Here is a 69,817-nt window from a genome sequence, read left to right on the forward strand (position 1 = left end):
AGCTTATATTAGAATATTTGTTTTAAAACCCAAATAATAAAATATGAATATCATTGGAAATCATTTAATTCCTTTTATGGACAAATTTCCACATCTGATAAATACAGATTCTTCTCTTAATTTGAACAAATATTAAAAGCCTTGAGGTTCTCCTGTGTATAGATTCCAAAATCCGTATAGACGACATCTTAATACATTGACGAACTTCCATAATTCGAACCACCATTATTCCGCAAAAAATGTTTACTTATGCTGACTTCGATTTATGCATTTTATAACAATTCGTCCACTTGGTGCTACTATCACTACAAGCGCTTCGGCTTAATGTAATTTCGATTTATGTAAGTTTAATTGTTTATACTTCCGGAGAAACATGCATTCAATGCTTGCCGAAGACTGGCACTTTGTAAAGATTTTTAATTTAAGAGAATATTTTGTTCCCGAAACCGAATCTTCCGGACCGTGGAGTGGAATTCTGTTGTGGGGTTCATTGAAGTTTATATCTCGGAGAGTACGAACTTATTCATAACAAAAAAATATTACTGTAATTAGACTACCAAGGGCTTCCAAATACTCATAATGTTATAGCAGATCAGAACGCAATTTTTGTTTAAGGGTTACCTTAAACGGTCTGCGTTGGAAGAAGCTGGCGTTTTAAAATATTTATAAATACAATTTAAATTTTTACTTACAATCTGATAGCTTAATGCTGTCCTTGTAAATTGTATACCACTTCTTAAGGACAATTTTATCATATTTGGTACCGGTTTGAGCTGCTATCAATTTCTTCAGGTCGCCAATTGTATCGTCGGGATTGCATTTCACGCGGACCTAAAAGTAAACACACACAGTTACAACCTTCAAGTATTAAAAATTATATACCAATAGCCTACCTTCTTGCCCAAACGATCATTGCAAGTAATTTCAATCATTGTAAAATAAGTTTTTCAATTTATTCCTTGTTAAAATACCATTAAAATTTCTAGAAATTCTTGGGTCACCACCGCTACTACAAACGTTTTGCCAATAACACACAATGTTTATGTTATCGATTATTCTATATATAGCTGAGATATCAACAGCTGGCACAATTGACAATTAGTGTTGGTAAGCGATTCAATTACCTTGTATTAAAGCATACATTTTAATCAACAGTGTAGTAATCGAAGAGCAAATTGTTTACATGTCATTTTTGTGTGGAAATAAATAAGAAATAAAATATAATAATAAATCTTCGCATAAAAATTAAATAATTGTTGTGATTTGTGTTATCACCATGTCCATGCTGCCGTTTTTCCCTTCTCTCCGGCCACCAATTGCCAATCGTATATGGTTCGATAGTGTGGCAAATGAAGAGGCTGAAGTTTTGAAATATGAAAGAGAACATCATAGCTGGGTAAGTTTTTCCTGGAATTTGAATTGTGGCACAACCCCAATGAAAATGTCTGGGATTATAGAAATATGTTTTACCAAGAATAATTATTGGACTATTATAGAGGAAGCAGAATTAAGGGCATATAACTTTGTAGGTAATGGATACTTCAGTCCTGCCATATGCTATCAAAGATTACGCTAAACCTGACCTTGGCAATTCGAATGCAAGACGGTATGCGGTTTTTGATAGGGTAAATTTTAATCATCGTTACTATTGAACAATAAATTTCACTGCAAAAATCCAAATGCCCGATGTATTAAGGCAGGACCAGGATCCTGCATGTGGTATATCCCCGAGATGTTCTTAGAATGAATTTTCCGTGATGGAGTATAGAGTGGGTAATAGACGTCCATTTCTGATATATACCACACATCACACAAGTCCTTCCGAATTCTGTTCGATCGTCTATGCAATCGGACAGATTGCGGAAATTCATTTTTCTTGAGATATGGATATCGATTTGAATCGGTTGAAGTGCTGATGGCAAAAATGTAATTGTTTGGTCGAAGTTTTGTAATGGAGATCCTGTCTCGTAGCCGATGTTGTCATCTTTTGCCATCCTCAAGTACTGGTCGAAATTATGATCCGAATTGGATGAATTTCGGCACAGCTCATTTATTTGGCCCAAGGACGTAGCCTATTGAAAAATCGGTTTAGATTTAGTTATAGCTCCCATATATATTTTTGTCCGATTTAATGTAAATGGTACACCAAAGTCCACATATTTCTTTCGATTTGAACGAATTTTAGCATAGCGTACTGAATTAAGTCTGGAATGATGTGCGTTAAGTTTCGTGAAAATCGGTTCAGATTTAGATATAGCTCCCATATATATATTCTTTCGATTTAATAGAATGGTGTAGGAATGCCCCTATACATGACGGAATTTGGCATAGCGTACTGAATTGAGTTTAGAATGATGTGTGCTAAGTTTCCTGAAAATCGATTCATATTTACATTTTGCTCCCACATATAAAGTCCTAAATTTTTTAATTTATTTTTAGTTGGATGCCATGAAAAATGCCGCCGTCGACATTCATCCGTTGGGTAAAGTTCTAACAATGCCAGGTCTGGAAACAGATGATGAAGATGGTGAGTAAATAATGTAAATTACAGTAAATTATGTCATAAATATTTTCGTTTATATTTTTTATTCTTTAGCTAACGATGACAGTGACGATTCTGAGGATACTAACGAAGATGATGATACTAATGATCGTGCTTTTGGTATACCGGAACGATCAGCTCTTGGTGGTCTTTATTCGCCCGGCGAAGAAATGAATCTGAACAATGATGAAGTGCCGCAAAATGCTGGCAATGGATCTCAATGAAGAAACAATTTATTTAAAACTACTAATTTTAATGTTTAGTTTTTAATTTCAAAAATCTTTTATTTTTTTAATCTTGTATTTAAATGTTTGAGTAATAAAGTAAAAGCGACTGCAATTATTTTCTTTTCAATTGATACCCTGGTTATAGGTATCAAAATTACAAGTGATTTTCTTAATAGAAAAAATTATATTCAGCTTGGTTTGGTTTTTTTTATAGAAAAAACACAATTAGAACAAGTTTTTGCAATGAAAAACCAAATTCAGCAATGGTATGTTATAGAAAACTCAATCCAACTGTGGCTCCATAAATTAAACTCTATAAAGGCAAGCTTTCAGATAGAAAAAGTGAATTCAGCTAGTTTTTTTTTGAGAAAAAAGTAATTCAGCTAGATTATCTTATATAAAAACATAATTCAGCTAGGTGGTTTCATAAAAAATCTCAACTCAGCTACAGTTTCTTAATGAAAAACTTAAACTAAACTCTATAAAGCCAGGCTTCCAACTAAAAAATCTCAATTCAGCTATGTTTTCCTATAGAAAAACTTAATTAAGATAAGTTTTTTCCAATCTAAAACTCAATTCAGCTAGGTTATCTTAAGAAAAAAGTAATTCAGATTGATTTTCTTAAGAAAAAAGTGAAATCAGCTATGTTTTCTTAAGAAAAAAATTAATTCATCAAGGGTTTCTTTTAGAAAAACATAATTCAGCTAGGTTGTTTCATAAAAAACTCAATTCGGCTAGAGCTTATGAAGGAAAAACACAATAAAGTAGGGACTTAATAAAGAAAAACTCTATACAGCTTGGGTTTCTTAAAAAAAAACTCAATTCAGCTGTAGTTTTATAAAGAATGCTCAATAAAGCAGATTTTTCATATAGAAAAACTAAATTAAAACAAGTTTTTGCAAAGAAAACATAAATTCAGCTCGGTTATCTTATAGAAAAAAAAAACTCATAGCAACTGTGGTTTCTTAAACACTATAAAGCCAAGCTTTCAAATAGAAAAGACACAGGTTTTTAGCTAGTTTTCTTACAGAACAACGCATTTCAGCTAGGTCGTTTCATAAAAAGTCAATTCAGCCAGGTTTTCTTAAGAAAAATATTAATTCATCTTGGTTTTATTTTAGAAAAACACAATTCAGCTAGGTTGTTTCATAAAACACTCAATTCAGCTAGGGTTTCTTAGAGAAAAACTCAATAACGTAGGGATTTAATAAAGAAAAACTCCATTCAGCTCGGATTTCTTCAAGAAAAACTGAATTCAGCTGTGGTTTCATAAATTAAACTTTATAAGGTCAAGTTTTTCAAAGAAAAACTGAATTCAGCTAAGTTTTCTTAAGAAAATATTAATTCAGCTTTGTTCTCTTACAGAAAAACACAATTCAGCTAGGTTATTTCATAAAAACCTGAATTCAGCTACAGTTTCTTAAAGAAATACTTAATACTGCTTGGATTTCTTTGAAAAAAAAAAAAAACTATAAAGTAAGGCTTCAATAAAGAAAACTCGGTTCAGATGGGCTTTATTATAGAAAATGTCAATTCAGCTAAATTCAGCTTGGGTTTTTATGGAAAACCCTTATTTAATTAGTTTTTTATGGAAATATCCAATCCAGCTGTATAGCGCTATACAGAGAAACACGGTAGGGAACTCTTCGATCAAGTGGACAGACTTGTACCGGAAGAGCAAAGTGGGGATATACTTCCGAAGGAACTGTTACGAATTCTAACCATAACTGATCATGAACTGGACACCACGGTGATTCCGGTCAAGTCTTCGATGTTCCGACTCAAAGGTCAAACATTTCCCCCCTTTTGATAATCTTAGCATACCGGGATAAGGATACCAGACACATCAAAGCCCATCCTACCCATAGACAAAACATAGGCAAATATAATCTAAAGCAAATCTTCTTGCCTAACCGGGTGATAAACAACCATAAGTGCCAAAATATAGCACATTTGGAATGAGTATTCTCTTTCAAAACTTCAAAACAACTGTTCTAACTTCGACGACAATTGCCAAAGGATAGCCCCCACCTTAAGGGACAGAAAAAAAATAAAAAAATCAGGATAATTATTTTTAAAATTTTTATTTATTTATTTGTTTCTTAAATTTGTAATTTTAATAAATCATATATATTATATACTAAAGTTAAGAGGAGAAATTATTTTCAACTGCCTGTTTTTTTAATTTTTTGCATAATCTCTAAAACTATGATTTGCAAAAATGAAATAATAGTAGAAATAAAATTCAAAAAAAGAATTTACCTCGGATATATATTTTTTGTGATTTATGATTTGCTGTAGATTGCTGTTGTTCTTGTGGTTGAAGGATATTTGTTGGATTTGGTAATTGGAACAGATGATGTTTTGGTTGATTTCTCTGGGACACATATCTACATTCAATTAATAAAAAAAGCCGCCTTACGAATAGACAACATTATTACAAAATAAAAGGAAAATTAAAAAAAAATGTGAGGGGGTTGCTTGGGATGGTAAATAAAATAGTAAAACAAAATATGAATTATACGTCCGTGTACATCATCATATTATGTGATACACAACATGTACAAAAATCATATTAAATTATACAATTGGGAGGGAGATTATTTTCTCAAAATGAAAATAAGATTTGCGTGGGGTGGAATTTTTTATGTTTTCATTAACATAAAGAATAATAAATGAGGATGTTCATCATCCTCTTTCATGTGTGTGTGGTGTTTGGTGGGAGAAAAGGTTTTTGAGTGGGGGAATATTTTTTCCGATTCCTTAATATTGTTGTTCTCTTTTTATCTTTTTTGTGTTGGTTTCACTTAAACAAGTAATGTAATTTTGTTTGTTGTTGTAGTTAAAAATCAATATACACATTTTTGTTGTTTCAAACTTTAATGGCGATCACGGGAATCCGATCTGCTGCGTCTGTCACGTGAAAAACTGCGTGAACGGCTGCGGGTCCTTCTGGGCGAACGAGATCTAGAAAAAGATTTATGGAAGAGAGGGGGAAAAAGAAACAGGAAGATATTTACGATAAATATGTGTTATAACAACCAAATTACTACAATTATTTTGAATACAGAACTGAACTGAAAATATTACATATTGCTACACGTATTCTTTTTTTCTGTTTTCTTTTGCATAAATCACACTGTGCAACAATTTGTTTTCTTTTGGAGTAGAGATGATTTTTTTTTCAGGGCTTTTAAATTTCATACTGTTGTTATTGTTGCATAGTGTCAATTTGTCATGAAGCAAAAAAGAAATTAAAAAAATAAACAAAAACACAAACAAAAATATTTCTAACATAGTATAGTTATAAAAAACGATCACTTTTCATCAGATGTTTACTATTTAAAAAAATAATAACAATAAAAACAAACCACAATATGTTGCACTTATTATTGGGCTGATTACTTTTGTTGCTGATTGAGATTTGAGATCTATTGTATGGCTGAGGAGGTTGATTGGTTGTTTGGTTGTTGTTGATTGGCTTGTTAAAAATGATTGTTGAAATTTTGAATAGTTGTGGGCAGTGAGAAATTATAATTTTTTGGATTTGCTCTAACCATGATGAAGCCGAATTTTGCAAAATATTCGTTTTTTGGGGGTCTTGTTGTTGGTCAGTTGATTGAGAAACGATTGTTGACTGATAGGTGGTGGTGGTGTTTGTTTTTTTTTTTGGTTGGTTGGCTGATTGATTAAAAGATGATTGTTGTTGTTGTTGGTACTCTAAGAGTTTAGGAGACTAAAATTATATAAATGATGGCACACGCTTCTGAGGAACAACGCCCGCCGACGATGACACTGACTGACTGACTGAAAACTTTAACATCATCATGACGCAGATTCATAACTTTTGCTGTTGCAGATTTGCAGATTTATGATGGCTAGGATGTAAATGTAGCTGATGTTTTTAGTAGTGCAATATATTCTACATAATACAATGATGGCCTGGAAGAAGATGCTGCTCTATGTTGGTAGTTGCTGAGATTACAAAATACGAAAACAACAAAGAAAGAGGCTGTTGCATTCTAAAAAAAATACATATTACATGGACAACTTTAAGAAAAAAAATATTTGAAATAGTATTGATGAAGGCAGGCACAGCATTGTTGTTGTCGATGGTGATGGTGGTGTTGGGCGATACAAGGTTATTATGAGGGAGGTTTTGTCTGTTGATGGTCACGAGCGCGTTTTGGTCGATGGTCCGTGGATTTCAATTCCAATTCTCATATAAAACATTACGGTTGTTGGTTCGCCGTTGACTAATCCGCAACAATCAAAACCCCAAATTGCTGATTGACGGCATTTTCCCCCCGCGCAAGAAGTTTGCTGTTGTTCCTGTTTGAGGATGACGACGACGACGAGGAGAAGGAAGAGTTGGAGCTGTTTCATAACTCAAAGTTGAGGAGAATTGGTGGTTCGCTCATTTGAAAAAATAGAAAAAAGTTAAAGATTGATTAAACGTCACTACTACTACTAAAAAATACATCTTTTTATTGAAAAACAAAGAGTATTTTCCAGAGCATTGTAAAAAAACGTTCGTTTCGAGAAAACAAATGTAGTAAAAAAAACACATCATACTATACCCATATATATTTCTCACTGTTGAAATTCTATTTTTTGTTTGTGATGATGTTCGATGTGAAGAAACGTCAATGATGTTGTTTGTTGTTGCTGTTGTTCTTTATTGTTGTGGATGATGGACCAACCAAAATATAGTCTCTCTCTCTATTTGCCGATATCGATTTTAAAGTTGCTGATCTGCAATGCTATTTGCCGTTTAAAACCTATGATGATGTTGGCTCCCACATATTTTGCTAACCAATAAGTTTGAAACTTTTTTCAAGTATGCAATGCTCCCCATGGTTCCTAGTTGTTAATATAATTTTCCCAATATGGAAATTTTCATTACCTAACAATTTTGCTGACTTTGAGACTTGAGTCTCCTCAAAAAATCTTTAAACTTTTTTAATGGTACACATCATATCGAAATCAGTTCCATTTTGTGTTTTTAGAAAGTTTAGTCCCCTCACAGTATACAGTCTGTTTTACCATCACTTTCCCAGTTAAGGCTGTGGAAGGTGAATCAGCTGAGTTCTCACTGTGTGTTGTGTTCTGCAGTGACCTTCTTTCAAAACCTTTTCCCCCTAGTGTCGATATTGAGATGATCTTTAATTTTAAAATCTACCGAGGCGCTAGATATCGAAACGAAAGATCTCGATAGTACCCATGTGTTGCTGTTGTGTTCTCTTTGTTATCATTGGAATAGATAGACCCCTTGTGACAGTTATCACACTTTCTTATTTTTGAAAAACGTCCAAAAAATATTTTTGCCAATTTAACACTCTCTTTTCTACATCGTCGAATGCGTTCTTTGAGAATTATTTCCCTAATAGCTTTTGAAATTATTGTCATCATTATTATAATTGTTATCAGCAAAAACAAAAATTTTCATGTTCTTGTTCTTTTTGTTGAGATGATGAATTTGTGGGTGGAGGATTGTGGTGGTGGTGGTTAGTTGTTCTTGTGATTGTTGGTTGATCGTTGAAGGAGAAGTTAACGCCGCTGCTACATTTTTTAAATTCGACCTGTTGGTGTAGAAATATTGCTCGGAAAGAGACAAGAAAATAGAATTTAGAAAACAAACAATAACCATCATAATAATGTTTTGCAGCTACATTGAACTGATGAATTACCAGTAATTGTACAAAATGCACTGCAGTATGTGGCGTTGCAGCAAGAAGTTTGTTACTTTTTTTTTGAAGAATCCATCAAATGGAATATTCGATCAAAGCTGCAGGAGAACTAGGTTCATCAACAAACTGATTTTTTTGGTTGGTAGTTGTGGTGGTGGTATTAAGTTGGTGGTTGTGGTGATAGTGGTGGTGGTAAGTTTGGAGATTGTGGTGTTAATATATCTTTTACTACTGTCAAATAAGGGGACGAATTGAAATAAAGTTGATATTTTTGGCTGGGATTTAAGCACTGAGGAGGAGATTGTCGTTGGGCAATACTGTTTTCTTGATGGTGACTGTTGTGATGTTTGATTTTTTTTAGTAGTTGAACAAGAAGTAGTAGTAGTTGCTGTGGTGTTGTTGGTAATGGTGCTAAGGATGATGACGACGACCACGACGAAGAGGAAGACGACGATGCCTTTGCAGCAGAAGTAGTAGAAACATTGTTGCAATTTCTGGTCGTTGTTGTTGTTCTTGTTGCTGTGGTTGATGATGTAGAAGAAGAAGTGGTAGTAGTAGTAGTAGTAGCAGTATTGGAAGAACATACTTTTGCTTTTGTCATCAATGTTGAAGAAGGAGGCATTGACGCTGTTGAAGACGCCACTAGTATAATAGTAGTACAACAAATTCGTTGTGGAAGATGACTACTACAACAACGGCAGAGATGTTTATGGTAGTGGTGGTGTTGCTGTTGATTGTGGTGGTTGTGGTGGTAGTGATTATTTGATTGGTGGTGATGGTTGAGATTTTTTTGATGAATTTGTTTACAAACGACGACGACTACGACAACAACAACTACTGCAAGTAAACAACTCAGCGTCAGTGGAAGTGGTGGTGGTGCTTGTCTTATATCTGTCGGTTGTATGTTGCTGTATGATGTCAAATAAATTCGTTCAAGTTTGTTAAGTAAGTCGACTGTCCGAAATGTGTTGTTTTGGTTTGTAAAATAGTTTTCTGTACGAGTTTTCCTAATGATGAAGTAGTAGTGTAATGTTGCTGTTGTTGTTTTTGGTGATGGAGCTGTTGTTATTGGTGGTGTTGTTGCTGTTTTAATTGAAATGTCCCTTCTTGTGTTGTTGTTTTCGTTGTTGCTGAAGTCGCTGTAGTCGTTGTTGTTGTTGAAGTTGTTGTTGGTTGATATTTTGTAGTAGAAATTGGAAGAGGAGTAGTTGGTGGTAGTAGTAGTAGTAATAGATGTACTTGAGGTACAACAAATAGTGGAGGTAGTAGTAGTAGCTGAAGCAGAAGTCGACTTTATATTCCTGTAAAAATGAGGAGCGTATACCACGTTTAAAAATTTTATAACAAAAATAATTAACTAAGAATATTAAAAAAAAACTTTGTTTTCTATATGTGAACAAACAAATATATAGACAAGGGGGGTAATGTGAGTAAATAAAAAAACGACAAATATTTTCATGGAATTACAATATCCGAGAAGAAGGGGTAAGACGCATTCATCATAGTAGACGTGTAGAAAACGTTAACATACACAGATACGTAACACAAACAACGAGCCATTTTGGTTAGAAAAAAATAAATAAATGAAATACTTTGTGTTTCACACTCATTGCCAAAAAACGAAAAAACAAATTAATTTTTGGCATATGGTACTTTTATAACGTCGTCGATACAGTCATACTTATTACATATTTTATTATTAATGGGCACAGAGAGCGGTAGTGATAAAAGAAAAAAACATGCAAATGACATGAATAATAAATTATACAAAATAATAAGCACAAGTTTCTATGCGCATTGTTGCAGATTCTTTGCAAATAAAAACTTGTAAATAAATGAAAGATTTTCCTTTTTTTCAAATAATTTAGTAAATTTGTGTTTTTTCACATTGTATAAGACAAGTATTATTCAAGGATAGCAAATTCTGCGCATGGTCAGATCAATCAGACGAACTATTTTTTTTTTATTTGCAGGTACAATCATTTTTTCTGGAATAAACATCTTGACCTTTAAATGCTTATTATTTCGCATAAATGTAAAACAAATAAATATGTAAAAATATTCGTTAAAATGGAAGACACGATATTTTTGGTGCACATAGAGATATGGGCTTTATGAAAGTGGCACGTAGACTTTTATGCACTTTAATTTTTAAAATTTTTAATGAAAATATTACTTCTTAAGTATTAGACCCATATCTTTTGAAATAATTACATAGAATATACACATAAAATATTTTCATTTGATATTTTATGTTATTGACAAGTTTAGAAGAAACTTACCTGTAACGAGCACTGCCGCCACCTGCACTACGGCCACTGACTGATTCGCTAGCACCGCCCCGGCCTCCACCTCCGCCGCTGTTTCCACCACGACGTCTACTGTCACGGCGTGAACGACCAGAGGACATTTCAACACGAATGCGGGTACCACAGCAGCGACTATATATAAAATGGAAAAAATGCAGTGACACAATTACTTAGATGACCCAAATAGTACCACTTAACCACTTACGTTCCATCTAAAGCACGGGTTGCATCTTCAGCATCTCGTCTGTCTTCAAATTCAACGAAGGCAAAACCTGGTGGGTTACGTGCCACCCAAACATTACGCAGTGGGCCGTATTTGCTAAATGCGTTTTCGATTTCATATTTCGATGCTGATGAGCCCAAATTGCCCACATAGACTTTGCATGCCAAATCCCATTCACGATAGCGGGGCATATTTATAATTATTATTTATAACTAGAAAGAAAATTAAAAAATAATTATTAAAGAAAAAATTAAATAATATGTATCTAGCTTTTACGTATTAAGTTTTCTTGAAGGCTAAAAACGCGCACACACACGAACACACATGTGTATGCTACAGAGACAGAAACATGTTAAAACAAGATGGCGACCATCTTGTCAATTCAGTATACCAAAGATTTTCCCCCAAAGATTTCTCAGTCTGCATAATTGCAACTTTTTTTGCCATCAGATTACACTAAAAATCATGTAATTTGTTTGTTTTCATGCTTACCTTATTTTATATTTGTAAATTTATACAATTTTTTTAATTGTAATATTTTTTTATTCCTTATAATACACTTTCCGCTTAATAGCGACACACTTTCGAGAACACACCTTTTCACCAAGAATTATTTTTCATAAATGACATAAATGAAATAGAGTTGTACAGTTCACGAACGAACTAGTTCAAATGAACGATTCACTTAAAAGACCGATTGAACTAGGTCTTACAAATTCGTTCTTTTTAGTTCATTAAAAGAACGAACTGGAATAATCGTTCCTTTTAGTTCAAATGTGAGCGTTTTACTGACCTAGTTCGATTTGGTCTAAATGATTGACAGTTTTTATCGCTTACTGACTCTCTAAAAACCGTGAATATTTTTGTGGTTGCCTTATAAATGACCAAAAATGAGAGGCCACACTATCAAACAAGCCAAATTTGGGCAAGAGTGTCATTCAAAAAGGGCTAGTGTGTACACCGCTTTAACCACATTTGGTCTGTTCCTGTACAGGAAGAATCTACGAGTTTTTACTATTTTTTCGATATCATAAATAATAATTTATCGTTATCTTTTCCTTTTGGTTGTTGTATATTCGATAACACATAAAGCGACGGATGGTTTAACGGATCCATTCTGCTGCCTTAAGCGGTGTACACACTAACACTTTTGAATGACAATCTTGCCCAAATTTTGCTTGTTTGAAAGTGTAGGCTCTCATTTTTGTCATTCAAAAATATTCATGGTTGTTGGACAGTCAGTAATCGATAAAAACGCCGTCACTCAAAAAAGCTTGTTACACCGCTTTAAGGGCTAAACAGAATGTTCGCGTTGAGCGTTTTTTGTTATCGCGTTAACGCACGCAAAAAGTTAAAATATATTTAACTCAACTTCGAGCGTTTGTGTTATCGTTTCCTTGTGGTTGTTGTATTTTCGATAACACTTAACGCAACGGATGGCTCAACGCGAGCATTCTGCTGAGGCCTTTAAGAAGAAACAATAATTGTGCGGCGACTTAACCATGGTACAATTTTTGGTCACTTCTATAATTTAGATTTGGGAACCGAGCATATACGTCAACAAATAGTGGTGTACACACTACGAGTTATCATCCATGTGCATTCAAAAATGTTGAATCAGTTGGGATATGATAAGGTACGTTTAAATCTACGAAATTCACTCGATCTCAAATGTCAATTCCATACCGTATACGTCAAATATAATCCACTGGATTTGTGAACAGGATTAACGTGACGTATATGCAATGGATTTGACATTTGAGATCGAGTGGATTTAGTCGTCTAAACGTAACCATAGTCTTTGAGCGCGTTTAAACAACTAAATCCACTCGGTTTCAAATGTCAATTCCATGATTAAAGTTAGTGTATACGCCATCTTATACCATAGACAGACGACAGCCTTAATTTGGATTAAAAATTTCTTAATTTGAATTAATATTTACCCCTGACAGACGAGAGTTTCTTATTTTTATTTTCATAAACATAAACAAATTTGACAAGAAACAATTAATTTTCGACAGCATTGCCATATTGAAATTGCCTAATTCAGTATAAATTCAGTTCGATTTTGTGCATTAACAACACATAAAAATGAGGATAATGTACAAGTTAATTTGAATTAAGGCTGTTAATGCAAATTAAGGCTGTCGTCTGTCTAGGCTATTAATCATGTTCACAAAAGGAATTGGCATTTGAGCTCGAGTGGATTTGGTACATCTAAACGTATGGGAATTTTTTTACAATTAATGTTTTCTTTTCAGATACAAAAAATGGGCTGTTCCCGCACTGCAAAAATCTACTCGATTTTACTATTTTCTTTGATATAATTGGTCTGTTCCCGTATTGCAAGAATATACTAATTTTTACTACGATAACGAATTTTTCTTTATGATATCGGAAAAAAAGTAAAATTTAGTAGATTTTTGCAGTACGGGAACAGACCAAATAAAGGAAAAAGTAGTGGATTCTTGCAGTGTGGGGAAAAAATATGTCTATTCGATTTAAAAACGAAGTTGATACTCATCGGAAAAAAAATAAAATTTGGGTCAAATCGGATATTCCATTCGCCTAAGATGGGATTTATATAAAAATTAAATTAAATTTTGAACCCTTTGTTGGTCTAAATTTTTTCCAACAATATACAGGCATTTTTAAAATATTTGGTTGCGCAAATTTTTGTGTTCGAATTGGAACGAAAATCGGATGCGGACGGACTCTTGCTATTTTGACCATTTTGTGTGGGAGGTACCAGAAGATGTGGGTTAATAGGTCCCATTTTCTAATTCGATTTAGACTAAATAAAAATATCACGATGTGAAATGTGTAAATGAAATGTGGATATTTATTTCGCTTCATCATGGCAAAATAATAAATGTAGTCACTTTTCAAAAATTCAAGTACAAATATGCGCCTTCAGCTGGTCCATAAAGACCATCTTCAGCCGGTCAATAAAGACCATCTTCCGCTGGTCTATAAAGACCATAAATACTTCTTTTAAATTGTATATAGAAAGCCGCCAGTTCTCCTAAAAGAAAACCGCCTGATCTGGAGACCATGGAAATTCAGCTGAAAGAATATAATATTTTTAGAAGTTTTTCAAGTCTTTACTTTTAAACCATTCCTGTACTCATAAAAATAGTACAAATATCAAGCAATTTTAAGAGACCACAGGCCAAACTGACATTCCTTTTATAAACATTTTCCTCCAGAAATTTGGCCGAGTAAAAATGACAATCAGGAATGCCAACTTCTGATGGGGCCAATTGGGTTATTAAAAAAAAAAAACAATAGGGTGGCTACAACAACAATTTCTGATTGACTGTTGTGTTGATAAGTCTGCTTTTCCACAGGCAGATTTTTATTTGGCAAATTTTTTGTTTTCTCTTTTGAAATTTTCGCTTGCTTTTCCATTACCAAATTTTTCCTTCCCAAATTTGCCAATCAAAATACAAAAGAAAGAAAATGTCAAAAGTGTTTGCATTTTAAAGATTTTTTTTAATATTTTATTTATTTTTTATATATTTTATTATATAAATTGCAAAAATTAAAAATTAAATTTCATTTGCACAAATGTGTGTGTCAGTAAAGCGAATAGGTTCAAAAGGAAATGTCAACAAAATTGTTTTCAACGAACAGAGCAAAGCAGAATTTGCGTGTACGGCAAATTCGGAACAGGCAAATTTTTGTTTTTCTTCCTCGCACCCCTCTCGCCCACAAACTCAGTATTTGCCAAATAAAAATTTGCCTGCGGAAAAGCAGACTAATGAATCATTATTTGATTTACTATTAAAAAAGTACGGGAACAGAACAGCTACACACATCTTAATTTAAGTTGCACCCTCCCCCCCATTACTTGTCTTCACACACACTGTCAAATGAGATATGGCAATATTACATGTCTCTTGGAATATTCATTGCCGCTCATTACTCTGGCAACTCGGTGTCGCTCGTCATTATTTTGTCTTGTCTTTCTGGTCCGTGTTTTACGTGGATATTTCTGTCGTTTTCTTTTTTAAGTTTTATTAGGAAAGGAATAGTTTTGACTTTTTCCCGTAATTTTATGAAACATAAAGTGACAAGGGTTAAAGTTCAAACAACAATATTTCCAATACAACCAAAATACACCGGGGAATACACACTCCATATTGATACACAAGCGAAAGTTCCACACAATTGAATTAGACTGACCAGTTAGTAGAAATTATCCAGGCAGGATTGTTGATCGGTATTAAGAGTTTAAAAGGAAAATAAAAATACAACAACAACAATGAACATCCCCAACGAATATATTGCAAAAACAGAGGATGTGGCGGATCAGGTAAGGAATTCATAAAATAATAATAATAAGGATTTCAGATTGGAACAATAACATACGTTGACAAAAAAAAAAAAAAACAGTGGTCATTTGTTTGACAATATTCGCTCTCTTACGTTTTTGAATATGGCATATGATGAAGGCGGCGATTAAGAGAACGATTTAAGGGAGCCATGACATATTGGCGAGCTGAAGTAAATACGAACGAACGAAAAAAACTGTCAACGTCATCCATTGGAAGGCACACGACAGCGACACATTAGTGGCTTTTGAATTTTATGTTAATTTGAAGATAATCGGAAAACAACTTCGTTGGCAAAACCAAGATATAAGTACTTCGGTTGTTCCAAAAATAATTATAGAGCAGTATAGAAGTTTTGATATATGTCGTAATTATTTCTTTTCATTAGTACTTTCTCCTTCCATGCAACAAGATGTGATATCTGAATAGTGTATTTTTTGTTGTTATTATATTTGTTGTTGTTTATCCAAAGTTCCCAATACAATCCCTATTCATTCCATAGAATAATATTGTGTGCATATCGCAACGGTAATCTCTTTCTATTTTGGAACCAAGATCCATGTATGTATATTCAAATGCACAGCACAACAACAACAAATGTACATACTTTTCTCTGACGTTTATTGTTTGTTGTTGGTTTTTTATTTATGTTGTTGCGTATTGGAAATTCCTCATTACCCCCTCCCCTCCCTAATACGAGACCAATTGTTGCTTAAACATATTTTTTGTGGGTCCGTATTTTTTGTTGTTTTTGTATTTCTATGTCACTATTATTACCTAACTGTAACAAGTGAAATTAAAACTGTTGATCAATTATCTTTTTTTGTCTTCACTTTCGATTCGTCGGTGTCTAAATTGTTTTACGGAACCAGTTCGTCGTAACAACCATTGTGTTGAATTATAATTCATTCAATGTCATTAAGACGTGCTTTCAGCGACAACTTTTAGTTTGAAGATTTGAGCCAAGAAAAATTATTGGGGTTTTCGGTTTTTTTTTTAATCAACACAACATAAATTTTTGAAATATTGTCAAGGTCGTATTTTATTTTTAGGGATTTTTTTTTTCATTTTTTGTGATGATAAGAATTAATTGGTGATCTTTTTCTTAGACAAATTGTCTAATGGAAATCCCGAATTCTTTATAAAATTGTCTAATTGAAATCGAAAAATATTCTTCTAGATATATATACTATTATAAATAGAGTATTAAAATTAAAGCCTTGAAGACAAAAACACAATAGCTAGATTACACGCGTCATTTTTTTCTTTTTTAATTTTTATTAAGCCTCCAATATACATTAGGACTCAGATTTTTTTTACTTTTTTCTCAAAAACAATTTTAAATAGTAGGTATCATGGTACAATTATTCAAGATAGGCCATAGCATCCTATAAATTAGAATTGTTTCATATTTGTTATGCCAAAGTTATATACAAAATATTTTACAACATTTGTAAGAAGAAATGTATGATTTGTGAATGAATCAACATGTAAATCATATCCCCAACTCGATTTTGAAAAAAAACCTGAATGAATTACCTTTTACCTATTACTATTAATAATGCATGTAATTAATCAAATTCTAATCTAAATTATATTAAAAATATTTTTTTAATGATTTTGGGCCTAAGACTTGGCTTAAGGCTACTTTAAGGCCCGTTCGTGAATCTTTATACTATACTTTTTCCTTGCTTTTTAAAATTCTCTAGGGCAATATGGGTATCAATTTGAAGCGTTCTGATTACGAAAATGTAATCTATGTTTTATTATTCCCTTCAACCTAGGTTTTAATTTTTGCTTTGGAGAGGTAGCAGAAGAGGTTGGCCTATAGACCCATCTTAGAATTAAATGTGGGTTTGGAAAAATATTACGATTTGCAAAGTTTAGATTAAATTAGACATTCCATCATCTTGCGGAGGGGAGGTATTAGAAGGAGTGGACCGATAAATTCCATCTTACAACATTAATTACAAAATTTAGTTCTAATCGCATAGTCCGTTCACTTGATATTATAAAGTTAATTTTTAACAATTTTTTCACCATTATGCGTGGGAGATATCAGAAGGAGTGGACTAATAAATCCCATCTTCCAACTTTAATTATGTTTGAAAGAAATATTACGATATGCTTATTTGGGATTCAATCGGGCATTTCATATCATTCCTATTGGATTAACGAAGGTTCAAAATTTTAACCCATTGTGGTAGAGGTACAAGAAGAAATGGACCAATAAGTCCCAGAAGAAATTTACCAATGTGTCTCATCTTCGAACTTTAAGTTTGAAATAAATGTTACGATGTGCACAATTTGGATAAAATCTAACATTCCATTCATCTGATATTGCATTTGTATACCCTTCAACACTGTGTCTTTGTGCATATGTTAGTAACAGGAAAAAGGAAGATAGACACATGGTTCCTTTTGAGAATGACTTTCACTTTCTAAATCGGTTTATGCATGTCCGTCTGTCCATGTATTTTTGTGAACAAAGTACAGGTTGCATTTATGGTCCGATTTGGATGAAATTTGGCATAGGTCACTTATTTGGTTCAAGGACGAACCCTATTGAAATTGGGAAAACTCGATTCAGATTTAGATATATTTCCCATACATATTTTCGTCCGAATTAATGTAAATGGTATACCAAAGTCCCTATATATCTTTCGATTTGCACAAATTTTGGCATAGCGTACTGAATTAAGTCTAGAATGATGTATGCTAAGTTTCGTGAAAATCGGTTCAGATTTAGATATAGCTCCCATATATATTTTCGTCCGATTTTAGATAAATGGTGTATAAAAGCCCCTATATTATATTTGATTTACACGAATTTTGACATAGCATTCTGAATTAAGGGATTTATATTAATTTGGTGACAATTTAATTATTTTTATGTTTTTATTAAAAATAAAATTATTCATTTCAAAAATATGAACTTTGAATATAATAGGTACCATTTTCCATTAAATTTGCAACGATTTTTTATTAAAATAATAAGTAACGTATCTTTACAATCCGGATTTTTGAGTCAAATAGGTCAATAAATCCGGATTATAGGATACGCAATGGGTTGTGAAATGCAGTCCGGATTACCGAATAATCCGGATTGTCGAGGTCCGGATTATCAAGTTTATACTGTATATAATTGAAGATTTAAAAGAGAAAAAAAAATAATTTACAAAAAAATTTTGTTATTGTTTTGTTGTTGTTTTTTGTAATTAAAGAAAAGTCCTTATTTTTGATGGCGGGCATGATAACTCCTCACTGGAACATCGGAATCCGAAAATTCCAACGGTGTTAGAAAGAGTACATGTCTGGCTCTCGTATGAACTAGAATTATTGACTTCGCTCTAAAATTAACAAAATGGTGGACCTTTGAAAAAATATTTTTGGAAAATCGCCGAATTTTTACCAAAAACCTAGTTAAAAAATAAGGAAGATCTTCACCGATTGGCTTTATCCTAGTTCATGCGAGAGTTATACACTCCCAGAGAAACGTTGCAAAAAAATCGTGCCCGCCATTCGCAAAAAAATGTTTAGAGAAAAACGCGTTTAAAGTTTGAGAAGCCAATCAGCCGTCACTTGATACTGACACAATAAATCGGCTATATCTTCAAGAGTTCTTGAGATTTTCACTTGAAATTTTGTAGAGACATTCTTTAATCAGTGTAGATTCGAATTATATCAACAAAAATTTTGACCCCGAGAATGGGGGGGGGTCCCCTTAAGGCTAGAATGATGTGTGCTAGTGTTGCCCACAGGCAACAAAATGTTTTAGGGCTTATATTTAATATGCAGCTAGTAGGTATATATTCTTTGGATTTCATATATCAAGACTTGATTGATTATGGACGACACATATCAAAAGAAAAATCTATTTTTTGGTAAACTTATGAGCTTTTTAATATAGAGAAGACGGCAAAAATGTATACAGTACTAATTTGTGTATACAGTCAAAATTTAAACACTTCGTATTCGAATTGTACGAAAAATGAATATTGACAATAATAGTAAACTATTTTCCTTCGATTTTGCATTTGGGTTTCTTGATATTGGACTTTTATTTTTCAGAAAGAATGTACTGTATCTCCCGAATGCAAGAATGTAGCGATGCCAAATTTTTTTCATATCCAATTTGGGTAGTTGCATTGAATCTGTGAACAGAAAATTGTTCTATGAGTAAGGAAAAAAATTCCGGCCACAAAGGGTTAACATAAGTTGTGTCAAATGTTGTTGGAATCTGTTCAGATTTAGATATAGCTCCCATATATTTTTGTCCGATTTTAAGTAATCGGTGCACCAAGACCCAAAATATGGCCATAGGCACAATACGTACTGATGTTAGTATAACCTAACCTGTTGCAAGTTTCGTTGAAATCGGTTCAGATTTGGATCTTTAAAATATTTTTCAAACAAATTATGCACCTCATGTTTTTAAAATTGACACGAAATTTTGCACAGCGTTCATAGAATGAATAATTGCGTTGTAGACCGACTTCATGTTAATAGGGCTCCAAATAATCAACTGGTGTCCGATTAAGATTTGCTTTATTATTTTGTCACCCTCGGCGGACAAAGCCATACATTCCCCACTAATAAATAGTTGTTTTTTTATATAAACATCAAACTGGGATTAAGCCTGACTATTTTGCAAAAACAAATTTTTGTCACATTCTAAACAAACGACTGTATTATCTGTCCAAATGAAAAATTTGGTATAGGTTGCAGAATGACATGTTTATGGACCTAATTCGGTTCACCTTTAGATAAAGATGGCATATTTTAATTCATCCAATTTCATGTTGATGGTTCTTTAAAAGCGCGACGTCTGTTAGGAGGCATCTGTTAAATATATGCAAAGTGGTGAAGGGTATCATATAGTCGGCCCCATCCGACTTTACTACTTTCCTTACTGTTTTTTTTTTATGAAATCGACTTTTCTCTTCTCAAATCAGAACAATCCCCTGATTGTTGGGACAATCAAATGAGTTTTCGTGGCTGTATTTAAATTATTCGAACTGATATCTAATCTTCGATTAAAATAATATCTTGTATATAGTATAATTATTATGGAAGCCTCCTTCTTTAAAATACTCTGTGGGAATTATTAAATTCCATTTTTTTCATATATTTCTAAGAATGTCACTTATGTAGGACCAACAAATAAAATGGAGACTACTCGAAGTGTAAGTTCATTAGTAAAACAAAACCACTGTTCAGTTTTATGTTTTAAGCCTAGGAAATGCATTTAAATCTCAATAATGCACATTTTTTGGGTGATGATAAACCAGTTTTCCAAGTCTTTAAGCTTAGGCAACCATATAAGCGTAAATGTGTTTCTGTGTATTTGTTGAGAAATTTACAAAAAAAAATTTACATATGGTGTGGCTCTATTAAAAACATAAATATGTTTACGTGTTACATATTTCAATACGAACAACGTCGTCGCCTTTATCAATTCTCTATTGAAAGCTTATACAATATATGTTTTTTTTTAATTTATAATAGTATCTATCTGAGGGAAAACAACAACAGCAAGTTGTCCATACACAACTCAATTCCCCCCAAAGAAAATACAGCAGCAGCAACATAACTTTTAAGTTTCACTTTCAAAAAAAAAAAAAAAAAAACTCTGAATATGGACATAAAGAGAAAGAAAGAAAACTTGAGACACGTCATTATTCTTGAACACGTTGTCTGTTTTTTTATACTCCCATATAAATACAAATACAAAAAAATATCGTAGAGAGAAATAAGTTGAGAATGTTAAACAATTTCAGTGGCTGGTTTATTGTAAAGACCGGCATTTACTTAGCTATTATTTTTTTTTACTGAAATGGCTCGAACAGGTAGAATAAATAAAAACAAGTACTTTTGTATATGTAGGTTAATTGTTGAATTATTTGTTTTATTTATTTTTTTAAAGCTAAGCCAGCCATCTTCTTTTTTCTCTTAAGGTAGCAAATCAATTCTCTTAGTTTAGTTTTTTTTTTTTGTTTCATAATCAAATCTGTTGCTTGCTCTATGTAAGTTATACCTTATCACAATATATATTTATTTGATAGTAATTTTGTATTGGCAGAATATTGCCGCAGTTATTCGTTCGAATAACTTGAATGGGAACTATAGATGCTGGCTTTATCAATACCAAAAAAAAATATATGCGCTACTTGTGTATAGATAGATAAGATTTCCCATATTATTCGTAAGACAATAACAACAATTTGCCAAGATATTTCTGGGAAATTCTTCCACAAAAAGAATATTTATAATTACATATTGTTTTTACACAATTGAACATTTTATTTTGACAAATTTTTGTTTTTTGCCCAACTACATATCTTATCTATAGAGATTCACCCGAAAAAAACCCCAACCTGTGTGTAAGTGACAAAAGTCACGGTAATAGATATAGATCATGTATTTATTTACTTCTTGTACAAAATCACCTTGAATTTTTTGAAACTGTTAACCGATAAGAAATGATGGTGCTGCGTATCGAAACATGTAACAACCAACTATCAAACATAAAGGTCAAATAGCTTGTCGTTCGTATTGACATACTATAGGCGTGTGTTACCGTTGTCTATAGAAAAAATGCTATTGAACTCTTTTTTTTCTTTTGTTTAGATAACAGTTTTTGTATTCAGTCTCCTTATAATTGCTTACCAATTTTAAAACGAAACAAAAAAATATCTCTGAACCTTAGATAACAAATGTTATTTAATTTTGTTGTGCGTCTGCATCATAAAAAAGATTTTCAAATCAGTTATTTGTTTCGCATCATTTATTGTTTATCATTGACTTGTGCGGCTGCTGTTGCTTCTGGTGGTGGTAAAGAGTTTGAATTTTATTAGCCATGGACAAGGTAAACGTTTAAAATTACACAGCATCAATATTTATTTTTTAGTATTTTTTTCTGTCAATTTTGTTTAAACGTGTTTATATCTGGTGTCAAATAATCTGCAAAGTACATTAGTTTTTATCCAATATCTATGCATATTATTATGAAATTATATATAGAAGGAAATCATGCACTGTGAAAGTTGAGTGACAAAAATGATTTTGAATCTGGAATATTAAAAAAATTAAACGTCACCAACGTTGCTTCTGTTGGTCAAGGGGCATATTGGTAATTGATAATTTGTGATTATATCGAAGTTTCGGCAAATACAAGAAAGTGGTCGGCATATTTATTGTGACAAATGTGGATTGTTTGCAATTAGTTAATTGCTCAGCCTTATGGCTAATGAGAAGGGTGTATACACGTTGCTACGTTAAAAATGTGCCTCATCGAAATATTGGTTTAAGACCCAATCAGTCGCACTCCGGATATTCGCTTGGGAGAGATCTCGCTTGTGAAATTTTTTTTCGCTTTCACATTCTCGCCTTATTCTGAAGGAGAAAAAAATGTGAGACGCGAATTCAAATTTTCGAAAATTGTGATAGAAAAAAGATTCGGGTTACCATGTTGTAATAGGTGTTGCCCCATTGTAATTTAATATTGTAATATTTTTCAATATTTTATATATTAATTTTTTTAATTGTTACTTTTTTGGTATTTAAATGTGTTGACAATATAAATGTGAAATATCAAGAATCCGTTTGCTGCTTTTTAATTAAAAGAAAATAAATTAAAGTTTGAAAGTATGGCAACATAAAAAGGCATGTGAAACCGCTGTTTATTGTTTTGATGCAATTTGGTGCAACAACTACAACAGATTTTGAATAAAATAACTTTTTTATATGATGGCAAAAACCACACACGATAAATTTGAAAGAAAAGGCATTTTTTGAAGCTTTATTATTGTTCTTTCAGCCTTATGGGTAATGAGGTATACTTGGGCTTTGATACGGTGAAAATGTGTCTTATCGAAATATCGGTTTTAGACCCCAAATCCGTTTCAGAAAAATTGGAGTCGATTTACATATGACCTGAACCAAACTTTGCACAACCTATTACATTTGCCAAGCCTAGATCAAGTTGAAGATGGGGCCCATTGGTCCACTATTTCTGGCACCTCCCCAGAAAATGGTCAAAAATGTGCTAAAAATTAATTTTATAATAACATGCAAACGGACTATCCGATTTGAACCAAACTTTGTACAACCTATTACTTTACCAAGTCTAGATCATGTTTGAAGATGGGACCCATTGGTCCACTCCTTCTAGTACCTCCCCACAAATGGTCAACATTTTCAATATTTGTAAATCCAATATCTGGCGAATGGAATGTCCGATGTTAACTAAACTTTGCACAACTCATTATCTTTGCCAAGTCTAGATTAAATCCGAAGATGGGATCCATTGGTCCACTCCTTCTGGTACCTCCCCCACAAATGGTCAACATGTTCAGTATTAGTAAATCCAATATCAGACGAATGGAATTTCTGATTTGAAACAAAATTGGCACAACCAATTCCGAAGATGGGACCCCGTAGTCAACTCATTCCGGTACCTCCCTCACAAATGGTCAATATTTTATAAAATTTTATCAACATTAAATCCGAAACCTCTTTGATAAAACATTTTTCTTATATAAAGATAATAATAAAATCTGTGTGTCATTCCGAAGAGTGACGAACGGCAACACCGACTGACGCTTTTTTACTTGTTTTTATTTGAGTTTTTCAATGTTAAGCATCAAACAAATTTGGTTATGTGGTTTTCTAATACGTTTTAAAATTTGTTCTCAAGAGACAGATCCCCACACAAAATGTCTTTTTTCGCCTCCAAATTACATCAAACACTGCTTAAATATTTCTTATTGCATTTCTAACATATCGTGGCAATATTTAGTTGAGCATGTATGGTTATCAATAGGATTTCCAAAGGCATTGTATTTGTTGTTCTTGAGTTAAAAATATGCATATAACCATTTATAATATTCAAAATCGTCATAGAATAAGTATTGTGTAGACATTTTACAAAAAAATATTTAATCCTTATATTTTTTAGTCAGCTCTCTTTAAATTTAATAGCGAAAAATTTCGAACAAAATGTCATCACATTCTCCCACTCCCTGTAATCCATAATAACTAATTTTTTGAACTTGATTCAGAAGAAGGGGAAAGCAAACAAAAAACCGCTGCGTGTTCTGGTTCAGAATAACATTAAAGGGAAGAGCGAATAAATTCACGATGAATTGATGTCCAGAATAAGCCTCCATGTTTCTTCGGACGAAATCCGTTTTGAAGGGAGTACCCGATTTCATTCAAACATTGCACATTGCAATATTCATTCCGAACTTAGGTCAAGTTCGAACAAAGAGAAATATCGACGAACAGATTATCAAATTTGAATAAAACATTGTACAGCCTATTATCTTTACCAAGCCTAGATCTAGTCCGAAGACGGGACCCATTGGTCCACTCCTTCTGGTATCTCCCCCACAAAGTGATCAAAATTGTGCGAAAATGCATTTTATAATGAGTCCCATCGGTCCACTCACAATTAGTCAAAATTTTGCTGAAAATTACTTTTTTATTATAATGCAGACGGAATATCCGATTTACAACCTCATATTTTAACCATGAAAAGAAAGTTAGAATTAAGGAAAATTTGATTAAGCATCTTCAAATCGGTTATTCCGTAAATAGTGTCATATCCCAAGAATTGTTTTCGAAGGCATGTCTTCCCCACACGCTCTGCAACTGCTGCTACTCTCGCATACAATCTTGAATATATGTGCGCTTTGGCTGAGGTGTCCCATGTGTCCATGAGGGTACTGGATAGTGTAGTGGTAATTCTAGCTTATTGATTGGCTATGTCTTTGCCTGTGACTCCTGTGTGACTCGGTACCCATATAATTCGTACAGGTCCTTGTTGTGAGAAATTATTAATGGTATTTATACATTCCAGTACCGTTTTGGATTTAACTGTTTTGTAGGACACTGCATTTATAGGTTGTTTGCTATCCGTAAATATATAAGTTGTATTTTGTCCTAGGTTTGACTTAACCAGTTAAGACACCCTGTTATATCTTGAACCTCCGCCTCGTTTTGTGATCTGCAAGGCGAATAGAAATTTCGGTACCCGGTTCTTTAATAGAAGTCCCAATCCAGTCTTTCCTCCTAGTCGAGAGCTATCTGTGTAGCAAAAGTTACGAGCAGGCATCTGAACAAGTGTTCCCCACCGTATGAATACACTCGTTTCAGGTATGCAGTCTGAAAAAAGGTATTGATTGTGGACCCAATATTTACCTGTAATGTTTTTTTATGCGGTCGTATTGTTATATGATTACTATTTTCAAATCTTCAAACGATCTGCCCTCCACTGACTTTCATGTTTATTCGTCTTCGCGAAAACGACATCTTTATTATTATACACATTTTTTTTCAATTCAATTTAACATTATAATATTTTTTTCTTTTTTTATTTTAGGTCATTCGACGCGGTAAAAATATTCTGCCCACAGTTGCCCGCCTGTGTTTGATTGCCACATTCTTTGAAGATGGTCTTCGTATGTACTTCCAATGGAATGAACAACGCGAATATATGGATATGAGCTGGGGTTGTGGCAAATTTTTGGCTACTGTATTTGTATTAGTTAATTTAATTGGACAACTGGGAGGCTGCGGTATGGTCATTGCTAGATTTAAGGTTGACATTGCTGTTGGTGTTCTATTCTTTATCGTTGTATTGCAGGTGAGCTACTTTGTTTTAATATTATATTTAAATATATAATTTTTACTGATAATTTTTCTCTCTCTGTTCTATCCTTGCCAGACAATTGCCTACTCTATTCTGTGGGACATTCAATTCTTGTTGCGTAATTTAGCTTTAATTGGTGCACTACTCCTGGTATTGGCTGAATCACGTGTCGAAGGACGTAGTCTATTTGCTGGTGTACCCACATTGGGTGACAATAAACCGAAAAATGTTATGCAACTCGCTGGACGTATTTTGCTTGCATTTATGTTTATTACATTGATTCGTTTCGAATTAAGTTTCTTGCAAGTAAGTGGAAAATTTGGTCCTTGAAAAAATATTCTTTAAAAAATCCATGCCTTGTGTTGGTCCTTGAAAAAATATTCTTTAAAAAATCCATGCCTTGTGTTGGTCCTTGAAAAAATATTCTTTAAAAAGTCCTTGCCTTGTGTTTGTCCTTGAAAAAATATTCTTTAAAAAAAGTCCACGCCTTGTGTTGGTCCTTGAAAAAATATTCTTTAAAAAATCCACGTTCTGTGTTGGTTCTTAAATAAATATTTTTTAAAAAATCCACGCCTTGTGTTGGTCCTTGAAAAAATATTCTTTAAAAAATCCACGCCTTGTGGTGGCTCTTATTTCTAGTATTCTCTTATTAATTATTTGTTTTCTTATATTCTTTTCAGATCCTTCAAGATATTGTTGGTTCAATCCTGATGGTTTTGGTAACAATTGGTTACAAAACAAAATTGTCTGCCTTAATTTTGGTTGCCCTCTTGACTATCTTAAATTTGTACCATAACGCGTGGTGGACCATTCCCTCGTACAAACCTCTCAGAGATTTTCTTAAATATGACTTCTTCCAGGTAAGTTATCCATAGACCGCGATATTAAAAACTAAAAAACTCACAAAAAAATATTTTTGTTTTGCAGACCCTATCAGTTATTGGTGGTTTATTGATGATTGTGTCATTGGGTCCCGGTGGTGTATCTATGGATGAACATAAAAAGAAATGGTAGATGATGATGACGATGACAAAGCAACAAACAAATTTTATACAATAAAACCACCACCCCCCAACCACCATGTGCATCATCCACAAAAAATTCTTCTTTAATTGTATACCATTTATGATTATTTTTTTAATTTTAATTGGTTTTTGAGCTCTATGGTAAAAAAGAACAAGAAGAAGAGGTACGAAGAGGAAGGAAAAAAAACTTATAAACACGACGAAAAATTCACTCAGTTTTTATATATAAATATATTTTTTTAATAATTTTATTGTATTCTGTTGTGTTTGTATTTGTTTAAAAGTTTGAATTTGACCTACAAAAAAAAAGATTCTACAAATTATTTAATTTTTTTTTACAAAACAAACCATAAAATGGGAATAAAATTCAATAAAAATGATATAAAAAATATTAAAATACAAAAACAACAATTTCAACTGTACAATTTATTGCAATGTGGCACAAAAACAAACAAAAAAATATTAAAAAATTACAGTATAACAAAAACAAACGATTTGATTTAGCGATTGTAAATTGCTCATATTTCCTGACCCCGCCCCCAACGTTATGACTTCTATTACCTACCTTACTGTAATCCTTATATTGTTTGAAGATTTTTTTTGTTTGATACATTAGGCATATTATGTTTCCATTTTCTTCAAATGTCTGTCCACTATCATTTAAATATATATATTTTTTCCTGTGTGTGTTATAATTTGTTCCATACTATGTATATTCCTAGTAGTAATTTTAAGAAAATAAAACAAAAAACATAAATCCAACTTTTTATAATGCCAACTGGACTTGAAAAAATAATTAATATCATGTGTTTTTTATTTTCAATATACGCAAAAGTATCGATAGACTGTTTTAAAATGCTTGTGTTTTATTATGCATGTTTGGGAAAGTTCGATTTGATTTTCTATTTTGATAGTCAGTATAAATGAGACAATTTTTGGAACATTTTTATTCGATCTATTTTACAACTAAGCCCCGTGGAAAGGCTAACTCTAATACAATGATATATGAAGAAGAAGGTAAGTACAGGGTTATCCATTTCGTGGTTTCATTCAAACTTTGCACATCTTAATATTTCTTCCAAACCTTCATGAAGTTTGAAGATGTGGAATATCTGTCCGCTCCTCGTGATACCTCCCTCACAAAATGGTATGGACCCGTTGGTCCACTCCAAAGACGAACCCTATCGAAATTGAGAAAAATCTGTTCAGATTTAGATATAGCTCCCATATATATTTTCGTTCGATTTAATGTAAATGATGCATTACATTTCGATTTACACAAAATTTGGCATAGGGTACTAAATTGTGTCTAGAATGATGTGTGCTAAGTTCCGTGAAAATCGGTTCAGATTTAGATATAGCTACCATATATATTTTCGTCCGATTTCATGTTAATGGTGTACCAAATCCCCTATATTTCTTTCGATTTGCACGAATTTTGGTAAAGCGTACTGAATCGAGTCTAGAATGATCGGATTTAGATATAGGTCCCATATAAATCTTTCGAGTTTCGAGATTTAGATATAGCTCCCATATATATTTTCATCCGATTTAATGTAAAGTCGCTGTATTTCTTTCGATTTGCACGAAATTTGGTATAGCATACCGAATTGACTCTAGAATGATGTGTGCTAAGTTTCGTGAAAATCAGTTGAGACTTAGATATAGGTCCCATATATATATTGGTCCGATTTTATGTAAATAGTGTACCAAAGCCCCTATATTTCTTTCTATTTGCACGAAATTTGGCATAGTGTACTGAATCGAGTCTAGAATGATATGTGCTAAGATTTAGATATAGCTCCCATATATTTTAAATGGTACACCAAAGTCCCTATATATCTTTCGAGTTGCACGAAACGCGTCAATTTTATTTGATTGACACCTCTCAGAAAAATGTTTATCACAGGGAGAGGAGTTTTATACTAACGGGGATTGGGATTCCAAAAGTTCCGACAATAAGACCATTTTTATTTACTTTGTTGTTCCATTCTGTTATTCAACGGTAGTGTTATGCAGGTTTTTAATACCAAAAATCCTATGAGTAATATAATATGTCCAAAATTCTGTTTTAAATGTTGCAATATGACATGGCGATAAATCGACCTTGAATTTTATTCCGATACAACTTTTGAAGACTCCGGTGAACATTTCCCCTTTATACAGGGTGGTCCAAAAAGGGCTATATTTTTTTAGTTTTTTTTTATAGATTTTTTTTATGTTTTTAAATATTTAATTCATGGAATTTTTTTACATTTAAGTGTGAAATATAACATCTCTCAAATAGCATAAATTTTCTTGCAAATAAAATTGGCTCTTTTAACAGCAATTTCCATTACTGCCCGTAGAGTTTCTGGTTCCAAGTTGCTTATTTCTGCTTGAAGGTTGTGCTTAAGCTCCTGAATTGTTTGCGGTTTATTGATAAACACAACTCCCTTCAAATAGCGCCACAAAAAAGTCTGGGTAAATCTGGTGAACGTGGAGGCCAAGCAAAATCAAAATTTCAGTAAATTTTTTGAATAGCATATTGCAGGCGTGCCTGATGGTCTTGGGGGAGCAGTTGCTGTACCATTTGAATTTTATACGGAAACAATTTGAGTTCCCCCTTCAAAATTCTTTGCAGGGATGTTCTGGAGATTATCTGGATATACATGTTAAAATTGAAGTAAATAGAAATAGATTCCCAATTGAGTACAACGACGACGAGTAGAGATCTTCGTTTACACTCTGTCGTACAGTCTCCACAACTGCTTCATTGCGCAGAGATCGACCTCTTCCTCTTCCTGGAAGATCTAACACTCTTCCATGTTCCTCAAAACGGGAGACTAAGTTCCTAATCATGTTGTGACTGGGTGCTGTTCGGACATTAAAATGACAACGATAATTTAGTTGAGTTGTAATAATTGACCTTCCAGAAGAATAAAAAAATAAAATGTTTTTGACGCGTTTCTAAACATATGCAGCCATGATTTATCTCCAAAAACCAGTAAATAACCCACAAGAGACAAAAAAATTATTAAAAATAAAAAAAGATATAACCATTTTTAATCCTTCAGTCTTTTTCATGCCACCCTCTAGTAAGGGGTATACAAATTAAGATAAATTCCATTGGGAGTTCTTACTTCACACATTATCATATTTTGATAAAAAATTCCAATCATGGGATATAACTACATTATAACTTAAGTCCCGACATTACTTTCATGTTTTAAAAAAATCTGATGGATTTTATAAAATACAATTTGTATTAATTGGAACTTTTGAGCGAAAAATTAATAACACTAATAAAACACAATATACTATCCCATTATATCGGCATGTCTTATATAATAATAATGTCACTTATAACACAATTTCAATTTGTTTAGATTAAACATTAAATACTACCCACCACCAGCAGATAGACCGCCAAAAATTATGCACTTAGATAAAATAGGGACACTGATAATAATACCCTACCACATCTTGCATTTTCCTCTTGCCACACAATTGAAAATAATGCAAATTTAAATTATTGTTGTTGTTTTTCTTTATCGTGTATTACACATTTCATCAGTACATTTATTTAAACTTTACGTGGTGATAACTCAAGTATATTTTCTTATTGTTTGTTTTTCATGTGAATATAACTTCATTTATTTGTAATTAACCATAACATGATAGCGCCATCATCATGGGCGATCAATGTTTCGGTACTGAATGGTAATTTTCGAATTTGGAATTCGTTTAAAATTATGTTTTGTGGATTTTTCTTCGAATTGTATTTGTATTATTATTATGCCTAAGGCTGGCTAGTAACAGCAATATTGGATGTTTAATCCAAGGCAGCAGCACCAGAGATAATTTCAATCAATTCACGGGTAATGACAGCCTGTCTGGTACGGTTGAATGTCAATGTCAACTTCTCAATCATTTCACCGGCGTTCTTGGAAGCGTTGTCCATAGCAGTCATACGGGACGATTGCTCGGAGCAGGCGCTCTCCTTCATGGTGTAGAAGATGAGGGAAGCAAGGGAATATTCCAAATAGCTTTGGATGACATCGGCATCCAAGGAGTCGTAGACAGCCAATTTGTCGGACTTTTCGACTGTGTTTGAGCTGAAGATGGGCAGTGTGGAGCATTGGTACGACACAACGGACTTGAAACGGTTGTAGACGATGCTGCCTTCGGTGAAGTCATAACCGCACTTCATAACTTCATGAGCGATGCGAGAAGCATCAATGAAGGTGGGTGGCAAACGGCCAACTTCATTGGCGACGAACAAAATGTCCTTGCCATAGAGACGGGACAAAATGGAACGGGACTTGTCACCGACACAGATGATCTTGGTGTTGGAGGAGTCCTTCATCATTTCGTTACGGATGAAACGAGCAACACCGGTATGGACAGCGCCGCACAAACCACGATCAGAGGTCATGGCAATGAACAATTTCTTTTGTTCGGCCTTATCGTCCGATTGGATTTCGGTCTTCTCGAAGAACTGTTGGGCACCCAGACCATAGGGGCGAGCAGCCTTCAAGTCACGTTCAGCACGCGAGTACTTGGCAGCTGATACCATCTTCATGGATTGCGTAATCTTCTGAATGTTCTTAACGGACTTCAAGCGAATGGAAATGGCTTTCAAAGTGGCCATACCACGCTGTTGCTGGGCCTGCAAAGTAGCCTCAACGGCCAAAGGGACCAATAAAGTTGCAGCACGTTGGGAAAACATTTTGTTAATCGCTCGAAGGTTCCGTGTGGTATGCTGAAATGCAATAAAACAAAATTAAATTCACTCAATTAGATAATTTTCTTTTCCAAACACACACAAAAAAAATTCTTTGATTATGCAAAACACCGATTGGAATTTTTTTTACCAGAATTTTTCACGACACGACTGACACACTGACAGAGGCTACTCTTATGTAAGTCAGATAGGTGGTAATGTCAGAGATGATATTTTTGGCAAATAAAAAAAATTTGCAAAATATCTGCTGTCAAATGTCAAGCCGGCTAACGGTGAAGTGTGTTTATGGAAGTGAAATGTTCTGAATTTAATATTGAATGTAGACATTGTTTCTATGCATAAAATAGGAAAACAAAAAAAATGATTTACTTACGAATAAATAGAACTTACATTAAGATGTTATAATAAACGAAACTCGAAATATTTACTACTAAAACTAAAAATACCTTCTGTTACAGCTGTGTATTTTGACGTTTTTCATGAACGATTGCACAGCATTGCACTTGGCTGCCAAAATAAGAGTAGAACGTAAAGGCGACGTAATAGACGTAGTGATTTCATAGTTTTTTACAATAGGTGTGTTTGTTTTTTGAATAATTTGTTTATTTTTGTTGGACACCGTACCGATGAAGGAGTATTTATTTTTATGTATTAATTATCAAACCATTAAATTATGCAGGAGTCTATGTGTATGTTTTTTAATGTAATCCTGAGCGATTTCGAAAATTGTGGTTATGTTCCCATACTGCAAGAATCTTTTATTTTTATTTTTTCCGATCTCATAAGTGAAAAATAGTTATTGTAGTACAAATTTGTATATTCTTGAAGGTTATGGAAGAGATTAATTTATACTAAACATAGAATTACTGCAAATAGAACATTTTACGAAAAACAAAAATGTTATCGATTTTTTCTGGGTTTCCTTTTCATTAGAAAACTTCTTCCAATAACCTCGGCTCGAAAGAGAAAAACACACATAACAATCATTTAAACAAGCATCGCCCTTACGTAAGGGGACCAGACTTTGAAAATTAAAATAGATGACAAAAAGTAAAAAATATATATTTTTAATAAAATTAATAGTATTTGCATAAAACATACAATTGGATTTACTTAAGGTACGTTTAGATTTACGAAATCCGCTTTTAGACTACTACGTTTAGACTACAAAATCCACTCGTTCACAAATGTCAATTCCATTGTGTATACTTCACGTTAATCCTGTTCAAAAATCCAGTGGATTATATTTGACGTATAAGTAATGGAAATGACATTTGAGATCGAGTGGATCTCGTAAATCTAAACGTACCTTTACATACGAATTTTCAAAGTTGGAAAAATTCAACTATTAAAGAACATAGTTTTATTTTTCTCTTTTGTTGAAAATAAAAACAAATCAAAAAGAAGTTATAAAATGTTCAATAAGAATGTGAAATATTTGCACAGATTTTATAATTTTTTAATTTAGTTTCGCGATTTATTTTAGTTCGCTAGGTGGTATGGATTTGACGTATTTGGGTAATACGGCCGTACAAAACATTTGCCATAGTGGGAAAATGAAAATTTTTATACGCCTCGTTGCAATTTAGGTAAAAGGTCGTTTACATTGAACCGGATTTGGTTAAATCGAGTGGGTTTAAATTTTCAATTCCTTTGAATATATACCAAATAAATCCTCATAAAGTAGGTTAACCCTGTAAAAAGTTCTAATGTAAATGCCGTATAACGTTGTAATAATTAATAATAATTATAGGGAAATTTGTTACTCAATTAGAACTATTATGAATGTTTTATAAATATATAGATGACAATGACGGCAGATTATAGAAAAATATGACAGAGGACACAGATTTAACAGATGACAGCCAGTTCAAATAGATGATTGTCCTCTAAAAAAGAGTGACGTATGGTCACATTACCATAGAGGCAAAATTCAAATAAATAAAAATTATTCCAGCTGTGCACGCATGGCATAACTATACAAGGTAGTCTCATGCAGTCATATGTGTCCAATTTTTTCATAAATTTGCTTTTGACAACATTCCGCTTTCAAAATTTAAATGAAAATAACTTCCTTCGAAATGTACGCACATCTTGTGTCCTGTGGCAAAACACTCCCTGCCTATAAAACCTATAAATATAAATTGCAACATTCTTTGTTAAATCTTGAGAACAATGTGAGCTTAAGAAAAAATATTTTTTTTAATTTGTTGACTTTGCCAATCGTCATGCGTAACATTTTATGGAATTTATATTTAATTTTATTTGAAATTGATATATAAATTCCATAAAGATTATTGCAATGGAACGGACCATATATTTGGTATAAATATTGGGTTAAGCCATGGTATAATTTTTACAAAGTAGGGCATACCTAACATCTGATTACAATTTTTCCTCAACGGAGGCTGTTCTATAAAATAAAAAAAAAACATATGGTCTTATCATTTTTTACTTCGATTAAGTATTTTCCTTTATAATAACGAAGAAAATAGTAAAATCTTGTAGATTCTTGTAGATTGGGAACATACTAATAATTTGTGTATGTATTTATTTGAATACCATGTCAAATAAATTGAAATTCAACTGAAATATATTCAGATTGAAATGCAAATGATTTTTACTGCGTTCTTCTGGAAATAATGATATGTTCCCGTACTGCAAGAATCTACGATTTTTTACTATATTATATTTGAAATTAGAAGTCATTTCAAATTAGATTCTGAAACAAAAATATTAAATTGGATGATTAACATGTTTATTTACACAAAATAACGGTGAGTGTATAGCACCCTTAACCTTATATCGCAAAAAAATTTTAATCGATTTTAGACTTATCGATAAATCGATTAAATCCTATGCTATAATCAAGAAGCATATATGTAAACATTTCAGTTGATTTATTTGTTTGGAAACTTAGAAAATTCTATAAGAATACAAATAAGGTTTTCAATTTATTTATCCTAATATGAGCAATCCCCAAGATGAATTGTGTCCACCTCCATCGGAAGATGATGAATTAACATTACCACGTGCCAGCATCAACAAAATAATCAAAGAATTGGTTCCGTCTGTACGTGTCGCCAACGAAAGTCGAGAACTTCTACTGAATTGTTGTTCGGAATTTATACATCTTATTAGTTCCGAAGCCAATGAAGTGTGTAATGTTCGAAATAAGAAAACAATAAATGCTGAACATGTTCTCGAAGCATTGGATCGCTTGGGATTCAAAGATTATAAACAAGAAGCTGAAGCAGTGCTGAACGATTGTAAAGAAGTTGCAGCAAAACGTCGTCGCCAGAGTACGCGTCTTGAAAATTTGGGCATACCCGAGGAGGAGTTACTGAGACAACAGCAAGAACTATTTGCAAAGGCACGCGAAGAACAAGCTCAAGAGGAGCAGCAGCAATGGATGAGTCTGCAAGCATCGTCGGTACAACAAAGTCGATCAATGCACGATGATTATGATGAGGGGGACGATGATGATTATTAGAGAGTACGTCTACCATTAAGAATGACTAATACTAAGAAGTAGATTTACTATATTTTTTTTAAATAAATTTACGAAAAAAATGTTTTTGATATAAGAGAACGAACGATTATGTAGAAATCACATTTTACTAAGTTGTAAAGAGGTCATTTCAATAAAGTCTTAATTTTGTAAATAAATAACAGTTGGTGTGTCATTCATTGTCAGGGATACAAATGATTTCTTTGTTGTTGTGATTACATACCTTAAGATGTAAAAATTAAACAGATTCATATTTCAATGAAACGAACACACACTTTAAATTATTTATTTATAAAATGGTTAAACTATGCTAGCTTTCTTTAACATTTAACATTATTTTTTCTATTTGTCTTGCAATCAATTCAGGATAATTTTTTGTTTCGCTGCTTTCCACATTGTCATAATCGCCAGGTTTATATTTTCCCAACAGTTCACTGTGTGTCTTCCAAAACTTCTCCCTTATTAGATCATCGTGTATGGGTACTATTAATTGTCTTTTAGCGTTGTCATCATTTATGGACACCTTTTTTCTTAACAAAATTGTACCTTTGCGGTACATAGCTGGTAGACTATTGTAATTTATACCAAATCGCGAAAATAGTAATTCATTTTTATCTGCCGAAAATGTACCCCTTAATTCTGCTTCCGCCTGCTGATTAGTTAAACCAGCCTTTAATACTAAATTCCAAAATGCTGTATTATACAAATTGTTAATGTGTACATCTGCCTGTCGCCAACTCAAATAATCTCTAAGATTTTGATCGGACGGATATAGTACAACTCGGCCATCAAAACATGGTGGATATTGAAGCGTTTTGTCACCCATCCAATTGGGCCAGTTCATGACATACGACGAGGTGAACAAACTCGTTACATACGACAACAGTTTAGAAGATCTTCGATTGAACACGTCTGCCTCCTTGCGAAATACAAATGAATATTCATCACTTTGTCCATAGGATAAAATAATATCACGAAATTCTTCCATAACCGTTTGAGCGGCATTGTTCATTAAATTCAAGGCTGAAAGAATAATGTTTTTTTTTTAATAAAAGTAATGAGACAAAAAAATAGGTCAGGACTTACCATTTGAATCATTTGGTTTCTCAAAATCATGCACCTTGGAGAACTTGTGAAAACCTTTACCATCAACACGAATCACAATCCAAACATTCGGTAGTATACTGTCATCTTTCTCATAATCCTTGACATATTCATATCGACTGCAGGCCATGGAGATTCCAATGTTAAAAAATCGTTTAGTTTTCAATTGCACTTGTATTGATTTCAATAATTTAATTGATGAAATCATTAATTTTATTTGAATAACATAAGAAGTAATAAACAAACGTGGCTTGTGAAGTATTCCAAAATAAACAGCTGATTTTTGTTGTTTATTGAAATGTGGTAGCCGAACAAGAGATTCGTGCACAGTGTTTCAAAAAAGTAGTGTTTTTAAATATGTATACCAAAACTGGTTAAAAGATTTCTATAAATTTACCCGTGATGTCACAGTGTCCTTGTACCCAAAAAGCTCAAGGCTTAGCCTTTCACAGTAGACACCTGCCCCCGTACCTTCTTCAATTTTGGATCCGTCTGTATAGAAAGCCAGATGAGGATTGCTACGTTTCCAGTCGTCTCTACTAGGGATAACGTCTTCTACATCGTCAAATCTCAGGACTGGTGATATATAGTCGCTAAAGTATACCTAATTCTGAACCGATTTTACAAACCTTAACACATGCCATTTTGAAATCAATTCAATATGAAATTTTCGTATAAATCGAATAAACAAAGTGAAACTTTATATGGTAGTTACATAAAAATCTAAATCGATTTTCGCACATTTCAACAGGTTCGTCCTAAGACATACTTTGTTTTCAATAATATTTTTTTAATGCTGTGTAAACTTTGAAGATGTGTTATAAAGAGGTTAACACTTTAAAATTGTTTAATTTGTATATTGCCGTCATCAAACTTTTCAAATTTATAAATGGAAAATCGAAAACAATATAAAATGTCAATTCTGTAAAAAATATCTTCGATTTTGTCTGCCCTGCATTGAGCATTTTGTCAGCTGTGGCAACTCTTCATCGTAAATACCCAACTTTTAACAGATTTTTATTGTATTGATTTTTTGTGTGGTGTAGAACACGTGTTAGTAGCCGTGTCTAAATAAAACTCCTTGTTTTTTTTTTTCGTATAAATAAAAATATATTTACATATTAACTGGCCCAGTCCAAAAAATAATGGTAGTAATGAGCCAGGTTAAAAAACCTAAACGTGAACTGTTCAATGCCGAACAAATCGATGATGGAGAATTGCAATCGGACGATGAAGGCGGTGCCGGAGAAAATGCCGAACAACAGGATGAAATGCAAAAAGAAATCAAAATTATTGCTCAAGAAGTGAAAATTGTCAAATCCCTAGCATGCAACGATCTGAACAAAAGGAATAAGCAAATGAAAAAGTTGCGCAAATGGTTGCAGCTACGCGCCCAATCATCCTTCCCCTTCCAACAGGAAGATTTCATGAGAATTTGGAAAGGTCTCTACTATAATATGTGGTATTCCGATAAGCCGTTGGTGCAGGAAGATCTGGCCGAACAGTATGGCAAACTGCTGGAGTGCTTCGAGGGCAACTTGGAGTTGAGTGTGAATTTCTTTGGTGCTTTCCTCAGCACAATGTGTATTCATTGGTTTGGCATAGATCAGTGGCGCATTGATAAATTTATGATGTTGACCCGTCGTATGCTGCGTTATATGTTCAAAATATTGAAAGCCAGCAAATGGGGCAAAGAAGCCGTGGAAATATTCAATAAACATGCCACCGAAACGGTTTTATTCGAAAATGTGACGGCCAAAGGTTTGACCATGCATTATTTGGATATTTTCTTTGAGGAATTGGCCAAGGTCTCCGAGGGCGATATTTCGGCAGAGCAAGTGGCACTTTTTGTGAAGCCATTTGTTGCGTTCACCACCACTCAGAAGGACTACCAGCTAATTTCACATTGCCGTACCAGGGTGTTCTATCATTTGCTATACCAAAGTGATCTGGGTAGGGAATACTCGGACAAGTACAATGCCTGGAAAGAAATGGGTTTCCCCACCAAACACATTGATGATTTGGAAAAGTGTGAGGACTCGGAAGAAGAAAATGCCGACGAAGAAGAAAACGAGGATGAAAATCAAGAGGAGGTAGAAGAAGACGAAAACAATCAAAACAAACACTTAGATCCACGTGCTGGTAATGTGGACGTATTTATGCCAGTATTGCCCTTAGATGCTGCACCAATTATTAATGATTTGGAAACCTTCCTCTATAAGGAGGAGTGTGCCACAAAACGCCGCAAGGTGCTGAGAAAACTTGTAGACACTTTCAAGACATACCAAAATGGTGAATTCCCATTGGGTATTAAGACAATGCCAAGATTTGAACAGAAATCAGAGGTGCCCCTAATTAAGGACAAAATCAAGCAATTAGAAAATTTGGAGAATGAATTATATGGAGTCGATAGGAAACTAAAACAGCTAACCAAACGCAAACGTAGAAAGCTTTTGAAGTCTTTGAATTACGACGAAATCGATGAAAGTAATTATGAACAGAAATTGGAAAAGGCATTGCCAAAGGACTATTTGGTTGAAAGAAGGAAAAAGTCTCAAAAGGCATTTATGGCTGGATGGCTGGAAGAAGAACTGGATGAGTCGGATATAAAACCCAAGAAGGCAAAGAAGCTTGAAAATATTACAGAAAAAGAAAATGATGATACCAACCAAAAGGTCACGACGAAGAAGACTAAAAAACAAAAACTGCTCGCACAAGGTGGAACAGAAAATGGTGTCGCTGGTGATGATGATGATGAACCCCAGAAGAAATTAAAACGTTTGGATAACAGCTTGACAAATGGTGAAAAGAAATCGAATAAAAAATCCAAGAAAATCAATGAAAGTCTTGCTCAAGAAGAAGAAGAAAACGATAATGGCAAGGAGAATAACTCAACAACAAATATTGAAAATAAAAAATCCAAAAAGGTCAAAGAAAATGATACAAACGAGAAGGCGGCCGCAAATGGTGGAGATGCAAAACTGAATAAGAAAACAAAAAAGGCAAAACAAGAAGAGGATGAATCAAAAAATGTACCCACCGCCGCCGCCACAACATTTAATGGCTCGCCAAATACTTCTGTAAAACAGACAAAAGTTTTAAAAATTTCCGATGGCTTACCCGAAACACCAAAAGCCAAACCTAAGGAACCAAAAGTTTTGAAAATTTCCGATCCCGATGAACAGATCACACCCAAAAGTAAGAAGTCACAAAAATCGTTAACATCAACACCGCTTAACGAATGGGATGAACCATTGGGAGAAGGTGAAATTGAATATTTTCTACCATCACGCAAATTACAGCTGAAGAAAGCCAATGCCGATTTGGTTGTGAATCCTTTGGCCAAAAGTCGTCTTAGTGCCAGTCAACAATCAACACCGTTGAACTCGAAAAAATTATCGCTGTCGACGGCAAATACACCTAGCACTCCAGGTGGTACGAAACGTGTCAAAATCGCCCTCAAGCACAATACTTCACAGAATCCTGCCGAATATATACAGCAAATTAAAAGTTCACCCAATATACCATATGATGCTAAAAAGAAACCAGGCAAGGGTCTGTTGAAACCTAACGCCATGCCCAGTCCCATAAATCCATTTTACAAAAAGAAGATCGGTTTGAAATTACTTAATGACACAATTTGATATTGTTGCCGAAAACTATCGTTTTTTAAAAAATAAGTCAATTTTTTTTGTTAATTTTAATTAAAGAAAAAGAAAAAAACAAACAACTTATAGAACGTTTTTTTAAGAAATAAAAACCATTTTTTAATTAGGTAGATCTGACTTGCATTCATTAATAAAAAGAAAAAAACATTAAAAACTTATTACACTTTTGCCTTTTTGTAATTTATTATTTGTATAACAAAAAAAATGTTTAGCTTGTTTTCGATGTAACGCTTAGTTGTTATAGTTGTGTGTTTTTGTTTGAGTGGTGGTGGTGGCATTTACCAGAAACTGGTCAATCAAACTCGAACACAGGTCTTCCTTGAGCATCCCAAGTATTTTTACATTTACGGAAAGCACAAACGAGGTAGAGGGCTGAAAAGAAGAAAACGGGACATTTATTATTTATGTTTAGAGAAAGTTTCAAAATTTGAAAAAATCACAATCGAACAGTTTGTTAAAAAACACACCAACAAATAAACGAGCACACACTTAATCTTATACTTTTATGTATAGAACTACACCGGATGAATAATTTAGTTAAACAGTTTTATTTGAAGGAAAAAAGTAAATTCAACTGAATTGAACATAAAAAATAGTTTATCACAACACCCCCGAAAGTTTTCATACAGCTATCGGCTGTGTTGGGTACCACTGTGACATCACGGGTAATGAAAATGCTGACGAATTAGCTAGACGCCGACCTCAATCTACAGATCTAGCAATCGAGGGCTCAATCAAACCACCCATCTGTCACTTTTTTCGGAACTTTGATGCGTTCTTCGACGAACGAGTCAATGAATTCTGGCACAACGAACCTAGGTGCAAAGTTTCAAGATCTATCTGGCCGACTCTGTCAACCAAATGAACAAACTCACAGTTGAACCTGTCTAAAGCTGAAATCCAGTCACAGTCTACTGGGTGCATACTTTCCACCATATCTAAGCTTCTATTCAACTATGGAACCTGCTTTAATCTACAACATCATTAGAAACCTTAAGTGGTTGGGAAAGTGCAACCTTAGAACGTAATATTTCTGTCCGAATTTTCTATAGTCATCGAAACTACTTACCTAACTCCTCATACTTTCTTGTTTTCTTAGCTTCTTCATTTTTCTCATTTCTTCTATCCCCCCTTTTCTTCTCCTCTACAGATCTCTCCATACCTTTTATGGATGATCACAATGGACCAGTTGGTCTCAGAGTGCTGCAGCCACATTTGTGACTGCACATCCCCAAACCTAACATTATCACAACACCCCCTCTCAATCGTTTGTCCAAGTTCACCACGTAATTTTGAAAAGCGTCCAACATCTATGGACTTGGTAAAACATCTGCTAATTGTTCCCGGGTATTGTTCCATTTCTGACGTGATCTCTGTAGAAATTATGTTTTATGTCTACGTGGTGCTTGGCTCGTTTGCTTTCAAAATTATTTGACATCCCAATGCAACCTCTGTTGTCTTCATAAATCTTAACAGTATCATTTTTCTTATTATTATTTCTACTTACTTGTTGCTTCCCATTCACATTTCGAAAGTGAACCATACGGTCTTCCTGTATTGCCTTTAACAGTACGTTTGATATGTTCATACTGGTCATCGTTTCCAACACGATTTGCATAAACTGTCTCTAATCCATTCATTCGCTGTAGCAGATTACGACCTATATACAAACAACAACAAAATATTCATCCAAATTTATATCTCATTTTCATATCTCCTTATTGCCATACCCTTCTCCGCATTCTCCTTATAGTAATCGGCAAATGTTGTCTTCCTTTCCAATTTTAAACCATATTTGCGACACAATTTCTCCAATGTGGGAAAGTGTACCAAAAATTCTGGACAATCGACAACACCTTCTAAATGAAATTGATATTTGGCACCGAAAAATGGTGGTGGATTTGTATCCGAACAAAATTCAATATTGTATACTTCATTTCCGAAACTGCGACCATTTTCAGAGGCCCGTAAACGTTTCATGATTTCAAATGCATCGGGAATTGTCGCTATAAAGAAACCGCCAGGTTGCAAACATTCAGCTGCATTACGAACCATACAATCGGCTTGTGTCAACGACTCAAAGGAGTAGTGAAAAGCAAATTGACACGAAACCAAATTCAATTTTAACGATGGATCCTTGAAACGTTCCCGCAGCCGCACCAGGGTCGAGTCACATGCAAAAAACTCGGCCGTAAATTTGTGGGCGAATTTTGATTTTTCTGCTCTGCGCAAAATGTCGTCATAACGTTTCTTACACTGTTCCACGGAAACCTCGGCAATATCTGTGCATATCAAGTGTGTTATCATGCCCTTTTCCCATTTGAGTAAATCGCCTCCCTTGCCGCAGCACATGTCCAAAACACGCATAGGATCACCCATACGTTGATTCTCTTTGATGCGTTTCAAATATTCTGATATTAGTTGGGATTTTATCCAGTTGTTAAAATTTCGCATGTGAAAGATACGTGACTTCACACGCTCTTTTCTGCCGGATTCTTTGAGTTCATTGTAATGGGACGCAACCACTCGCATATTACCATCAACTGGTGGATTTTCTGATTCACCATCGGCATCTTCTCTCCAGGCATCTTCATCGTATTCCGTGTTAGCTGCCGCCGCATTGCTGGCCGGGGGACATTCGTCTTCGTCCTGTTCCTGTTGATGCTGTACAGATGCATGCATATCTGTGTCATCTTCGCTACTGCTGTCTTCTAGTCGTGAGGCTTGAAACTCTTGTGCCGATTCAGACTCACTCATTATTTCTTTTTAAATATTATTTAATTTTTTATATGTGTATTAATTGTTTTACTATATTTCTTAATTTATTTTATATTATCACTCTGGCTAAACGTATAGGCCTTGGCATAAACAAAATAAAAACGAGCCGTCGTGACAATTAGCGGCGACTACTGAAATTTGTATTCAAGGTTGCCAGATTTTAGTTTATTTGTGACAACTTCGCACTATAATTGAAATAAATGTGGTGTTGGCGGGTTATTAGGATTACCATTTGTATTTTGTTTTTGTAAAATAGTCAGACTGAATCGCAATTTGTTGTTTTTATAAAAACAACTATTTATTTGTGGGAAAATATGGCATTGTCCACCAAGGGGTAAGGCAGGGAAGACTATTGATATTCTCCCCAGAAGCCATTAATATCTTCTTTATTTCACACCATTTTCAATATTAGTTCCGTCCCAGAACCTACTAATTTTACAAGTTGTACAACTTTTTACCCGAAACCCGTTCCTGAACCCACAAAACTGGTAAAACATTGAACCAAATTTAAGACAACACAAAACGAAATTGCGTTCTCTTTTAAATTTTTTACTCGAAAAAATTGTCCGAGTAAAAATGGTAAACAGGAATGCCAACTTCTGATTGGCTGTTATGTCGATTTTGAAGTATTTCCTTCGAATATTGGCATATTTACTAGATTTGCATTCCCGAACTTTTCAAATTATTCTGTACTCTGACAGTAATTTTGAAATGTTTCCCTTTTACTAGTTTTACTATTAAAAAATTACTGGAACAGACTATATATTATTTTAATTATGAACGAATTAGCTTCATGTTGTACAGTGGGTAAATTAAATATGTAGGCAAATAATATAAGTATTAAGCATTGTTTAACGTTTCCCCTAAATTAAAATTCTTTGAAAAGTGGTAACGTAGCTAATGACATGCATCAGACTTTAAAATTCCCCTTTAGGGGAAGCACATTTACTTCGTCACATATAATTTGATTAAGAAAACATATATATTACATTTTTTTGATCACAGAAAGCAGATCAATTTTTCAATAAATAAGGATTAATAAAAAAAATATTAGAAGAAAAAAATGACATCCTACTCTTCTCAAGAAACATTAGCATTGAGTTTAGAAAATACAAAGAAATGGCTGTTAAACGACCATAGTGATACGGAATCATTTATAGATTCTGTAGATGAATCCAGTGTTTGTGAATCAGCAAGTAAATTGAATTTTAAAATGATTGAAATAATTAATTTATATATGTATGTATGTTTTTTTATTTTTCAGCTACCGAAGATGACGATGGAAATTATAGAAATGTTTCCGAATTGCTTGCAAGTGAAAATATAACAAATTTGGAGAGAATTTTTAGTCAGTTGCCATCGCCTTCCTTTGGCGATATTAGCATAAATAACTCCTCAAATGTGGTAGTGGGTAACATTGTTAAGATTAAAGGTGATCTTATAGTAAAACTTGATCACAATAGCGACTATCAAAAAAGGGAGAATATAACAAAGCAAAACAGTGACACTGAAAATAAAAATATAATTTTAAAATCCGTGACTAATGGTAATGGCAAATTTTGTATTTCAAATGTGACCATTTAACTCATGTATACGTTTTTATATACAGATACGACGAATACGTCAGATCTAATAATAACCCGGAACTGCTGGTCAACAATAGAACCTGCAGAGGAGCATCTTTACTTGGAAGAACCAACTGAATTTGTTATTATATGTAGGTCTGTATATGTTTGTGTAGATGTTGTTATTTTTTCATTTATCTTTTCGCACAGGTCATACTGCTTCGAATAGCTCCAACGATAAGCTGACAAATATCAATATTATTCAAAGTATACAGGTTTGTTGTTGATTTATCTTTTTAATTTTGTAAATATATCATAATTAATTTTTAGGCTTATCACATTGGCCTAGAATATGGCGATATAGGATATAACTTTTTAATTGGATGCGATGGAAATGTATACGAAGGCCGAGGTTGGGGTATTGTCGGTGCCCATACATATCGTCATAACAAAAAATCGATTGGTATAGCATTTATTGGAAATTTTATGCTTAAATTACCGACTGAAAAGGCATTGGAGGCATGTAAGAAATTGCTACAAATGTAAGTTTTTAATTGTATACGAGTATACGATGATAATCGTATTGTGATGTGTGCTTTTTATATTTTATTATAGAGGTGTTGATGGCGGTCATCTGGCTAAGGATTTTAAATTAATGGGCCACAAACAGTGTATTTGTTCCGAAAGTCCAGGAAAGAAATTATTTGATGAAATTAAAACATGGGAACATTTCTATGATATAAGTAATTAGAATATACGTATATTTATATTAGACATTAAAACAACAATGAATTAATTAAAATAATATCACAAAAATAATTCCAAAAACTGTTATTAAACGTATTAGAAATGTTTCTTTTCAATATATTTTTTCCAAATCAAACAATTGTTGTACTGAAGTATATAAAGCCCTTTAGATCTCAGTTTGATTTAAGGGACCCCCCCAATTCAAGAATGTCCCTACAAAATTTCAAGAGAAAATCTCAAGAACTCTTGAAGATATATCCGATTTATTATGTCAGCATCAAGTGACGGCTAAAGGGCTTCTCAAACTTTAAACGAGGTTTTCTCTTTTGTGAATGGCGGGCACGATAACTCAAAAACTAATGACCCAATCGATTCCAAATTTTTACACTTTTCTCTGTGAGTGCATAGCTATCATAGCTATGGACTAGGATAAAGCCAATGGGTAAAGATCTTCCATATTTTTTAACTTGGTTTTTGCTAAAAAATCGGCGATTTTCCAAAATTTTTTTCAAAGGTCCTCCATTTTGTTAATTTTAGAGCGAAGTCAATAATCCTAATTCATACGAGAGACAGACATGTGCTCTTTCTAACACCGTTGGAATTTTCGGATTCCGATGTTCCAGTGAGGAGTTATCATGTCCGCCATCTCACGATGGCCTTACGCGCATCTCACGAAACACATTCTGACCCTTTGGAGAGGAATATTCACATATACCCGATTATATTCCCTCCCATAATGACTTTAATGACATCAGAGTAGAGTTTCCTAGTAGAGAATACTGGACAAGTGGCTCCTTATCTCTGACCGGTTTGTCGATATTTAAAGACGTGTCGAAGATGGAGGGAGGTACTGATGCAGGCGTTATAATAAATATAAACTTTACGATCTTTGAAGCGTTTTTCAGGCAGAAATTCTGGCAACCACGAAAACGGCTGAAATAGTTAAAACACTTATTGCCGATAACATAGGACCGGTGACTATATATGTCAATAGCCAGGTGGCCCTTAAGGTACTAAATTCGTGCACTATCAACTCAAAAGCGGTACGTGATTGCAAAGATGCTCTATACTATATACGACGGATGGTTAAATTATGTTGGGTTCCAGGACATAGCAACAAAGAAGTGAATGAGATATCCGATGAACTTGCTCGAGGGGATTTACAGTCATCCAATCTCATTGGCTACTTTATTGAGCTACTGCGAGGTAGTTGGCAACAGATGGTCATGTGAACCTGGATGCAGGTTTTCAAAAACCATCTGACCAGAATTCTCTCGCCGTAGAACTTCTTCGCTATTGCCTCATAGTAGGAAGGGAGATTAAAATTGTTGTGGGGATAACAGGTCACTGCAAGATTAGATTTCTAACTTCCAAATGAGACATTAACGGAGTGGATTATTGCCATCTATGTGAGGAAGAGCTAGAAACAATTGAACATCTACTCTGTAGGTTTCCATCGCTAAGTAGCAGAACAATTATTAACCTAGCATTCTTTTCCGGAATAGACCACAAACAGATCCTAAGCAATGTTAAGACTTAGACTTGGCAAAAATAACCAGTTTTTAAACCCTTTTTGAGAAGCCCATATGCCGTCATTTGATGCTAACACAGAAGGCTAATTCGAAGCCCTACTTTCATCTCTATTTTATGGTGTTATGTGATGATGAGTGATAGTAGATTGTTCATGCTCCGAAAAATAGTGTTCCAAATTAGGGACACTTTAGTTGGAAAACTCAAACGGGACTTTTTTAATTTATTTTTTATTCACCAGGAATTCGATATCTCAAATGTATTAATACCGAAAAAGAAGTAGAATTTTAGTTGAGGTTTTACCATAACATGGACCTTTATATACACTCCACAAATTTTGTACATAAGTCAGCCTTCCAGAACTTTTATACCAAATTACATTACGGTTGGAGTCTTCAAAATGCCGAAAGTGGGATGGTTCCGTTCTATGGGAGTTATACCAAGCCGTAAACTGACATAGATAATTTTATGGTAGGAAAATTTGACACCCCATAAGAATTTGAAAAATTAAAGTAGATCGAATTCGGTTGAAAACATGCCCAAACCCCCAAAATAACGAAAAATGGGTGTACCCTTACGATATTGATTATTTTTGGTAGGGAAATCTTCTACTCAATGATAATCCAAAATATAAAAAGATTTGACACCCATGAGAACCTTAAAAATGAAATTAGAGTTAAAAATCGCGCCAAAAACCCCATAAATATGGACCGATATTGATAATTTTTTGGTAGGTACTTTTTCTACTAAATTAGAATCTGAGGTATTCAATAGTTGATCGATTAAGCTTCGAAAATACCGATCTTTGGGGTGTAATATGTTATGGTCTCTTCTTTAAAAGGTGGACCCATATTGATTATTTTTAGTAAGACAACCCAAAATAAGAAATTAGTTAGAAAATAGTACCAAACCTATCAAAATACCGAATATTCGGGCTATCCCTAAATATAAGGCAATATTGATAATTTTTCGTAGGTAGATCTGATAGCCAAAATGAATCCAAAATACAAATCTACAGCTGATTTTGTTGAAAAACGAGTCGAAAGATCCCCAAAATACTGAATAATGAGGGTTATGGGGGTATTGAGGCTATCGAAAAAAGTGAACCAATTCTGATCCTTTTCGGCAGGAACATTTAATACCCAATGAGAACAAAATTCGGTGAAAAACGTGTCAAAAATCCCCATAATACCGAATATTTGTGGGGTACCGTTATATGGGGGCTATAGCAAAACGTGGACCGAAATTGCCTCATTTGCAATACCAACCATCTTAGCTCTATCTCAAATATAGCTATCTCTATCGTGGTTTCAACAGATAGGCAGACGGACACGCATAAATCGGCATCGAATTTTGTTTCCATAATGAATATATTACTGGTCGCAATTTTAGCTAAACGAACTGAATTTGAACTTTAAAATTTTCTAAAAGGTATTACTTAAATTAATTCCCCCTATTTTCCTATAAAATACGATATGTAAGTAAAACATGATGGGGCACGAATGTATTTCTCGTTTATATCAATACGTTACATTACAAAACTTGGCATCATTTTTTGAGAACTGTCAAAATAATCAAGTTGCTCTTGCAATCCATGTATTCGGTAATCAGCATCTGATAAGAAATGTTGTGTCGCCCTGTTATGTTCCAATTAGTTTTTATAAACAAGAGATTAAGATTTTTTTAATTGCGAGATACTTTAAAATTGCAAGAACTGGTGGAAAAGAAAACCAATAATTTTCCGATCAGATTTCGAAACAACTTTTCGCTCTCTATATTTTATAATCGATGCATTTGTAAATTATACTAAATCACTAAATCCCGAAACAAACAAGAACATCTCTTGCGGCCACTTGACTCGATCAATTGGGAGTTATGATAAGATAATAAGAAACAAGAAAAAACAGGGAATGCGGAAGAAATTTCTCCATCCAAGTCAAGACTAACTGCAGTACCATAACAATGAATGCCAATGATCGTCTGCGAATTAGTGAGGAAAATACCCGCAATTGGGTAAATTCCATAGAACTTGAGGATTCAGATACATGTTCGGTGGTAGATTCTATTGTCGAGTCGAGTATTATTGAGTCTTCCAGCGATTCGGAATCAGGTGAAGAACATGCCTTGGGTACATGGATATCAGACAAGATATCAGGTAAATATCTACAAAATAATAAAAATATTTAATTGGATTTTTTGTGAAATGTGTTTGGAATTAATACTGGTTGCGCTTCAAATCTTTGACTCTTGTTGTTGTTGTGATTTTTATTACATTTGTAGTCAAAAGTATTGAAGGTCAATCAACGAATTTGAGAGTAACTAAAGTTATGTTTATTTTCTAGCAACAGATGAAAAACCCTACCGAGATATAACCCAGCTGAGCACAACATGTCCAGATTTAGAAAAATTAACTCAACTTGTTAGCAAAATGCCACCACCATCATTTGGCAATGTTAGCATTTCAAATTCAAATAGTGTTGTAATGGGAAATATTATTAAAATCAATGGCAATATTATAATTAATAAAGATGGTAATAGTAGTAGTGTAACAACAGCAGCAGATGACATGTCTGAAAATAATGACGAAAATCCGCCCGACTTGAGACCAGAACGGAAAATTGAAGTTAAAAAGAAACCAGGTGGGTGATTTGTGTCTTTTTTCAATATGATCTCATTGATTAAATTTTGTGTGTGTGTGTGTTTTTATTTTAGTGTATCGACCTGCCTGTCTTATAATATCGCGGGATCGTTGGCTTGCAATGGCTCCAATTGAACCCTACAATCCCATTGATGTACCAACAGATTTAGTTATTATTTGTAAGTTGAATTGTTTTTGTGAATTGTTTTAAGTATTTTTTAAATGATTTATTGATTTTCTCATTTTAGGTCATACGGCTACAGTTGATTCAACAGAGCAAGCCAAAAATATTGGTATTATTCGTGATATACAGGTATTTACGATATTTTTCACATTTGTAATCTGATTTGAATCGTTATTATTATACCCTCAAGGTGTGGTGTATGTTAAATTTGCCATTCCGTTTGCAAAACTTCGAAATATAAACTGGTTACCCCATAAAGTATATATTCTTGATCAGGATTAAAATTCAATGTCAATGCATATCCATCGGTCCGCATGTGAAATCACAATAGAGATTGCAATATTTAAGATAGAAATTTGAAATTTTTCACATAAATCGGCATTACTCCTAGTTTTGGTATTGAAAATGGGATATATAGGTCCACGTTTTGGTATAGTCCCCATATAACGGTACTCCCAAATATTAAGTATCAACCGAAGTGGCTGTAAAGATACGAATGACTCTCATTGGATATCAACTGTACCTATTCCTACCGCAAATATTCAATATTAGTCAACTTTTTTAGTCAACTTTTTAGGGTTTTCAACCGAATTGACTGTAATTTGCTACTTTTGATTCTCATTGGGTATCAAACCTTCCTACCGAAAATGTTCAATATTGGTCAACTTTTTAGGGTAGCCCCCATATAAGGGTACGCGCTATTATTCGGTATTTTGGGGCTTTTAGACACATTTTTCCGCAGAAACAGCCGTAATTTGGTATTTTGGATTCACTTTGGCTATCAAATCTACCTAAAAAAGTTTTCAATATTGGCGTGTGTTTCGGGGTGGTCCCAAAGTGGTACCCCCAATATTCGGTATTTTAATGGTTTTGTGCATATGTTTCTAATTTCTTATTTTGGGTTGTGGTATGGTAGTAATCTTTTAGGGACGCCCCATATAATACTACACCCCAAAGATCGGCATTTTGGGAACTTGATCACGTGTTTCAAACAATTTGGTAGCAATTTTATATTTTGTATTCTCAATGAGTAGAAAATGTTCCCATCAAAAATGATCAACATTGACCCTTTTTTTCGGGTAGCCCCCATATAATTGGTTTTTGGGGCGTACTTGGGCGCCTTTTTTAAACGAATTGGCTCTATTTTGATTTTTCAGGTTCTCATGGGTGTTAAATCTTGCTACTAAACATAAAAAAAAAATAATGGTTCACGTTATTAAGGAAATCCCCCATACAACGCTACATCCCAAACTTCGGCATTTTGGGGAGCTTAGACAAGTGCTTCCACCAAATTAGTGTAATTTTATATTTTGGATTTCCATTGAGAAGAAAATCTATTTATTAAAAGTGTTCAATATTGGCTCATGTTTCCGGTTAGCGCCCATATAATGGTACATCCATTATTCGGAACTTTGGGGGGCTTGGATATATTTTTCAACCGAATTCGCTTTAAATTGGTTTATTAAATTCTTATGGGGTGTCAAATCTTCCTACCAGAAATTATATAGATTAGTTTACGGGCTATTATAGCTCCCATAGAACGGAACCATCCCGTTTCCGATCATTTGAAGACGTTAGCTGCATTTTCCAACCGATGGGGCAGTAATAGAGGTATAAAGGATTCTGGTAGGCTGAATTATATTCCAATTTGTGTGGAGTATATATAGGTCGAAGTTTTGATATAAACTCACATAAAAATTCCGCTTCAACCGAATTTTCTCATGGAAGTGGCTAACCAATTGGCAATTCGGATTCCAGGCGAATAAAAAATGTGTGTCAGTAATTTGGAACACTTTATTTGGAGCATTAACAAACTACCTATATAAAGTCCCGATCGAATTTGCAAAAAAAGGAAAGTAGCCGATTTAGTACTCCCCGATTTGTATACCCTTAACCACATTGTAGTACAGGGTAGTAGAGTAACTTCCGGTAATGTGGACCACCATTTTCTTTTTTTGATATTGTGGGCGTACCAACGGTAAAAACTGAAAACAAATTGTTTTCACAACATAGTAGATTTGTTGGCTAAATATATTCCAGGTCAAAAATTATATATATTTGTCTATAAAAATGTTATTGCATTATATTTCAAAAAACTGTAAGCTGCAAATAAAAATAACTTGGCGTGTAATGTGGACCAGTATGTGTGGGAAATGAGTATCAGTATGTTAAAGGTAGGTTGTGGTTTGGTTGTGATAAATTTCAATTTATTACACTCTTGGGTAACAATGAATGCAAAAATATATGGGTTCATGTTTTGGAATAGCCCCCATTTAAGGGTACCGCCCCATTTGCGGTATTTTGAAGGTCCTTGCTTCTTTATCCAACCGAAGCACCTGTAATTTCGCATATCGAGTTTTCAGAGGATAGAATACCTCATCGCATATTAAATTCACCCACGTTTCGAACTCGGCCCCTGAAAAGGTCCCACTTTTTTATAGTGGTGCACATTACCCGACATTGAATATTTTTATTTAAAAATAATTATCGGCTTCAAAAATGAATAAAAATTAAAAATCACCGATTGTAATTACAGCTAAAACGTAGATTTTTGTTAAAGAAAACAAGAAAACCACATAACTTCTTTACATTCGAGAAAAAACAAGTGTTCGACTATTTTGCAAAAACGTTCGACTATTGTGCTAAAAAATTTTCAAATCACACTTTTACAATCAGAGCTACATTTTCTACTACTAAATTTTCAACTTTGCAATTATTTATTAAAAACCAAGTGTGATGTTTGTTTTCGCTAATTAGGAAAACATTTATCAAGGCGGCATTGACATATTTCAAGCATTTTCTTAGATATGGGGGGTGGTCCACATTTGACGCATGGTCCACATTACCCGAAGTTACTCTATGTCTTTGTGCATATGTTTGTAACCCGCAAAAGGAATCGAGATAGACTCATGGTTCATTTTGAGAATATACATAGAATCGATTTATGCATGTCCGTCTGTTCATGTTAAATTGTAAACAAAGTACAGGTCGCACAAGTAACTTATTTGGTCCAAGAACGAACCCCATTGAAATTGGAGAAAATCGGTTCAGATTTACATATAGATCCCATATAAAGTTGTGTTCGATTTTAGGTAAATGGTGCACAGAGTACTGAATTAGTTCTAGATTGACATAGCTCCCATAATTCAAATGGAGCACAGAGTACTGACATAGGTCCAGGTTCAGATTTAGATATAGTTTCGTCCGATTTTATACAAAAGGAGCACCATACTGTCAATATTGGTCCGATTGAGACACAATTTTGCACAGTGTACTGACTTGAGTCCAGATTGATGTATGAGAAATTTTGTTGGAATCGGTTCAGATTTAGATATAGCTCCCATATATTGTTTCGTCCGATTTGAGGTAAATCGTGCATCAAACTGAAAATAGTTGCCCGATCGGGACAACATTTTGCACAGTGTACGCAATTTAGTCCAGTTTGATGTGTGTGAAGTTTTATTGAAATCGATTCAGATTTACATATATCACCCATATAAAATTTTGCCGGATTTCATACAAATGTTACCAAAAGTAATCGCTATTAATTATTTTCATCTTTTCAGACTTTTCATGTTGAAACACGAGGTTGGGATGATATTGGTTATAATTTCCTAATTGGCTGTGATGGAAATGTATACGAGGGACGAGGTTGGGGTGTGGAGGGTGCTCACACATTTCGTTACAACAGATTTTCAATAGCAGTAGCTTTTATTGGAACATTTATGCACAAGCTGCCGACACAACGAGCGTTGAACGCCTGCAAAAACTTACTTAAAAGGTAAATAACAAATCGAAATTTCATCAATGCAACAATATTTTATTTTTTTTTACAGAGGTGTCGATGAAGATCATTTAACAAAAAATTTCAAACTAATGGCCCATAATCAATTTATGAGCACGGCTAGTCCTGGCGCTGTACTGTGCGACGAACTTAAGACTTGGGAGCATTTCTATGATGGTGATTCGGAAGAGCTTTTCACTTATTACAATAATCGAAATGAAAGCAGCATAACCGAGGGGACAACGAATTTAAAATGACACGAAAGAGAGTGAAGATGACAATTTGTTTTTTTGTGGGGAGTAATTATATAATATTTATATAGTAAATATATATTTAACAAAAATGTATATGTACTAGTACTGAGTGCATTTGTTGTTTATGCCAATGATGTTAACCAGATGCTGTGAAAATATATGTTGCCTTCCCAGTATTAAGTTAAGAAATTAAAAAAAAAATAAATATAAGATTGTTGGGTATTTTTTTTCGATAATTTTTTGTGTTTTATTTATTTTTTGCTTAGAGCATTAACATTTTGAAAAGTAAATTAGATTTTGTATTTTTTTTTATTTTGAAATCCGCTGCTAACACATTGAATTAAGAATTGATGATGGAATTTTAGATATTTAACCAATACAAATATGATTAAATTTATTCGCTGGCTTGAGCACGAGCTGCAAAAAGAGAAATAAAAACAAGAAATATTAGAAAAAAATTAAATAAAAATGAATATTTTTAACAAATAAGTTGCAGAGATTGACAAAACTGTTTATAGATTTTTTCACTGTTAGTTGTTGTTGAGGAAAAAAATTGGGGAGTCAACAATAATTCAGTTTTTAGAGATATTTTCTGTTAGTTTTTTTTTTGGAGAGGAATAATTTTTTTTTTTTGAAAAACATAAATACTAACAAATAAAACAAAAATAAATTTGTAGAAAATTTAATGAACAATTGAGGGGTTTTGTTGCAAATGAACAAGACAGAAATGCCATAATTCCGGAAGGAGAGGAGATAATAAGGAAACAAATGTCATAAGTTTAATGGTTTCAAAAAAGGAAGATTTTAGGAAATTAAATTTAGAATTGTTTTAATTTGAATTTGGGAATACATTAACATTTTGGGAAATGTGAATTCCCAACAATTTAAAACTAGGGTTGATTGCTATTAAAAAAGAGTCCTAATATTAAATTATTAGTCTGTTGTGATTATTTATGGGAATTGTTTTTAATTTAATTTTTGCTCATTCCAACCAAATCAATTTTATGTTTTCGCATATTTTCCAATTTTATCATATCCTATTGGAGTAGGCCAATATTTGCTTAAAACATTCATAGTAGAAATAATTATTTTCGGAAAATAGCAATGTTTTGTGGGAATGGGGTTTCAACATAGGAAGTTGCTTTTTTGTTTTTGGGTATTGAACAGTTACAGTAGTTACATTCCAACCAAATCAATTTTATGTTTTCGCATATTTTCCAATTTTATCATATCCTATTGGAGTAGGCCAATATTTGCTTAAAACATTCATAGTAGAAATAATTATTTTCGGAAAATAGCAATGTTTTGTGGGAATGGGGTTTCAACATAGGAAGTTGCTTTTTTGTTTTTGGGTATTGAACAGTTACAGTAGTTACAATTCGGAACTGTGAATAAAGCTGATTGCTGCAATAATTTTGGGATATTGCACACATAGTTATCATTTGGGACTGTGACATATTGTTAGTTGACTGATATATCCAAACACTTCTTGTTGGGGAACGAACTATACACGAAACACTCTATATATCTAGAACTTACAATATGTCTACGAAAAGGTTCTTTAAAAAGACACATAATGGTGACTTCTAAAGATCTCACTTTTCATCTGTAATATTCATATAATTATTTTTTTTATAAAAATAGAAATATATAAGAATTAGTTTTATTATATATTTAATAAATATATATTATATTTGATTTATAGCTGATACTTACGGGCAGGTTTGCCATCAGCCCATGGTGTGAACTTGACATGGCTTTCGTTACGCTTGGCAGCCTCGGCACGCAAGTCGGATTTCAAAGCCTGACGCACTACACGGGCGCAGATGTTGGAGTATTGGATGTAGCTGGAAAATTAAATGAAAACCAATGTTAGTTACATCTTCCACAATTTGTTGAATATTATCCTAGACGTAATGCCGCCTCAACAAACTATGACGTAAATTACGTAATTTCTGTTTGTTTTTTCTTCAATTATTATGTCAACTTTTGGAATTGTTGTTCTCCATTTTAATTTTCGATTTACTTACGTAAGGCCAGCAGCTCTCCAGGCGTTAGTCATTTTGCTGAATTAGTTTTTTCTTTAATTTAGAGTTTTCACAAAAGAAGTAAAACTTTGCAAAATTTCGGCAGCTCGTGTAGTCTGTCAAAGAAAATTCTCAATTGTGCCAAAGATGTGAAAATATCAAATACCCGAATATTGGACAGTTGAATTGTGGTTATTTTTTTTCTTTTGGTGAGAAACCATTTAAAATCGATATTTCTGTTATCGAGCAGATAAACATATTTTTGTTATTCCAACTAAACAAACATTTAAAATCTGTAAATAATTTAATTTTCTGATTTTTTATATAAATTATTAAATCATTAATACAATTGTTATTAATATTATAGTTTATTTCAATTATTAAATTTCTGTAAATAAACGTTGTTATCGATTACCGATTCCCCACCAAAATGACAGTCAAATAAGAAAATGTTTTCGCGTTCGGTTGCTTTTAATTTAAGTCGTAACATTTTTTATAAAATTACAGTGTTATTAATCAATATATAATTGAAGTAAATAGTGAAATAGTTAAAGACATATTCGTGAAATGGAATTCTGGTATTAATGCGTCATAGTTTCTTGAAAAACTACGCATAATTGCTGTATTAAAAAAGTAACGGTATGTAATTGTATGTGTGTGTAGTATTTTAACAATTTGGGCATGCCAATCTTTTACCGAATATTGACGAGGAAGTTAAGGCACTCCTTGGGCGAAATCCAAATTTCCGAAGCTAGTCGGGATATAAAGACCTTTTTGCGTTTGGTGGAAAAATTGGGAACAAATTTACTTTACGAGGAGCAAAACTAAAAAATATTTTCAAATTGTTACCATAAGTTGATCTTTTGCTAATGATTATAACAAAATATTTCATTGTAGGCAGAAGATTAAAGAAATTCTATGGATTGTTGGAACAATGTGCTACGAACAGAATTTTTCATGTCCTCAGATTTATGGTTAATGAGGGTATATACACTTTTATACGATGGAAATGTGCCTCATGGAAATATTGATTTTAGACCCCATGTTTCTTTGGACTAAATCCGTTTCAGAAAATTTGGAGTCGATTTACAATTGTCCGTCCATCTGTGACGGACATTCAAGTTCAAAGATGTTCAAAATTGTGCAAAAAATAAATTTTATATCATGCAATCGGACCATCCGATTTGAACAAAACTTTGCAAAACATATTATATTTACAAAGCCTAGATCAAGTAGGAAGATGGGATCGATTGGTTCACTCCTTTTGGTAACTCCTAAACAAAGGCTCAAAATTTTCAAAAGTTTTAAGTCCAAATTCAGGCGAATTATTTCTCCAATTTGAAACAAACCTTGCACAACATATCGCTCATTTGCTGCCGATTTTGCAGAAAATGTGTTTTAAGTTGTTAAATTATTCACACTTTATATGGGACAGAGGAACTTCTAAAGCTTCTCAATTAGAGTGTGTATGACATAATCATCTGAATTTTATACACAATATGAAGTCTGATATAGGGAACAATTCTACATCATTAACTCAAAAATAACGATTTTTGATTTATATCGGTCTTGCAGCAAATGAGCGATATTATCTTTACCAAACCTAGATCAAGTCCGAAAATGGGACCCATTGGTTCACTCATTTTGTTACCTCCCCCACAGAGGGTTTCACTATTTATAATTTCAATTTCTGGCAAGTGGAATGTTCTATTTGCAGCAAACCTTGCGCAGCCTATTATCTATACCAAGCCTAGATCAACTAATGGATCCCATCTTCCTAGGCCCGTTCAATGCCCGTTGTGTCTGCAGCTTATGCATAAAAGTTCCAATGAAGCTACTTCTATTCAAAATATGTTATAACGAAATGTGTTGCACACTCCACACCCCAGCCTCGTCCCTTGTATACATTGCCATCACAGCCAATTAGGAAATTATAACCAATATTATACCAACCACGGGTTTTAACATGAAAAGTCTGAGAAGATGAAAATAATTAATAGCGATTACTTTTTATAAAATATTAAATAAATAAATTAAGGGTAGTGAGGATGTATACACCTTGCCAGAATGAATAATCGGGGAGTACTAAATCGGCTACTTTACTTTTTTACAAATAGGAATATTCTAAAATTAGATTAAATTCAAAGATGGAGACTACCGGTTTTATTAATTTTTAGCCCTACCAACCATAGATCACCAACGAATTGGACCAGGGTTTAAAATGCGTTAGCATTTTATTGTCATAACTTTGGAAAGCATAATGACATCGTGACCAGCATCAGAAGGGCTACCTGTGGTAAAATTTCCAAAGTGAAGTTTAAGGATATTTAAAATCCAGTGAGCGGAGCAGTATAGTCTGACGGGGCCGACAATATGATACCTTGCACAACTCCCACGGAACTCTAATGTTTTTCGGAGCCTGGGCAATATTTCGTGATAGAGGTCAACAGCACCTTTTCCTTACACCGACATTTTTTCCGAATATTACTAATATTCAGTATAGCGCTTCTAATTACTTTTCCACATTCCCTTCGCCGTGGGCTGTATTGTGATGTTCGGGTTATTATTGTGGCCTATAGATTAAAAAACACAAAAAATTAAGTTTTTGGTCCATTCCATCCTAAACCATAACCATAATTGGAACCATTGAGCATAATTGGAACCTCATGGAAAATTTCAAAGCAATCAGGGCTATATTTCCGCCCTCTAGTGTGGTAATGGGCTACTAAATAATATCTGAATACGTAAACACCTGTAAATATTTAAGTGTAACTCCCACATCCGAATACAGACAATATAATTGATATCAATTTAAGGGTAAACCACTCCTCTTGGATATACTATCAACTTCTCGGGCCTGTGTCCTTCAGGGGTAAATATATACACAACAGAATACAAATTTTGTCATTTTTCACCAAAAAGTGAGGGTCCATTTCACCCGCTAAATACTGACAGATCATTATCAAAAACAGGCACGCTTTTTCTCCGGCCCATGTAAAGTTTTGCGACGTTTGGGCCATAGTTGCGGACTGTGGAGCGATCAGAAAATCGGACAAAAATAAAGTTTTTGGTTTATTTCAACCCCTAAATATTAATTGATTTTTACCAAAAACAACAGGAGTCTTCATTGGCATTAACCCATCCTACATGTACAATTTCGTGAAGATTGGTCCATAACTGTGGCCTGTATCGTGTTTACAAATTATAATGGACATACGGACGGACACACATGTCTAGATCGACTCAGCTAGTCGTGATATGACGATCGGTAAAAAAAAGTTTTTTTTATTTTCTATTTAACTCGAACCTTGTGGATATCAAACCTCAACAACTCTTGCAAATATACTCGATTTATTGTGTCAGCGACGTCAGAAGAGCTTCTCAAACGTTCAAGGCGTTTATTTCGAGACAGTGTTTTTACAAATGGCCGGCACGATAACTCAAAAACTAATAATCCAATCTGTTCCAAATTTGAATTTAATCTAGGGTTTGGGTCGAAAATTAAAAACCCAGCTAGGTGTTTTCTTCTACGATCATAAGCTTACAGATTTTGGCGGTCCCGATTGGTCCAAGATTTTCATGTTGAAAATGTGTCACAGTGTTATTGTTCCACTTTCATTTCTTATTGTATCAGCAAAAAAAAAACAACAAATGAAATTTAGGATTGAATTAACCATTTGTGAGATTTGTTGACTATATGTAGATATGGCAACAATAAATATGTACATCTAGCAAGAACTCAAACCTTCTCCATATAATATTTATCGGGGACAACAACATACCAAAAATTTAAGCAGCGTTGCCAACATTGTTCATTTTCCTTGGTTTTGATGGAAATTTTGCACTTTCTCAACCAATGATTATATTGGATTTCGAATAAAAAATGATTTCTATTGATATTTAGATTTTTTTGTAGTACCATTTTAAGTACAAACAAATACAAAAAAACTACCTTGTATCTATTAATTTTTTTAAACTATAACTCAACGACATACTTGTTTTTTTCAGACACAAACAATTCTATAAAAAAGAACTAAATATGATATTCAAATATTGAGAATTAAAGAATTAATTCTAAACCATTAAATTGTAATAATTCGGATCAATTAGGAAGTGCATATCCCAAAACTATCACACAATAAATTGATCAGAAGGTAAGTCCATGTTTTTTATTACGGAAACAGTTTTAAAAAAATATTTTTTTTTTTTAATTTTTACAGATAAATCAAAATTCCACCGTCACAAGCATCAAACAAGTGTGTCTTTGTGAAGTAGTAATTTATTCGGGAACAATTTAAATTCAAAGTCAAATTGAACTTTACACATCAATTTATTATGATATGTACGGGATTAATTTCAAATATTGTTTTTATGTGATCAGTTATAATCGATTCGGCTGAACAAATTCGAAACTAAGAAAATGATTTCAGGAGAATGTGTAAAGTCAAGGAATATGTATGTAAAAAGTGTATTCAAAAATCTTGAAATTATAAAAATAATTTGTGGAACAATTTTTAAAAGTTGCGGAAACCACTAACAAAATATCCAACGAAAAGATATTATGGTAAGTCCAATTTAATTACCTCAAAGACACATTTACACTGCATTTTATGATACGATTAATCCGATGAATATTCTTGGTAATTTTTTGGAATTATAAAATAACACAACTGAATTCGAATAGATCTACAACTTTAATATTCTAATTAGAAAATAACTTTTATTTAAATACATACACATTACAAAAGAAGAAGAGGATGAAAAATTTTTCAACATCATACTACACTTCAATATTTCCTTCCTTATTTATTATCTATTGTTAAATGTTTACATTGAATTGGCCGAAATTAGCACAGATAACTCCCTTAAAATAATAACTTTCTCATTTCCTCGAGTAAAGTTCAAAAGTGGTAAAGTGTCAAAAACAATTGTCTTCTGTTTCCTCTTTTGGCACTTAACCATTGAACAAGAGCATGGCCACAAGCAACGTTCTTGTAAATACACAGTAATGTTAATTACAAAATGTAGTTGTGTCAAGTGTTGCTCCAGGGGGGTCATTACAAGATAAATTTATTGTGGCTTAAAGTAGTTGCTATTGTTGTTAATTTTAATTAAAAATTAAACTCAATCGTATTATTTTTTCAACTGGGATTGCTGGTTTGGTATCAATGTAAATTGTTAATTCTTTTTTTTTTCTAAATTTTGTAACCTAAATTGCAAATTAGGACGCTAAACAAATCTTGAATATTACAAACCTTGAAACTAACAACCGTTAATGTTGGTTTCAATGATTTCATATTTTGCTAATTAGGATTATTAACCTCAGTTAAATTTGGTTTTTTTTTAATTGAAGGACATTTCGTGTTATCGATGTGTTAAAAACTAATTCGGGTCCTTCCATAGGCGTGGATTTTTTAAAGAATATTTTTTCACATCCTTCTATAGGCGTGGATTTTTTAAAGAATATTTTTTCACATCCTTCTATAGGCGTGGATTTTTTAAAGAATATTTTTTCACATCCTTCTATAGGCGTGGATTTTTTAAAGAATATTTTTTCCCATCCTTCTATAGGCGTGGATTTTTTAAAGAATATTTTTTCACATCCTTCTATAGGCGTGGATTTTTTTAAAGAATATTTTTTCACATCCTTCTATAGGCGTGGATTTTTTTAAAGAATATTTTTTCACATCCTTCTATAGGCGTGGATTTTTTTAAAGAATATTTTTTCACATCCTTCTATAGGCGTGGATTTTTTTAAAGAATATTTTTTCACATCCTTCTATAGGCGTGGATTTTTTTAAAGAATATTTTTTCACATCCTTCTATAGGCGTGGATTTTTTTAAAGAATATTTTTTCACATCCTTCTATAGGCGTGGATTTTTTTAAAGAATATTGTTTGGCGTCCTTCGTTGTTTTTTTAACGAATATATTTTCATGTCCTTCATATCCGGGGTTTTTAGAGAATATTTTTCACGTCCTTCCATAAGCGTGGATTTTTTAAAGAATGTTTTTTTCACATCCTTCAACTTTTTCGTCTGCCGTTCATAATTTCGTGCTCAATACGAATTTATCTCAATTATAGCAAAAACCATTGATTTAGCTGCTGCTATAATGGATTTCCTTCCAGAATTGCATTCACCTTGTATTCCCGGATTGCCTTTTCAACTGCATTAATGTGAATACGATAACATCCTGCTTGATAGGCTCCTTGATCCAGAGGCTCTTTTTTACCTATTTATTCTTATGACTATTTTTTTCGGATGGCTATTTATGTAACATCCAAGCACATATTGCATCAACAACATCTTGTGTTGAACAGCAGGAAGAAGCTTCATCTCCTCATGTAAGTGGTATATTGGAGTTATGACGAGACACGCTGTGGCAGTCCTCAAGGGGACATTCTGGCATACTTGAATGTTTTTCCATTGTGTTGGCGGACCATACTGTAGCCGCATAGTTTACCAAGGTTTCTTTATCAGCTTCCCCGCGACTTGAGAACTTTGTTCCTACTGCTGTTCCCGACCGACCTTGGAATATTGTGGCTGTACATTGGCAAACAGTGTGCCCCTTTGATGTAGTGGCGGATATTTCCATATTTATCGTCCGGAAAACAATGTTATATCCATGAGATGTTGTTCAGCCTTTCTCATATGTCATAAACTTTTGGACTAGACGCCATGGTCGTATCACCCGCGTACATAACGATCTTTATGCCGTCCAGGCTGTGTGGAAAAGTAGAATGACGTGTGTTAGGTTTTGTTGAAGTCGGTTCAGATTCAGATATAGCACCCATATATAGTTTCGTCCGATTTTTTTGTAAATGGTGCACATAACTCGCAATATTGGTCCGATTGAGACAAAAATTTGCACAGAGTACTGTATTAGTTGTAGATTGATATACGCCAACTTTTGTTGAAATCGGTTCAGATTTAGATATAGCTCCCATATATAGTTTCGTCGGATTTTATGTAAATGGAGCATCAAAGAGTCAAACTTAAGCCGATTGGCACACAATTGTGCACAGCGTACAGAATTAAGAATTAAGTCAAAATTCATGTAAACGAAGTTTTGTTGAAATCGGTTCAGATTTAGATAGAGCTACTACATATAGTTCCGTCCTATTTTATGTAAATGGAGCCCATAATGCCAATATTGGTCCGATTGAGACAAAATTTTGTTCAGAGTAATGAATTGGGTCTAGTTTGATGTATACGAAGTTTTGTTGAAATTGGTTCAGATTTAGATCTAGCTACCACATATAGTTACGTCCGATTTTATGTAAATGTTGCGCCAAACTCCCAATATTTACGGATTTAGACAAAATTTTGCACAGCGTACTGAATTAGGTCCAGTTTGACGTCTGCAAAATTTTGTTGAAATCGGTCCAGATTTAGATATAGCCCCCAATTGAGACAAAATTTAGCACAGAGTACTGAATTAGGTATATATTGATGTATGCGAAATTTTTTTTGGAATCGGTTAAGATTAAGATATAACTCCGATTTTATGTAAATGGAGCACTATACATTCAATGTTTTTCGATTGAGGCAAAATTTGGCATACCGTACAAAGACATAAAAGTATAAAGATACCACAATTTTTACTCGGCAAATTCCAATAGATGGCTTTTCCTCTGTTGTTACGATATCATAACAACAGAGCGAACAATATTAAACATTTTAAGCGCTATATAGCAAGCGTATTAAATTAAAATATATATATTTTGAGTGCAGATCTCTGATTTTTTTACATTTTGTAAAGACATTATCGCGTATTGGCGTTTTTATTGTTAACATGCCTCTGTTATACCTGATTCCCCCTCGATATTTTTTATAAACTATTTTGTCAAAATGCATTTTGTCGAGTCTTTACGGTTTCTATGCCTTTGGTTATTACAGGTTAGTATGTGTATGGGTTGTTTTAATTAAGTTCAAATATCTATCAAATATCTTCACGTAACAGTATCCAACAATGAACAGACAAAGGAGAGAAATATAATTTTGTTCATATGTCCTGTTAATTACAACAATGACATAGCCTTGTCATCTGTAAGAATACGGGGTTTGTTAGCTATGTAATGCAAACAGCGCCATCTAGCTTTTAATTCACGAAACAGAATGTCAAATTTGTTTGTTCATTTTTTCATTTCATTTTATGTTTATCGTGGGTGTACGAATACGGATTTCTGATACTGTATATATTTATTTAAAATAAAATATATTTTTAAATACTACTTTTAAGTTTAATTATAAAACAAATTAAATCTAAATTCGTCGGTCAATGCTAGTAGCTTCTCAATGTTTTTTTATATGCCCATCTATTATTTTAACTTTCTACTCAAATTCCGGCATTGCAAAACAACAACTCTTTCAACTTCTCCAATTGTTGGCCCGAGAATCCTTGACTCATTAGTTGGATTTCCGTTTGGTCAATCAGTTTCTGTATGCACTCCAGCATACGGAGACTCTGAACGAGTTTGGCGGACATGAATTTATGGCGAAATTTCATTTTGGCCTTTTTAATTTTATTGTTAATGCGAGAACGCCGACATGATTCGGCTCGTTGTTGTTGTTGCTGCTGCAGTAGAGTCGTGTCATTTCGAACACCGCTAGTGGAGCTAATGCTACTGCTGCTGTTACATCCGTTTCCGTTGTTGGCCATCATCGTTTGTTGCTGACCCTCATTATTATCACCATCATCGGCATTTGTTTTAGATGGTGTTGCATCCGTTGTTGCTGCTGATTGTTCTGCCATTGACACGCTGCAACGTCGCTCCACAACAATGGGATTCTCCAATAGCATCTGTTCCACATACAGGTCCTCCTCACGTTTGCAATTTGCCCTCAAACGTTTCATTTCAATTTCCACAATCTGCTCGATATAGCTGGTCGTGGTGGTGGTGGCGCCCAAATGTTGAAAGTTACTGATGGATTGCATTTGCAGGTTCTGTACCAAAGACATCCAAGCTTGCTGCAATAAAATACTTTCTGCTATTGGATTGGTCATGTCTGCTGCTTGGGGTGTTGAAGATGGTTCATAGTGAGAATTATGTTCCAGTTCATGTTGGCGTGGTTGCTGATAGTTATGTTGATGCATTTCGTCGGTTAAGACTTTGGCAGGTGAGTGTGTGTAGAATAAGTCGGGAGAAAAAATAGAATTTTTAAACTGAGATGTGACTTTGAATTCCGATTGGAATGCAATTACTTAGACAAGTGATTGGCTGGCTGAGTGGCATGCCGACTTTTATTCAGTCTCTCATTCTCTAATGTGTCTTCATTTTGTTTGTAATCTTGTCTTGTTTATCAATTCATTGATGGTGGTGCTGGTGGTAGTGGTTGATATCAGTTCGTTGTTGACAGAACTGCTGATGATATTGCTGATTTCCACCAACTGTGATAAACAGCAAGAAGTCTGTGGTACTTTATCAATTTGCAAATGTTTGTCCTGCAAAAGGTCAGCAGTTAAAGTCGGAAGGGACCTCTCGAAGCCCTTTAATACCGTACGGGGAATGAGACAAGGTGACAGTTTGTCGTGTGCTTTTTTTAACATCCGACTGGAAAAGGTCATACAGAAAACCACAAATGTTGCTCGCGGATGACATCAATATAATGGATCGAACATGGCGAAGACCATGCTGATGGTATCAACCCGCAATACGTCCAGTCGACTCGGACCAACTGTGGAACTTGAAAACTACATCTTCGAGGTAGTGCACTGTTTTATATACCTCGATACCGCCATAAACAAAACTAATAACATCAGCTTTGAAAGCCGGAGGAGAATAATGTTGGCCAACAGATGCTACTATGGTCTGAGTAAGCAACCCAAAAGCAAGGCCACCTCTCTCCAGTCCAAACTCACACTCTACAAGACACCGATACTAACAAATAACCTTCACTCCAAATATGAATCGTTAAGTCTGAAAGGATTCACCTGTAAGCGGAAGGATCCTCATGTATGTCGGTCGGAGCTACTAGGATACACTCCGTTGCAGTACTCAGGAAGGCATTTTGACAGGATCGTTTTCTCATTGCGAACCATTTACGTTAGAGGCCCACTCTGGAACCGAATAGTTATATTATCGCCTCCCCAAGTACTGCCGGCAAGTCACTTGGGAACATATAGTCTGTACCTGACTTTATCTCAGAAAGCTGAGGTGTGTTAGAATGACTTATACAGTATATCGAATGTTGGGGTAATTAGGTCATCAAATCAACGGCAGAGCGATTTACTATTAAATAAGAACCCATAATAGGAAACTATAGCTAATTCGGTCTTCTAAATGTTGAAAATCGTGAGGAACCTTTACATTGGTCAGAGACATGTACCGTTTTCCTATGTAGCCAATCAGAAAATTTCTCCATAAAAATTACATTTTAATAGAGCAACTATCGAAAGACAGGTTATTTTTTTAATCTTCAAAACTATTTTACATCTAATGCAAGGTAGCATGAAATGATGTTGTTTGGTAGGTATGCCCCGCTTCCCATAAGTTTTTAGATACATATTGTCTAAAATTTATACGCTCAAAGTATGACATCAAATAACTTACGATGATGTAATGTTTAAAAATGTCAATATGACATGTCATCATATGTTACGTTACTGGACCAACACTAATCTCTTTGTTTTTTTCTTTCTTCTTTATATTTTGATTACTGTTGCCAAAAAAACCTTTTCCCGCCTAATCCGTTTGTTTTTGTTTACATTGCAATTTACAAAAAACAACCCCATCAAGAAAGTGTGCGATATTTTTCCTCCTTATAAGATATGTGTACCTGCTCTTGTTTTTTCCGATGGCGGCGGTTAGGTATGTACTTATACCGCTAATCCCTTTATGTACATGATGTTATTACTGATTTTTGCCGCCAAACATGCACGGTCATGTTTTTACGCTTGTGAAAAAGAGTTATTTTATTTTTGTGTACATTGATGTAAACAAAATTTCCGGGATTATGTGTGTTATTATAATCTCGTTGAAATGTTGTCATTTCTTGGAAATATTTCTGTACAGGAAGTTATTTTGGCGATGCATTCGAGAAAATTATCGAATGTGTTATGAGATATATTTAATAATCTAATGATGATCACTATAACTTTTAATATTATTTCGTATAATTTATTTCACTTTCAAAATTATAATTGGTGCTTTTAGTTTTATTTATAATCTTTATGTTTGAAATACCTGGAAATATTCCTATTTTTAAATCAATTTGATAACCCTCTTTGTCGATATAACAATATATACAGTGCGTCAAGAATCAGTTTTCACATTAAATAAATAATATTTTTTTTTCCAATTTTATTTTATAAAATTGAAAGGAAAAATAAATTTCAGTTTTAAAACATAAACCAGTAAGGAAAGCAGTAAAGTCGGACGGGGCCGACTATATGATACCCTTCACCATTTTGGGTACATTCAACAGATGAACAGTCAGACGTCGCATTTTTAACATGAAATTGGAACCATGAACATAGTCATTCTGCAACCCATATGACATTTTTCATTTGGTCAGATATAGAGTTGTTTCTTACTATATTTAAATCTGGCTCTTCAGAGCACAACATTAAAAAAAATTTATATTAACTATGTCTTAATCTGAACTGAAACTTAGCACACATCATTTACGACTTAATTCAATAGGCTTTTATGCAAATCGAAAGATATATAGGGACTTTGGTACACCATTTCTATTAATTGGACGAAAGTATATATGGGAGCTATATCTAAATCTGAACCTATTTTTAGGAAACTTGGCACTCATCATTCTAGACCTAATTCATTATGTTGTGCCTAATTTCGGGCAAATCGAAAGATGTATAGGGACTTTGTTGCACCATTTACATTAAATAGGACGAAAGTATATATGGGAGCTATATATAAATCTGAACCGATTTTTAGGAAACTTGGCACACATCATTCATTCGTGCAAATCGAAATATACATAGGAACTTTGGTGCACCATTTACCTTAATCGAAGATACATAGGGACTTTGGTGCACCATTTACCTTAAATCGGACGAAGCTATATATGGGAGCTATATCTAAATCTGAACCGATTATCTCGAAACTTAGTAAACATCATTCTGGACCTAATTCAAAGACATAAAAGTATAAAGATACGACAATTGTTACATCGGCAAATTCCAATAGATGGTTTTTCCTCTGTTGTTACGATATCATAACAACAGAGCGAACAATATCAAACATTTTAAGTGCTATATAGCAAGCTTATTAAATAAAAATATATATTTTGAGTGCAGATCTCTGATTTTATTTACATTTTATAAACACATTATCGCGTATTGACGTTTTTATTGTTAACATGCCTCTATTATACCTGATTCCACCTGGATATTTTTTATAAACTATTTTGTCAAAATGCAGTTTGTCGAGTCTTTACGGTTTCTATGTCTTTGGTTATTACAGGTTAGTATGTGTATGGGTTGTTTTAATTAAGTTCAAATATCTATCAAATATCTTCACGTAACAGTATCCAACAATGAACAGACAAAGGAGAGAAATATAATTTTGTTCATATGTCCTGTTAATTACAACAATGACATAGCCTTGTCATCTGTAAGAATACGGGGTTTGTTAGCTATGTAATGCAAACCGCGCCATCTAGCTTTTAATTCACGAAACAGAATGTCAAATTTGTTTGTTCATTTTTTCATTTCATTTTATGTTTATCGTGGGTGTACGAATACGGATTTCTGATACTGTATATATTTATTTAAAATAAAATATATTTTTAAATACTACTTTTAAGTTTAATTATAAAACAAATTAAATCTAAATTCGTCGGTCAATGCTAGTAGCTTCTCAATGTTTTTTTATATGCCCATCTATTATTTTAACTTTCTACTCAAATTCCGGCATTGCAAAACAACAACTCTTTCAACTTCTCCAATTGTTGGCCCGAGAATCCTTGACTCATTAGTTGGATTTCCGTTTGGTCAATCAGTTTCTGTATGCACTCCAGCATACGGAGACTCTGAACGAGTTTGGCGGACATGAATTTATGGCGAAATTTCATTTTGGCCTTTTTAATTTTATTGTTAATGCGAGAACGCCGACATGATTCGGCTCGTTGTTGTTGTTGCTGCTGCAGTAGAGTCGTGTCATTTCGAACACCGCTAGTGGAGCTAATGCTACTGCTGCTGTTACATCCGTTTCCGTTGTTGGCCATCATCGTTTGTTGCTGACCCTCATTATTATCACCATCATCGGCATTTGTTTTAGATGGTGTTGCATCCGTTGTTGCTGCTGATTGTTCTGCCATTGACACGCTGCAACGTCGCTCCACAACAATGGGATTCTCCAATAGCATCTGTTCCACATACAGGTCCTCCTCACGTTTGCAATTTGCCCTCAAACGTTTCATTTCAATTTCCACAATCTGCTCGATATAGCTGGTCGTGGTGGTGGTGGCGCCCAAATGTTGAAAGTTACTGATGGATTGCATTTGCAGGTTCTGTACCAAAGACATCCAAGCTTGCTGCAATAAAATACTTTCTGCTATTGGATTGGTCATGTCTGCTGCTTGGGGTGTTGAAGATGGTTCATAGTGAGAATTATGTTCCAGTTCATGTTGGCGTGGTTGCTGATAGTTATGTTGATGCATTTCGTCGGTTAAGACTTTGGCAGGTGAGTGTGTGTAGAATAAGTCGGGAGAAAAAATAGAATTTTTAAACTGAGATGTGACTTTGAATTCCGATTGGAATGCAATTACTTAGACAAGTGATTGGCTGGCTGAGTGGCATGCCGACTTTTATTCAGTCTCTCATTCTCTAATGTGTCTTCATTTTGTTTGTAATCTTGTCTTGTTTATCAATTCATTGATGGTGGTGCTGGTGGTAGTGGTTGATATCAGTTCGTTGTTGACAGAACTGCTGATGATATTGCTGATTTCCACCAACTGTGATAAACAGCAAGAAGTCTGTGGTACTTTATCAATTTGCAAATGTTTGTCCTGCAAAAGGTCAGCAGTTAAAGTCGGAAGGGACCTCTCGGAGCCCTTTAATACCGTACGGGGAATGAGACAAGGTGACAGTTTGTCGTGTGCTTTTTTTAACATCCGACTGGAAAAGGTCATACAGAAAACCACAAATGTTGCTCGCGGATGACATCAATATAATGGATCGAACATGGCGAAGACCATGCTGATGGTATCAACCCGCAATACGTCCAGTCGACTCGGACCAACTGTGGAACTTGAAAACTACATCTTCGAGGTAGTGCACTGTTTTATATACCTCGATACCGCCATAAACAAAACTAATAACATCA

General features: G+C 33.8%; 11 protein-coding genes across 12 annotated transcripts; 6 read left to right on the forward strand and 5 right to left on the reverse strand.

Annotated features, from left to right (window-relative positions):
* The first annotated feature begins 1,274 nt into the window (after positions 1-1,274).
* On the forward strand, positions 1,275-2,766 carry LOC133335684 (anaphase-promoting complex subunit 15B). Its single transcript, XM_061543991.1, has 3 exons — positions 1,275-1,396; positions 2,440-2,527; positions 2,597-2,766. The coding sequence occupies exons 1-3, from the start codon at positions 1,277-1,279 to the stop codon at positions 2,764-2,766; spliced, it is 378 nt and encodes a 125-aa protein (XP_061399975.1). The 5' UTR covers positions 1,275-1,276.
* A 2,857-nt stretch (positions 2,767-5,623) lies between these two features.
* LOC133335644 (RNA-binding protein 1-like) lies at positions 5,624-11,188 on the reverse strand. The gene is made up of 3 exons (XM_061543957.1): positions 10,974-11,188; positions 10,742-10,900; positions 5,624-5,736 (listed from the first exon to the last, which is right to left on the reverse strand). The coding sequence occupies exons 1-3, from the start codon at positions 11,180-11,182 to the stop codon at positions 5,649-5,651; spliced, it is 456 nt and encodes a 151-aa protein (XP_061399941.1). The 5' UTR covers positions 11,183-11,188; the 3' UTR covers positions 5,624-5,648.
* Positions 11,189-15,258: 4,070 nt separating this feature from the next.
* LOC133335550 (surfeit locus protein 4 homolog) lies at positions 15,259-27,012 on the forward strand. The gene is made up of 5 exons (XM_061543863.1): positions 15,259-15,309; positions 25,713-25,976; positions 26,058-26,288; positions 26,663-26,842; positions 26,910-27,012. The coding sequence occupies exons 1-5, from the start codon at positions 15,259-15,261 to the stop codon at positions 26,994-26,996; spliced, it is 813 nt and encodes a 270-aa protein (XP_061399847.1). The 3' UTR covers positions 26,997-27,012.
* A 3,741-nt stretch (positions 27,013-30,753) lies between these two features.
* Positions 30,754-32,004, reverse strand: LOC133335656 (ATP synthase subunit gamma, mitochondrial). Its single transcript, XM_061543968.1, has 2 exons — positions 31,864-32,004; positions 30,754-31,751 (listed from the first exon to the last, which is right to left on the reverse strand). The coding sequence occupies exon 2, from the start codon at positions 31,716-31,718 to the stop codon at positions 30,822-30,824; it is 897 nt and encodes a 298-aa protein (XP_061399952.1). The 5' UTR covers positions 31,719-31,751; positions 31,864-32,004; the 3' UTR covers positions 30,754-30,821.
* Positions 32,005-34,701: 2,697 nt separating this feature from the next.
* Positions 34,702-35,226, forward strand: LOC133335561 (protein Dr1). The gene has a single exon (XM_061543874.1). The coding sequence runs from the start codon at positions 34,702-34,704 to the stop codon at positions 35,224-35,226; it is 525 nt and encodes a 174-aa protein (XP_061399858.1).
* Positions 35,227-35,554: 328 nt separating this feature from the next.
* Positions 35,555-36,545, reverse strand: LOC133335572 (probable tRNA(His) guanylyltransferase). The gene is made up of 2 exons (XM_061543883.1): positions 36,331-36,545; positions 35,555-36,267 (listed from the first exon to the last, which is right to left on the reverse strand). Exons 1-2 carry the CDS (start codon positions 36,476-36,478, stop codon positions 35,555-35,557), a joined length of 861 nt encoding a protein of 286 aa, XP_061399867.1. The 5' UTR covers positions 36,479-36,545.
* Positions 36,546-37,452: 907 nt separating this feature from the next.
* LOC133335580 (ribosomal RNA processing protein 1 homolog) lies at positions 37,453-40,035 on the forward strand. The gene has a single exon (XM_061543895.1). The coding sequence runs from the start codon at positions 37,494-37,496 to the stop codon at positions 39,990-39,992; it is 2,499 nt and encodes an 832-aa protein (XP_061399879.1). The 5' UTR covers positions 37,453-37,493; the 3' UTR covers positions 39,993-40,035.
* Positions 40,036-40,308: 273 nt separating this feature from the next.
* On the reverse strand, positions 40,309-42,773 carry LOC133335591 (mRNA cap guanine-N7 methyltransferase). Its single transcript, XM_061543904.1, has 3 exons — positions 41,747-42,773; positions 41,524-41,676; positions 40,309-40,388 (listed from the first exon to the last, which is right to left on the reverse strand). The coding sequence occupies exons 1-3, from the start codon at positions 42,771-42,773 to the stop codon at positions 40,309-40,311; spliced, it is 1,260 nt and encodes a 419-aa protein (XP_061399888.1).
* A 1,084-nt stretch (positions 42,774-43,857) lies between these two features.
* On the forward strand, positions 43,858-45,110 carry LOC133335603 (peptidoglycan recognition protein-like). Its single transcript, XM_061543913.1, has 6 exons — positions 43,858-43,990; positions 44,059-44,340; positions 44,404-44,511; positions 44,570-44,634; positions 44,690-44,901; positions 44,975-45,110. Exons 1-6 carry the CDS (start codon positions 43,858-43,860, stop codon positions 45,108-45,110), a joined length of 936 nt encoding a protein of 311 aa, XP_061399897.1.
* Positions 45,111-48,598: 3,488 nt separating this feature from the next.
* On the forward strand, positions 48,599-53,499 carry LOC133335612 (peptidoglycan-recognition protein LE-like). Its single transcript, XM_061543925.1, has 6 exons — positions 48,599-48,791; positions 48,979-49,275; positions 49,349-49,453; positions 49,523-49,587; positions 53,025-53,239; positions 53,295-53,499. The coding sequence occupies exons 1-6, from the start codon at positions 48,599-48,601 to the stop codon at positions 53,497-53,499; spliced, it is 1,080 nt and encodes a 359-aa protein (XP_061399909.1).
* Positions 53,500-53,862: 363 nt separating this feature from the next.
* LOC133335665 (protein stunted) lies at positions 53,863-55,651 on the reverse strand. 2 transcript variants are annotated; one of them, XM_061543978.1, is made up of 3 exons: positions 55,527-55,651; positions 55,213-55,343; positions 53,863-53,913 (listed from the first exon to the last, which is right to left on the reverse strand). In XM_061543978.1, the coding sequence occupies exons 1-3, from the start codon at positions 55,556-55,558 to the stop codon at positions 53,891-53,893; spliced, it is 186 nt and encodes a 61-aa protein (XP_061399962.1). In that variant the 5' UTR covers positions 55,559-55,651; the 3' UTR covers positions 53,863-53,890. The 2 variants fall into 2 exon arrangements, with proteins under 2 accessions (XP_061399962.1, XP_061399970.1); XM_061543986.1 differs by lacking the exon at positions 53,863-53,913 and adding an exon at positions 55,028-55,102 and having other exon boundaries at positions 55,527-55,580.
* Positions 55,652-69,817: the final 14,166 nt, after the last annotated feature.

The sequence above is a fragment of the Musca vetustissima genome, unplaced genomic scaffold, assembly GCF_032173495.1.
Source record: "Musca vetustissima isolate MV318-11 ecotype Yass unplaced genomic scaffold, APGP_CSIRO_Mvet_v1 utg15627, whole genome shotgun sequence".
Taxonomy (NCBI): domain Eukaryota; kingdom Metazoa; phylum Arthropoda; class Insecta; order Diptera; family Muscidae; genus Musca; species Musca vetustissima.

What these genes read in the sequence shown, in the direction of transcription:
- LOC133335656 (XM_061543968.1), bottom strand. Translation starts at nt 31,718, where the DNA reads ATGTTTTCCCAACGTGCTGCAACTTTATTGGTCCCTTTGGCCGTTGAG.
- LOC133335591 (XM_061543904.1), bottom strand. Translation starts at nt 42,773, where the DNA reads ATGAGTGAGTCTGAATCGGCACAAGAGTTTCAAGCCTCACGACTAGAA. An exon ending in TAAGGAGAATGCGGAGAAGG is followed by an intron (nt 41,677 to 41,746) that starts GTATGGCAATAA and finishes GTTTGTATATAG; the next exon opens with GTCGTAATCTGCTACAGCGA. An exon ending in ATGTGAATGGGAAGCAACAA is followed by an intron (nt 40,389 to 41,523) that starts GTAAGTAGAAAT and finishes TCTTCTTTTCAG; the next exon opens with CCCTCTACCTCGTTTGTGCT.
- LOC133335612 (XM_061543925.1), top strand. Translation starts at nt 48,599, where the DNA reads ATGAATGCCAATGATCGTCTGCGAATTAGTGAGGAAAATACCCGCAAT. An exon ending in AACAGATTTAGTTATTATTT is followed by an intron (nt 49,454 to 49,522) that starts GTAAGTTGAATT and finishes TTCTCATTTTAG; the next exon opens with GTCATACGGCTACAGTTGAT. An exon ending in GTATTATTCGTGATATACAG is followed by an intron (nt 49,588 to 53,024) that starts GTATTTACGATA and finishes TCATCTTTTCAG; the next exon opens with ACTTTTCATGTTGAAACACG.
- LOC133335644 (XM_061543957.1), bottom strand. Translation starts at nt 11,182, where the DNA reads ATGCCCCGCTATCGTGAATGGGATTTGGCATGCAAAGTCTATGTGGGC. An exon ending in ACCCGTGCTTTAGATGGAAC is followed by an intron (nt 10,901 to 10,973) that starts GTAAGTGGTTAA and finishes TTTTATATATAG; the next exon opens with TCGCTGCTGTGGTACCCGCA. An exon ending in GGCGGCAGTGCTCGTTACAG is followed by an intron (nt 5,737 to 10,741) that starts GTAAGTTTCTTC and finishes ATCTTTTTCTAG; the next exon opens with ATCTCGTTCGCCCAGAAGGA.
- LOC133335603 (XM_061543913.1), top strand. Translation starts at nt 43,858, where the DNA reads ATGACATCCTACTCTTCTCAAGAAACATTAGCATTGAGTTTAGAAAAT. An exon ending in CAGTGTTTGTGAATCAGCAA is followed by an intron (nt 43,991 to 44,058) that starts GTAAATTGAATT and finishes TTTATTTTTCAG; the next exon opens with CTACCGAAGATGACGATGGA. An exon ending in TGTAAGAAATTGCTACAAAT is followed by an intron (nt 44,902 to 44,974) that starts GTAAGTTTTTAA and finishes ATTTTATTATAG; the next exon opens with AGGTGTTGATGGCGGTCATC.
- LOC133335550 (XM_061543863.1), top strand. Translation starts at nt 15,259, where the DNA reads ATGAACATCCCCAACGAATATATTGCAAAAACAGAGGATGTGGCGGAT. An exon ending in TCGAATTAAGTTTCTTGCAA is followed by an intron (nt 26,289 to 26,662) that starts GTAAGTGGAAAA and finishes TATTCTTTTCAG; the next exon opens with ATCCTTCAAGATATTGTTGG. An exon ending in TTAAATATGACTTCTTCCAG is followed by an intron (nt 26,843 to 26,909) that starts GTAAGTTATCCA and finishes TTTGTTTTGCAG; the next exon opens with ACCCTATCAGTTATTGGTGG.
- LOC133335561 (XM_061543874.1), top strand. Translation starts at nt 34,702, where the DNA reads ATGAGCAATCCCCAAGATGAATTGTGTCCACCTCCATCGGAAGATGAT.
- LOC133335580 (XM_061543895.1), top strand. Translation starts at nt 37,494, where the DNA reads ATGGTAGTAATGAGCCAGGTTAAAAAACCTAAACGTGAACTGTTCAAT.
- LOC133335684 (XM_061543991.1), top strand. Translation starts at nt 1,277, where the DNA reads ATGTCCATGCTGCCGTTTTTCCCTTCTCTCCGGCCACCAATTGCCAAT. An exon ending in AAAGAGAACATCATAGCTGG is followed by an intron (nt 1,397 to 2,439) that starts GTAAGTTTTTCC and finishes ATTTATTTTTAG; the next exon opens with TTGGATGCCATGAAAAATGC. An exon ending in GGAAACAGATGATGAAGATG is followed by an intron (nt 2,528 to 2,596) that starts GTGAGTAAATAA and finishes TTTATTCTTTAG; the next exon opens with CTAACGATGACAGTGACGAT.
- LOC133335572 (XM_061543883.1), bottom strand. Translation starts at nt 36,478, where the DNA reads ATGGCCTGCAGTCGATATGAATATGTCAAGGATTATGAGAAAGATGAC. An exon ending in GAAACCAAATGATTCAAATG is followed by an intron (nt 36,268 to 36,330) that starts GTAAGTCCTGAC and finishes TTATTCTTTCAG; the next exon opens with CCTTGAATTTAATGAACAAT.
- LOC133335665 (XM_061543978.1), bottom strand. Translation starts at nt 55,558, where the DNA reads ATGACTAACGCCTGGAGAGCTGCTGGCCTTAC. An exon ending in TGGAGAGCTGCTGGCCTTAC is followed by an intron (nt 55,344 to 55,526) that starts GTAAGTAAATCG and finishes TTAATTTTCCAG; the next exon opens with CTACATCCAATACTCCAACA. An exon ending in GGCTGATGGCAAACCTGCCC is followed by an intron (nt 53,914 to 55,212) that starts GTAAGTATCAGC and finishes CTCTTTTTGCAG; the next exon opens with CTCGTGCTCAAGCCAGCGAA.